This window comes from Dipodomys merriami, unplaced genomic scaffold, assembly GCF_024711535.1.
Source record: "Dipodomys merriami isolate MVZ:Mamm:240054 unplaced genomic scaffold, mDipMer1.0.p SCAF_699, whole genome shotgun sequence".
NCBI lineage: Eukaryota > Metazoa > Chordata > Mammalia > Rodentia > Heteromyidae > Dipodomys > Dipodomys merriami.
In genome coordinates this window covers 484,824-537,283 of record NW_027206289.1, presented here as the reverse complement: position 1 = coordinate 537,283, position 52,460 = coordinate 484,824, and the positions used below count along the sequence as shown (strand labels likewise).

Sequence of the window (52,460 nt, the reverse complement as noted above, 5' to 3'; positions counted from 1 at the left end):
TTTTTAAATGTCACCCCTTGCCCTCCAACCATTCAAGTCCATGTTTTAGTATTGTTTTTATTTTCAATCCAACTCCTATTTTCACTAAAATCTTTCATGTCTTTTCACAGCAGTTAAATATAGACAATTTTCTCTAACATCAGTCATACCAAATCTTCATAAGGGAAGTCAGAATCACCATGTGGCTTTTTATTTCCTACACAACTAGCCTGGTGCTGTGCATCTCATATTCAAATACTTTGCACCTTTTTTTGAAACCGTATTTCTCTATGTAACCTCAAACTTGCTATGAAGCCCAAACAGGCCTTGAATTTTTGATTGTCCTGCCGTGTCCCCCCCCCCCCACCTCCATTTCCATCACTTCCAGCTTACTTGTTGCTTAGGCTGAACCAAGACCCCATTGATTTAGTTAGCTAGCTACTTAGTTAATTGGTCATGGGGCTTGAACTCAAGATCTGGGCACTGTCCTTGACCTTTTTTGCTCAGGATTAGCGCTCTACTGCTTTGAGCCACAGCACCCCTCTTGTTTCAGCCTTTGAGCTGAAGAGCTGAGGGACAGCACTCAGGCCAAGTTCAAGCCCCATGACTGACCAAAAACAAGGAAAGAAAGAGGGAAAGAGGGAGAGAGAGAGAGAGAGAGAGAGAGAGAGAGAGAGAGAGAGAGAGAGAGAGAGAGAGAGAGAGAGAGAGAGAGAGAGAGAGAGAGAGAGAGAGAGAGAGAGAGAGAGAGAGAGAGAGAGAGAGAGAGAGAAAGAGAGAAGAGAGAAAGAGAGAAAGAGAGAAAGAGAGAAAGAGAGAAAGAGAGAAAGAGAGAAAGGAAAACCAAAATGACTTAACCAAATGAAAAATACTTCTTAAAAAGTGGATTGGGGGCTGGGAAGGTGACTTAGTGTAGAGTGCTTGCCTTGCATGCATGAGGCCCTGGGTTAGATTCCTCAACACCATATAAGCAGAAAAAGCCAGAAGTGGTGTTATGGCTCAAGTGGTAGAGTGCTAGCCTTGAGCTGAAGAGCTGGGGGACAGTGCCAAGGCCCAGAGTTCAGGCTCACGACTAGGAAAAAAAAAAGGTGGATTGGCAGCCAGGCGCTGGTAGCTCACGCCTGTAATCCTAGCTACTCAGGAGGCTGAGATCTAAGGATCCCAATTCAAAGCCAGTCTGGGCAGCAAAGTTCACGAGACTTTTATCTCCAATAAAACCACCAAAAAACCAGAAGTGGTGCTGTAGCTCAAGTGGTAGAGTGCTAGCCTTGAGCTGAAATGCTCAAGGACAGAGCCCAGGCCCACAGTCAAAGCCCCACAACTGAAAAAAAAATAGTGGACTGGCGGTGTGGCTAATGTGGTAGAATGCCAGCTATGAGTAAGAAAAACTGAGCAAGAGTTCAAGATCCTGAGTTCAAGCCCCAGTACACACACACACACAAATAATAATTTTTATTTAATTTTAAAAGTAGAAATTGTTTCCTCAATAGGAAATGTACTCATTACCTTACTCATGTAACTGTAACCCCTCTGTACAGTATTTTTACAATAAAAGACATAAAAAAGTAGAAATTGTTTCAGGGGTAGGTAATGTTTCTTCAGCATAATATTACTCTTCTATCATCTTTCTAACGGTCTTCAGAAAGTTCTCATTTCCTTTCCTATCTCAAACCAATAGTGGCTCATAAAGAATGGTTTACAATTTACATGTTAGAAGCCAACACCAGAAAAAATGTGAGATGCTATTTGATGCTGAATTCTTAGGAAAGAACTACCTACAACTCAGAGAAAAAAGAGCAGATTTATTAAGTACTATTTGTATATTGGTAACTCTTACAGGCAATGTGGACTACAGAATCATGAGACACATTTTCTGATACAGAATCTAAAATATAGACAAAATATCACTGCTTTTATTCTCCTCACTCATCTTGTAACTTACTTTAGCTATCTAGAGCTGGCTAAACATTGGCTAGTCCTTGGCAAGCCCCCATTAGAAGCCTTTCTTTAAACATGTTTGTTGGAAGTGGCGCTGTAGCTCAAGTGGTAGAGCGCTCGCCTTCAGCTGAAGAGCTGAGGGACAGCGCCCAGGCCCAGAGTTCAAGGCCCACGACCGACAAAAAAAAAAATCCATTTTATGCTCGAGGGTGGCTCAGTGGTACAGCACTTGCCTTGCATGCTCGAGGCCCTGGGTTCGATTCCTCAGCACCACATAAGAAAAAAGCCGGAAGTGGCACTGTGGCTCAAGTGGTAGAGCGCTAGCCTTGAGCTGAAGAGCTGAGGGACAACACCCAGGCCCAGAGTTCAGGCCCCACGACCGGACCCCCCCCCCCTCAAAAAAAGAAAGTAATACCATTTTAGGAGCTGGGAAGGTGGCTCAGTGGTAGAGCGCTTACCTTGCATGCATGAGGCCCTGGGTTCGATTCCTCAGCACCACATAAGCAGGAAAAAAAAGCCGGAAGTGGCGCTGTCGCTCAAGTGGTAGAGCGCTAGTCTTGAGCTGAAGAGCTGAGGGACAGTGCCCAGGCCCAGAGCTCAGGCCCCATGACCGGACCCAAAAAAAAAAAAAAATGTTTGTTTTCTTTTTTAACTTTATTAAGTAGTTGTACAAAGAGGTTATAATTCCCTAAGTCAGGATATGAGTACAATACATTTTGATCAATGTTACCCCATCCATCATTTTCCCCCTCCAATCCCTACCCTCATTACATAATTTAATTTTTATATAATGTACATTGAATATAGTTATTGCATTTGCACACTCTACCTCAATTCATGTGCCTACCATTACCCTCATCCCAAAAATAGGTTTCCATTTCTGGCCTCTGTGTGTGTGTGTGTGTATGTGTGTGTATGCGCGTGCATGTGTGCCAGCCTTGGGGCTTGAACTTAGGTCCTTGTACTTTCACTTGGCTTTTCCCCTCAAGGCTGGAGCTCTACCACTTGAGTCACCAAAAAAATGCACTTTCCAACTAAGATTGTTTTTTTTCCTTCTCCCAAAGTACAGATGTGTCTTTTTACTCCTTAGTCCAAAGGCTTTATTTATAGCCTTTATTAATTCTAAAAATATAGTGTATAATTTAGGGATAAATGCTAGTCTGCACACAAATAGAACCAGTAAGAATCAGATTCAACTTTGGGTATCAGCTAGCTCCTAGAATGACCCTTGTGTAAATTACTTGTGTAAATTACTTTGTCTCATTGTTTCTTTCCTTTTTCAAATATGATGAACCTGGCTGGAAAATCAGTCTAAAAGAAAACACAGCAGGGATTTCAAAAATGGCAGAAACTTTCTGGTCTGAAAAGGAATGAACAAAGCATTTAAGAATAAAAAGAACAGATGTGGGTGCATTTTTATTTCAAAATCAGCACTGAAAGACAGGTTTGGCTTTTATTGGTATGTTCACAAGCTTGTTCCCTGGTGCTAAATGGAACAGCGTTATCAATTGAGCATCCTGTCACCCTGACAAGGCATTACTAAAGGCAGTGAAGCTTGATTCTGTATTCTGGTTTAGGACCCACTCCCCACCCTCTCAAACCTTTAGTTCTTTCTTCTTCATAAATGTCAATCTGCAGGTATCTTGAATGAAGAGTATTTATGGTCATGACAGCAGTGACCCAAAAAATGCCTGAAAAATTACATTTTTGGTTCAAAACACTCTGGCCCCATTAACTGCATGAATGATATTGTGATCTATTCAGAAATTTAGGATTTCATGACAATTATTTGGAAGTATTTCCTCATAATCTGAAACTGACTTGCCAAAAACAGCAGCTTTTTCAAAACTGCTTTGTTCAAAACTTGTAGAGAAGCTTTCATTCTTAGCAATTTAACTCCGGGGAAAAAAGCACTTAATGGCTTGCTCCTCCTTCACATGAATCATCTAGGCCATCCAGGTGAAAGAATAGCTTTTAGAAATCCAAAACAGTGCCTAGGTCAGTGTTTCTTAGCATTGGCTGCATATTAAAATCATCTGTGTAGGTTTTTAAAAATAACTATGCCTAGCTATTTCTGATTAATTTGTCTGGATAGGAACTTGGCATAGAATGTCTCAATAGCTCCCCAGATGACTCTAATGTGCAGTCACGATTTTTTAACAAAAACTGTCACTCAACAAAAATGGCTTGAGTCCATCTTCCATCAACATCTATTTCTTTGGAACTAATAATTTATGTTTACAAACTACTCATGTAAAACATAGAATGTCTCGCTCCCAAGATCCTCTTCATGGAAGTTACATTCAAATACTACTATTAAGATAGGTTCTTTCAAGTCATACTTAGGTTCTAACCTACTGAAATGTGTCAGTGAGGGCTGGGAAGGTGGCTCAGTGGTAGAGTGCTTGCCTTGCATGCCTGAGGCCCTGGGTTCGATTCCTCAGCACCACATAAGCAGAAAAAAAAAGCCGGAAGTGGTGCTGTGGCTCAAGTGGTAGAGTGCTAGTCTTGAGCTGAAGAGCTGAGGGACAGCACCCAGGCCCAGAGTTCAGGCCCCACGACCGGACCAAAAAAAAAAGAAATGTCCCTGAAATGTGTCAGTGAATATGACACCTACTGAAATCTCAGTATTTCAGCACCCAGAATAACCTGCCAGACTGCCTCTAAGGTTTTAGATAATAAAAAACTTTGTTATATCACATCTTTTACATTGTGACTTCTAATAATATCAATAGCTGTGTACCGTGGCACATGCCTGTAATCCTAGCTACACAGGAGGAGGACATCTAACCATCATAGTTCAAAGCCCAGCAAGAAAGTATGCTACTCTCTCATGTCCAATTAACCAACAAAAAGCCAGAAGTAGAGCCATGGCTCAAGTAGCCTTGAGCAAAAAAGCTCAAGGACAGCATCTAGTTCAAGCCCCAGAACCAGCACAAACACACACACACACACACACACACACACACACACACACACACACACAAAACCAATAAATAGATCTAGCTTCAAGGCAAACACTTTCCTTTTCTGTTTATCCTTCAAAAGGTCCTTGTTTTCCATAATTTATAGGAATTTACAAATTCAACCACTTTCTGGCATGTATTATATTGTCAGTTAACTATTATTCCACTTCATACTTCCTAAGCACTTTGGGAATAAAAATCTATATTATTTTAAAATCTGTATTATTTTAAAATCTATATTAAAATCTGTATTATTATGTGTGTATATATATAGTTACACATATGTATGTTATTTTGTTACATACATATGTACACATATATTTTGGTTACATGTATCTCTATACTGTTACACAATATGTTTAACAAAATGAACCAATATGTGTACACAAATTGTGTAACAAAATAATATATAACAAAGACAATTGATTTATATGTTTACTTTTCTATTTCAAATTTTAACTTTGACCCACTTTTCATCTCCAACCTAAAACTTCCTTTAATCCAAGAAGGCACATCCACCATCCTACCATTCATTCTCAGACATTATTATTGCCTTTTGAATTTTGAGATTCTCTTATACCATGGTAAACAGATACAAAATTCCCAATCTTGTTGATTGTTTCTTTTGAATTTGTATTTTGTTTGCTTGCTTTTTTAACTGTTCTATATAAATAACTGGTGAGCAAGAAAATCCGTCAAGGCATGATTAAAGCTTCACCTCATCATCTCATAGAGAACTATTGGGGACTAGACAGGGTGGGCTCAAAAAGAATGGGACCCAGGCCAAGAAGCAATGAGGATTGTGGGGGCAAGCTCCAGCAGAGAAAGACTACCCCAGGCCTACCACATTACCTCAGCCCCACAGAGGCCATGAGGAGTCGCCGGAAGTGGGCCCCACCCTGGCGTCGTGGGCCGGAAGTGAACGTTGCGCCGGAAGTAGACGTTGCGGAGGCCCGTGGCTGTGGCCCAGGCGGCTGTGGCGAAGGCTGCTGTGGTAAGACCACTTCTTGCTTCTCAACTGAGGTAGGAAGGACACAGGGCTCCCATTTTAGCTCCTCCAAATAAATCACCTTGAGGTTACCTTCACCATGGAGTGCTTTCCCATTCTCTCCCCTATCCTTTGGCCCAGGGGATTTGAATGGAGCTGCTGCCGCCATTGACCTGTGCGGCTCCATCTTCCTTCAGGCTCCACGGGCCTCCTTCTTATCTTATTTGCAAGCCATCTTCTCCTACTCTTTTCTTGTTTTTGTTTTTTGTCGGTCGTGGGGCCTGAACTCTGGGCCTGGGTGCTGTCCCTCAGCTCTTCAGCTCAAGGCTAGCGCTCTACCACTTGTGAGCCACAGCGCCACTTCCGGTTTTTGTTTTTTGGTTTTTGGTTTTTTTATTGGAGGTAAGAGTCTTATGGAGTTTTCTGCCCAGGCTGGCTTTGAACTGCGATCCTCAGATCTCACCCTCCCGAGTAGCTAAGATTACAGGTGTGAGCCACCGGCTCCCGGCTCCCTTACCTTTCTTATTTAGTGTAAACCTGCTCTGATTTTGAGGGGTGGATTGTTTATTTAAAGGAGGAAAATTACTGAGAATTCGACCTCCTGTTAGGAATTTAAACAGAAAAAGGAAAAGAAGAGAGGGTGGGGGGAGCCTGGCCTAGCCCTGCTTTCAAACCCTAGTAACCCCCACCCTCAAAAAAAAGTTCAAACAATAGGGTCTGTGTGTGTATATGTGTGTGTGTGTGTGTATATATACTGGTCCTGAGCTTGGATTCAGGGCCTGACGCTGTCCCTGAGCTTTTTTCACTTATAGCTCACACTCTTAACATGTTAGCCACCGCTCCAATCCTGACTTTTTGGTGGTTAATTGGAGATAAGAGTCTTACAGACTGTCCTGCCTAGACTGGCTTTGAACCGCTATTCTCAGATCTCAGCCTCCTGAATAGGTAAGATTACAGGTGTGAGCCACCAGCCCCCAGCTTCATCAGTCTTTTCTAGACCTTCAAATCAAGAAACACAATACTTACTCTTTCTTCCAGACTTTTTACAAATTTTGTTTTGGCAGATTGAATGCAGGGCCTGCAGCTGTGCTCTTTTTGCTTTAGGGAATTGTATGGGGAACCAAAGGAAAGCTGCACAGAAACAATAGCTGTACATACATCCATTTTTCAGAGCTTTCTATTGGGGTGGCTTTATAATAAAAATAGAATTTCCCATCATACTTGGCTTATTCAATCAGAGTGATGAATAGATGTCTCCAGTAGAAGAGGATTCAAACTTCAAAATCATTTCTTTTAGTCTTTCACATTTCTGTTAGATTTCCTCTCTTATAACTGAGATTATAACTGTGATTAACTAATATAAAGTCTTGATTTACCATAAGATCCTTTCATTTTTAAGAATTCAAGAGGAAATCTTTAAAACAGAATCCTATTATTTCTCTGTTTATGCAAAATTTAACACTTTTCCTGACTTAACCCAAACAGTAGGTAAATGATGATAGGCTGTTGTGATACCACTTAAAATAGACATCTTGTTAAAGTCAGGCATTGGTGGTTCACACCTGTAATCCTAACTACTTGGGAGGCTGAGATCTGAGAGTCACAGTTCAGAGCCAGCCCATGCAGAAAAGTCTGTGAGACTCTTCAATAACTGAGGGACAGCACCCAGGCCCTGAGTTTAAGCCCCATGGCCAACAAAAATATTGATAGTTTATATTAGTAATCCTTTCTGACTTAACTCTTGGTACGCCCTAGAACTAATTCCAAGATTGAATTTGGTAATAATCTTAAAATGCTTTGAAGTAATAAAAATTGCTTCTATTTTTTTAGAAGAGCATGCACTAAGGATTTCTAAAAAGTGACCCCACTTCTTAGGGCTACTGTTTGATATACTTCATTTCTGATTCCCTAAACTATGTGTTTTTGTTTTTTGTCTTTTTTTCTCAGCAGTTGGAAACAGGTCCTGGGTTTTCAGCATGGAAGACACTTACAGTATGTATTTCTTGTTACTTTGAGAAAATGAGTTGTTTACACATAGTTTGATGTCTGGCTAGAGTTTTAGTGTGTTGTGAGGAACAAAGGTCTGGTATTGATGTAGAGAAGTGCTCAAATTTGAAAAAAGATGTGTGTGTATGTGTATGTGTGTTGGTTGGTACTAGAGCTTGAATTCAGGGCCTGGATGCTGCCCTTTAGCTTTTGCAGTCAAGGCTGTTACTCTACCACTTGAGCTACAGCTCCACTCCCATCTAATTAAGAGTCTCACAGACTTTCCTGTCCTAGCTGGCTTGGAGATGCGATTTTTAGATCTCAGCATCCTGAATAACAAAAATTACAAGCACAAAGCCACTAACTCACAGCTTTGAAATAGACATTTTAAGATTAAGTAATTAAAGAAATAGAGAGCTGGGTGTGGCAGCTGATATCTGTGATCCCAGCACTCAGAAGGCTGCAGCAGGAAGATTGTAACTAGCCTGGGCTATATGCCAAGATCCTCTCTCAAAGAAATAAAAACCTTTTGAGATGTATCTCAGTGGTAGAGCATTTGCCTAGACCCTAGGTTTTATCCCCAGTACTGAAAATAAAGATAAAATAAATTTGTCTTTAAAAAACCAGATTAGAGGGCTGGGAAGGTGGCTCAGTGGTAGAGTACTTGCCTTGCATGCATGAAGCCCTGGGTTCTATTCCTCAGCACCACATAAGCAGAAAAAGCTGGAAGTGGTGCTGTGGCTCAAGTGATAGAGCACTAGCCTTGAGCTGAAGAACTGAGGGACAGTGGCCAGGCCCAGAGTTCAGGCCCCATGACAGACAAAAAAATAAAAGATTAGAGGTGACCTAAAGTGCCAAAGACTAGAAAGTAAAGCATTATGGTAGCTCTTATTATAAACCCTGATATGTGCCACTATATAGGTAATAAAATATGTATGAATCATAAGATATGTCCATTCTGTCAGTTGTTGACATGGCCTGGTATTTGCCAGTGATGGAATGGATTAAATGAAGGGAAACTAACAAGAATTTCAACTGAAAATGCTCCCTGGGTGTTTTGAAGCTTCAAAAATAAGAAAAGATTGCTGGTCAAGAATAGCCTGGTTGGCATAATAAGCTTGCCTGTCCTCTAAGACTTTTCCTTCCTATTCATTCTGTCCTTCAAGTCACCTCTCTGGCTCATTTGCATCACGATCATGGTTAGCAATTTATTCCATGTTTACCACTCTTCCAGTGAAACTGTCTGTTTCAATTCCCCACTGGCTTCTGATTTTCATTGCAGTCTCCTGGTTTATAAGCATCTTATCAAATGTGAGCTGTTTATCTTGTTTTACTTTTATCCTTCAGGAATGGAAAGAACATTTTATTAGGTTGCATATTGTCCTCAGAATGTGTTTAACTATTGAATTTCCCTTCTTTAGCCAAGCTTATTAAGATTTGGGGCTCAGTCTGGATATATTTTTATAGCCTAAGAGTAGTTTTTAAAAAGCATAATATGTTAGGGGACTTTTTTTCACTTTAGAGTTCCATATGTCTTCAGTTAACTTAGCCTCAGAAGTTGTTTCTTTCTTTTTGTGCCAGTACTGGGGTTTGAACTCAGGGCCTGGGTGCCGTCCCTTAGCTTTTTGGCTCTAGTCTGCTGCTTTACCACTTGAACCACAGCTCAATTAGAATTAGACTTTCATATACTTTTCTGCCTGGACTGGCTTCAAACAATGATCCTCAGAGCTCAGCCTCCTAACTGGCTAGGATTACAGGAGTGAGCCACCAGTGGCTGGCTAGGCGTTTGTTTTTATGGTGTTTTGTTTTGTTTTTGCAGATTGTTCTTTTTTGGGGAGGTGGGGTAATTCATGGAGCTTGAATTCAGGGTCTGGGTTCTGTCCTGAGTTTTTTCGCTCAAAGCTAGCACTCTACCACTTTGAGCCACAGTGCCATTTCTGGTTCTCTGGTAGTTAATTGGAGGTATAAGTCTCGCAAACTTTCTCTCCTGTCTGGGCCGACTTTGAACTGTAATCCTCAGTTCTCAGCCTCCTGAGTAACTAGGGATACAGGCATGAGCCACTGGGTGGCCTGGTAGATTGTTCAAAAAAATTTTTTGTTTTGTTTTGTTGTTGGTTATGGAGCTTGAACTCAAAGTCTGGGTGCTGTCCCTGAGCACTTTTCTTCAAGACTAGTGCTCTATCACTTTGAGCTATAGCTCAACTTCCAGTTTTTGAGTGGGTAATGGGAGATAAGAGTCTCACAGGGACTTTTCTGCCCAGGCTGGCTTCAAACCACTATCCTAAGATCTCAGCCTCCTGAGTAGCTAGGATTTAGGCATGAACCACCAGCACTCAGTGAGTACTCAATTTTTTAATTAGCCAATTTGGTAATAATTGATTTTTTTTTCTTATCCATGCTCTTGAAAATTAAACTACCAATCTAATATAGGTAACAGGATTATTTGAAAGATAATTAGAATAATCAATATCAACTACTTATAGAAGTAAATTAAAGCAATCTGATATGAAAAATAGCATTTTTCAGACTTTTATAATGTACAATTGCATTATTTATCAACTTTGTTCATGTCATGGGATAGTAGAAATATACAGGATGCCAATAAAAGAGCTAATTTACCCTTAGAACTGGTTGTATTGGGATTGGAGAATAATTTGTGGCATAGTAGGCCACAAGAGGGGATACTGGCATGTCCACAAGCCACTTCAACTTTGACAAAGTGGTTGGGAAGCTCTGGTTGAACTAGATAGCAGAAATCAACATGAATTACCACTTTGAGCAAAAGACTGATGACTCATGCCTGTAATCCTAGCTCCTCAGGAGGCTGAGATCTGAGAACCATTGTTCAAAGACTCTTACCTCCAGTGAACCAGCAAAAAACAAAAAAACCTGGAAATGGAATTATGACTCAAGTGGTAGCATGCCAGCTTTGAGCTAAAAAACTAAAGGATAGCAAGCAGACCCTAAATTCAGGTCCCAGTACCTGCACATGCACCCGTGTATATGCACACACTTGTGTGCATGCACGCGCGCGCGCGCACACACACACACACACACACACACACACACACAGGAACCAGGTGATAGTAATTCATGATGATAACCCTAGCTACTCTGGAGGGGAAGATCTGAATATCTCAAATATGCTTACTAAGACCTTACCACATATTTTCTAGTTCTTGCTTAAGATTCAGTGATAGATGGGTGCCACCTGTGGCTCCCGTCTGTGGCTCCCACCTGTAATCCTAACTACTCAGGAGGTTGAGATCTATGGATCCTGGTTCAAGATAGCCAGGGTAGGAAAGTCAGTGAGATCCTTATCTCCAATTAAGCACCAAAAAACTGGAAGTGTAGTTGTGGCTCAAGTAGTAGAGCACTAGTCTTGAGCATAAAAGCTCGAAGTGCCCAAGCCCTGAGTTCAAGTCCCGTGGCTGGCACCAAAATATAAAAATAAGATTTAGTGATAACACAAATTTATTTTCTCATAGTTATATTTTCATTTCCAATTGTTTTTGTTTTGTGCCAGTCCTGGGGCTTGAACTCAGAGCCTGAGCATTGTCCCCAAGCAGGCCTCAAATCTCAGCCCCTTGTAGCTAGGATTACAGGCTTAGCCACTAATTCTGGGCTCATTTTCAATTGTTTAGTCACCCTTTATTGAAATATTTTGTTTTCACTGTTTTGTTCTATTATTATAAATTCTGTTACAAAATCCAGTGTGCTTGGAAGACTGTAGTTTTTACAAGACCCTATTATACTTTATACTTCCTCTATTTTTCTTGCAGTCGACTCTCTGGACCCTGAAAAGCTATTACAATGCCCATATGATAAAAATCACCAGATCAGGGCCTGCAGGTTTCCTTACCATCTTATCAAGTGCAGAAAGGTAAGATACTGTTTTCATAATTTGTCCTCTAATACCCTCTTCAGTTTTGTTTTTAGTGTGCCAATCCCAGGGCTTGAACTCAGGGCCTGGACACTATCCCTAAGCTTCTTTTGCTCAGGGCTAGCACTCTACCACTTGAGCCACAGCTCTGCTTCCAGCTTTTTTTTTTTTTTTTCTGTCTTGAGGCTTGAACTCTGGGCCTGGGCGCTATCCCTCAGCTCTTCAGCTCAAAGCTAGCACTCTGCCACTTGAGCCACAGCACCACTGCCCGTTTTCTAGTGGTTTATTAGAGATAAGAGTCTCATGGACATTCTTGCCTGGGCTGGCTTTGAACCTTGCTCCTCAGATCTCAGGCTCTTGAGTAGCTAGGATTACAGGCATGAGCCGCCAACATCCAGCTAATTTTTCTTTGCTAGTAATGAAAAATCACTCTTACTTTATAAATCTGATGTTTATTATCTTGGTAAGGATTGAGTGTTATAAATCTCTATGATTTTTTTCTATTCAGAAACTTTAGGGAAATTGACTATATTAAGAAAATAATCATTCCAAAATATAATTTTCTCACCGGATGCCAGAGGCTCATGCTTGTAATCCTAGCTACTCAGGAGCCTGATATCTGAGGATCGAAGTTTGAAGCCAGCCTGGGCAGGAAAGTTCACAAGACTCTTATCTCCAATTAACCACCAGAAAACTGGAAGTGGTACTGTGGCTCAAGTGGTAGAGCACTTGCCTTGAGCTGAAGAGCTCAGGGGCAAAGCCCAGGCCCAGAGTTCAAGCCCCATGACTGACCAAAAAAAAGAAAAGAAAAATTTCTCCATATTTCAACTTCTTATTAAAATATATCATTTTCTCTCTGTTCATTGTTTTATAGACTTAGCCTGTAGTAATTAAGAGGCATTTTAAGGAGTAAGAATATGGCTAAGTGGTAGAGTGCTTGCCTAGCATGCATGAAGTCCTGGGTTTGATTCCTCAGTAATCAGTACCACATAAACAGAAAAAGCTAAAAGTGGCACTGTGACTCAAGTGGTAGAATGTTAACCTTGAGCAAAACAAGCTCAGGGACAGTGCCCAGGCCCTGAGTTCAAGCCCCAAGACTAGCCAAAAAGCAAAATAAAAAAGAGGCATTTTAACAATGAGAAGTACAAAATGTCATGTCAAAACCAGCTTTACAATGTCGGTGTGGGGGGGGGGGGAGGGGGGTATAATTGGGTGGGGGGAGGGGGGTATAATTGGGTGGGGGGAGGGGGGAGGCGGGGAATGGAGGTGAAGGGTAAACAAAGGAGGAGGCTGCAATGCTTGGTAAGAAATGTATGCATTATCCTGCCCATGTAATTGTAGCCCCTCTGTACAGTATGTTCTCAAATAAAATAAAATAAAATAAAATAATAAAAAAAAAGAGGCATTTTGACAGGGTTGTTAGAATGTAGATGCCAGATACAGAGACCAAAATTCTGCTAGCATTTATGCTTAGGAAACAACTTTAAAGTTTAATCCAGGGCTGGGATGTAACTCAGTAGCAAAGCACTTGCTTAGCAAGTTCAACATCCTGGGTATAATACCCAGTACCAAAGAAGAAAAAAGACAAAGAAGTTTAGTCCAAACTATATAATACCCTTTAAAATATTTCTTTTAAGTAGTATGTAGCTTAGTGATATAGCATGTGCCTTGTATGCTTGAAGTCCTAGATTCAAGCTCTAACAAAAGAGTTTCATTTACATTTCTAGAAACATAAGTTGCCTTTGTTAATTATTTCTGTAGCTCCTTTCAGTCTGGAGATCAAGGATCCCTAGACAATTAAACCTGGACAATTTGGGTCAGTATTATCATAAAACTTCCCTAGGCTCTTAACATTTCTCAAGGATAAAAATTGGGAAGGAGATCCAAGTGGTTGAAATACATTGTTATATAATTCCTATCTTCTATTGTCCTCCTTAATCTTTGGCCATAAACCATTGCATTGAACACCTGATATCCCTTACAAAAATGAAAATGATGGAAATTTCTGCCCCCATGAGTTTTCTTGGGTTTGCAGTTTTTGTCTTTCAATTCAGGCCTAGTGCTTCTAGGTAAGCACTCTTCCAGTTGAGCCACACACCACAACCCTTTTAGCTTCAGTTTTCACATAGGGTCTCCAGCTGTTACCAGGGCCTCAGGATTTTGGTCCTCCTTCTACCTCTTGTACAGCCAGGATTACATCTGTACACAACCTCAGTTAGCTAGGGGTTTTTTTTTAGCTAGTTTTTTGAGATAGGACTTGCTAACTTTTGGGGAGATGAAGGAGGATTTTGCTGGCTTTGAACTTCAATATTCCTATCTCTGCTTCCTATATGGTTGGAATTATAGATGTGCCACTAACCCCAGCTGTGAGTTTCTTAATCCTTATGTTTATCTAGCCTTCTACACATTAATTTTACTTTTGAGTTCCATTTGTGACATATCTTTGTCTTTTTCTAATAAATTTCCTAATTGCTGATGTACTTGCCACAGATTTGAGTGATATTAAACCTTCTGTTTTGTTTTAAAACAGGGAACTTGGTCAGCAAAGTAATTTCTGTCATTTGGGCTGTTCCTTGGTGAAATAGCTGAAATAAAGGTCAAACTGTTCAGAGCCTCATTTCAAGCATCATTACTTTAAATAATCAGCCCTATGTTAATCTGCAAAATCATTGGTTTGTCTCTTCTGCAGCTTCCTTTATAAAAGCTATTTTCTAACACTGTTTTATTGCAATAGCAGAGTCCCTACTGCAATGCAGACTGTTTTAGAATTACTGCCTTCTGAATAGCAGCTTTCAAAGACATCCATGGAATCTCCATTACAGACTATGCTGCCTGAATATTGTGAATCGGAGAAATAAAGATACAATTCAAATTTACTGTTTAGCTCTACATAAGCCACTTAAATTCTAATACTTGTGTTGTCAGTCTCTACTATCATAACAACAAGGCTTATATTTTGATGATTTTGAAGTAATGTTTATATAGCCTACATGAGCAATAACAATTCCTTCTTTTCTACAGTGAGTTAAACAACAAATTTGTCAAGGACTTTCAGGGAACCCATTTACAGAATGAGGTCTGAACCATTCCCTTTAGTCTTTAAGAGACTGGAGAACTAACAGATCCCTTAATTTTGGTTCCACAGAATCATCCTGATGTCGCAAACAAATTGGCCACTTGTCCCTTCAATGCTCGCCATCAGGTTCCTCGGGCTGAAATCAGTCATCATATCTCAAGCTGTGATGATAAGAGTTGTATTGAACAGGATGTGGGTAAGCCTAGCTGGCTAAAGTGTTTTGACCTAATCTGAATATTAGCCACTTCAGATTTGCATGATGCTATAGTGTCAGCTTGATTTGGGTTTTTTGACATTTCTAAAGAATAGTATTTTTTCTCATGGTAACAATAGCTTGTCAGGTGTAGAGGTGTGTGTGTGTGTGTGTGTGTGTGTGTGTGTGTGTGTGTGTGTGTGTGTGTGTGTGTGTGTGTGTGTGTGTGTGTGTGTGTGTGTGTGTGTGTGTGTGTGTGTGTGTGTGTGTGTGTGTGTGTGTGTGTGCGCGCGTGCGTGTGTGTGTGTGTGCGCGTGCGTGTGTGCGTGTGTGTGTGTCAGATTACTTTCTCTTCTGAATACTGTGCTTCATTTTTCTAATAAGTGTGTGTGTGTGTGTGTGTGTCAGATTACTTTCTCTTCTGAATACTGTGCTTCATTTTTCTAATAAGTCACCTAAACAAATTGTTGATATAAATATGGTAAACGTCTTTGTTTCTGCTTTTCTTTCTAGTCTCCTATCAGCAAAAAAGATAAAACCCCTCTGCTTAGTTTTATATGGTCTCTTTTGTAGAAACAAACTTAGCCATGCCCCCTTCACAATCAAATTTCTTTTGTCTTGCAGTCAACCAGACTAGGAACCTTAAACAAGAGACTCTGGCAGAGAGCACATGGCAGTGCCCTCCTTGTGATGAGGACTGGGATAAAGGTGAAGTCATTCTGCATCTTTCCTTCACTATGTCTAAATCTCAAGTCGTTTGCTTAAGACAGAAGGAAGATTTTCTTTTTTATGAACATACCATGTTGTTCCCACCGCCTTATTATTTTTATTGGACCCCAAAATGAACACATTTGTATCACTGTGCAGACACACAGAACAGCTTATCCCTCTTGATTGGAAAATGCACTTCTTTACATCTGCTTTTTCCCATAAATTGTGTTGTACCATCTGTGTTTGATTGTTACTAGGCACGTTTATTATTATTTATGTCACTCGTGTTTATATCCTTCAATTAAATTCCTGCTTCTGTGTCACTTAGGCAGGGTATTTGATCAATTTGTACTTGCGTCTCCAACTTGAGTATTGTTTCCAATCTTACAAATTCAATACCATAAACTGATGCCTTATCTAATAGTACCACAAATGATATTTTGTCTCCTTTGGCAGATTTGTGGGAACAGACCAGCACTCCATTTGTCTGGGGCACAGCCAACTTCTGTGGCAACAACAGGTAAATAAAACGGTGTCATTCACAGCACTACTCCCCAAATCAAAGTGTCCTGTTACCAAGACGCAAAGTCACCATTGTTCCTTAATGATGTCCTTTGGTGTGGTAATCTAGTATATATATTGTTTTGGTGAATTTTTTTCTTATTTATTCCTTGATTTTAAAAAAATCATGTACTGGTTGTGGGAAGGTGGCTCAGTGGTAGAGCGCTTGCCTTGCATGCATGAGGCCCTGGGTTCGATTCCCCAGCACCACATAAGCAAAAAGAAAAAAAGCCAGAAGTGGTGCTGTGGCTCAAGTGGTAGAGCACTAGCCTTGAGCTGAAGAGCTGAGGGACAGCGCCCAGGCCCAGAGTTCAGGCCCCACAACCGGACCCCCCCCCCAAAAAAAAAAAATCATGTACTTTGTGCTAATCATTGGGAATACAAAATGCTACCTTATAGTCTAACAAGGGAGGAGGTAGTGCTAGGCATTCTTGTTTTCTTTCTCTCTGTGTGTGAGTGCGCGTGTGCACACATTCGCTTACAAGCTCTGGGGCTTGATCTCAGGGCCCAGGTACTGTCCCTCAGCTTTTGTGTTCAAGTCTAGTGTTCTACTTGAGCCACAACTCCACTTCCATTTTGTTTGTTTGTTTGTTTCGCTGGTTAATTGGAAACAAAGAGTCTCATGGCCTTTCCAGACTGGCTGGCTTGAACTGCAGCCCTTGGGTCCCTCTCCTGAGTAGATAGGGATCACAGGTATCACAGGTATGAGCCATCAGCACTCAGAAATATTCCTATGGGTTTTTTTTTTATTTTTTGGTTTTTGTGGGTTTTTTTTTTTTTTTTCAGTTTTTGTCAGTCATGGAACTTGAACTAGGGGCCTGGTGCTGTCCCTGAGCTGTTTTGCTCAAGTCAAGCACTCTACTACTTAGAGCCACAGCACTACTTCCAGGTTTTCTTTGTTATTGTTTTGTTGTTGTTTGGTTTGGTTTGGTTTGGTTTTTTGGTCAGTCATGGGGCCTGAACTCTGGGCCTGGGCGCTGTCCCTCAGCTCTTCAGCTCAAAGTTAGTGCCCTACCACTAGAGCCACAGTGCCACTTCCGCCTTTTTCTGCTTATATGGTGCTGAGGAATCAAACGCATGCATGCAAAACAAAGCACTCTACTACTTAGCCACCTTCCCAGCCCTACTTCCAGTTTTCTGGTGGTTAATATGAGATAGGAGTCTCATGGACTTTTCTGCCTGGACTGGCTTTGAAAGTGATACTCAGATCACATTTTAGGATTACAGGCCTGAGTCACTAATGCCTAGCATTCCTATATTTTAATTGGGTAGATTTATCTTGTCTAGGTAAATTTAATTTGTTAGGTTTATCTTACCTTAATACTTGGAAAAAAACTCTTCAGCTATACCTCTTTGATCATTCTTACTCTGGGAAAATAATGTCTAAAAAAGTGATGTGAGAAGTTCTTTATATGAGATTTGATAATCCAGAGTATCTGTTGGTTAGGAAAGAAAATACATTTCTTCTTCCCACTAATTTTTGTATCTAATTTAAACTATTAAGATTTCTCATGGGCTGGGAAGGTGGCTCAGTGGTAGAGTGCTTGCCTTGCATGCATGAGGCCCTGGATTCGCTTCCTCAGCACCACATAATCAGAAAAGGCTGGAAGTGGCGCTGTGGCTCAAGTGGTAGAGTGCTAGCCTTGAGCTGAAGAGCTGAGAGACAGCGCCCAGGCCCAGAGTTCAGGCCCCATGACCAATAAAAAACAAAAACAAGATTTCTCATTACCATCAACATTCAAACCTTAGAAGATTGAATTTTAAATTCAAATGAGACTATTTCTGGATTAAAAAGTGAAGGAATAAATAGGATGCTAGACTTCATTTTTCCCTACTTAGAATGCGTATAGTTGTTTATTTTTAATTGTAAAGATGCTGTACAGAGGGGTTACAGTTACATGAGTAAGGCAATAAGTACATTACTTGTTGATCATTGTTACTCCTGTTGTTCCACTATCCCTTCCCTCCTGTACCTCCCACACTCCTCCCCATTCCACCCCAACGTCCCCACCCCACCCCTGCATAGAGTTTTTTTATTCTTAGTTTCTGAAGCTAATTAATTGAAAGTGTACAATTTTATGTGTCATAGAGTAGAAAAACTTAAAAAGAATTGCACTGGTTACAACTTTCACTTTTGCCTCAGTTTATGAGATTTGCTGCCTTTGATGAAGTTGAATACATTTTGGTTTATCTCTTACGTTTATTGAGTGAGTTGATGAGCCTATGATACTATTGAACAGTAGATGGCATTGCAGTTTATCTTAATTTCTAAAAAATTAAAATAGAAGCATCTTAATTTCTATACAGAGTCAGGAACTTTCCAGAGAAAGAGTAATCATTCTAATTGCAAGAATGTTTGTTATAGAAATGTGTTTACATTTCAGCCGGGCACTGGTGGCTCACACCTGTAATCCTAGCTACTCAGGAGGCTGAGATCTGAGGACATGGTTCAAAGCTAGCCCAGGCAAGAATGTCTGTGAGACTCTTATCTCCAGTAAACAACTAGAAAACCAGAAGTGGTGCTGTAGCTCAAGTGGCAGAGCGCTCACTTTGAGCTGAAGGAGTGCCCAGGCCCAGAGTTCAAGCCCCATGACGGACAAAACAAAAACAAAAAACAAAAAGAAATGTTTTTACATTTCAGATGAATGTAGGTTGTTTTTTCGCCCTAGTTACAATAAAACACATTTTTATTATCTTGTGTATATGTGCTAAAAAATGCAGATATGCTGACATAGTGAAATTCCTCCTTTTTTTTTTTTTTTTTTTTTGCAGTCCAGCAAGCAACATAGTTATGGAACATAAGAGTAACCTGGCCTCTGGCATGAGAGTTCCCAAGTCTTTACCATATGTTCTGCCATGGAAAAACAGTAAGTAAAATAGAGGCAAAACACTTTTTACTCATTTTATTGTGAAAAAATAGTTGGTTCAGATTATTCAGATGTGTTTGGTCTGAACACGTTCATGTACTTTGCATGACTGACTCTCTATAAAAGGACCCTGCAAATACCCTAAGTGTCCCATTCATGTCACCCTATTCCTATCCCTGGTTAGAAACAAGAAAATATAAGAGCACAAAAAAAAAAAAAAAGAAATTTTCAAAGAGTATTTTCAGTACTTCAAATAAATTTGGGGACAAAAAAACTATTGATTTGGCTAAGAGAAAAATCATCCCTGATTGTCAAGGCATAATGTCAGTAACAAATTGGAATAAGGAATTATATTGCAGGGACCTAGAAGGAAATTAGAAAAAGAAATTCGTAAGAACCAACATAAGAAATGGAATTCCATGTGGTCCCTAGACATCTGAGGCCATGCTGGGTAAACAGGTACTAAATTTCTACATTTGGAATAACCAAGTGTTAACCTTTATTTAGTTTAAACTCTTTTTTTTCTGATACAACCCCAAATTCACATTCTCAAATTTCAATCTTTACCAGTTTTTGAGTGGGTAATGGGCTAATTTTGAGTGGGTAGAGAATGCCCTTTAAAATATCTCCCTTTGAATAATTGATCCCCAAAAAAATGAAGTCACAAAATTATGTGTCAAAATGCTTGATGGGTGGGCTCTTTTCTCTTAATTGAAATCTCGTTACTAATTTTGAATTTTTATACTTTTATTATTCAGTATGTCCCAGAAATAAGTCATTTATGTTTAGTAAATATTGAGGATAAAGTGAATTTTGGTTGGCATGGTATATTTACTTTGAAATATTTCTACTTGTAGATGGGAATGCACAGTAACTGAACATCTTTCTTAAGTAAGTGTTTCAATTTTATTTCACTATCTCCTCTGATGATAGCAAGATTAAACTGGACATAAAGCAATTTGGGTCCAATTTTCTTTTAGATTATGATACCAAATTAAAAAGAGTTCTTGTGTGTATGTGTTTTCTCAGTATATAGCCTTTGTTACGGCTTTCTACACTAATGAATAAGCATTTACTAGTTAAATTAGAATTCTGTTGACATCCTAAGTTGTTTTCCCTTACATTAGTACGTATTGCTTTTTTTTTATCAAAGTTGAGTTCATTCTAGATCTATCATGCCTCTTGTAATGGACTGAAATTAATCAGACAGTTGTGCTTCATTGCTCTGCAATTCTTTTCCTATGCCATATAGTTTTAATCATCAAAAAAATCATACTTTTCAAAAAAATCATACTTTTCTTAATGGGCACTTAAAAGTTCTGAATCTCTAAAGAGTCTCACTATGGATATTACATGAATGTTTGATTTAGCAGAGGAGACCAAAATCTTATTTCTACAGATGCAGCCTTTCCTTGAGATTACCTTGTATGTACCTCTCGGAGCTCAGATACTTGAATGCTATCTTGGCTGAGGTTGCCCAGCCAAACTGCTCTTGGCAAAGGGAATATTATAAAGGCTGGGAATGGGATTATATCCCAACTGTCTTGCAAATAGTAGGCCATCAAGAAAATATTTATTGAATGAATGAATAATTAACCTGTTGCTTCAGGTCTCACACTGTGTACAGTGAAGCAGATGAATTTGTTAGAATATTTTTTTGGTCAGTCATAGGGATTAAACTCTGGGCCTGGGCACTATCCCAGAGCTCCTCAGGTCAAGGCAAGCACTCTACCACTTGAGCCACAGCGTCACTTCTGGTTTTCTGGTGGTTTATTGGAGATAAGCGTCTCACGTACTTTCCTGCCCACGCTGGCTTTGAACTGTGATCCTCAGATCTCAGGCTCCTGAGTAGCTAGGATTACAGACGTGAGCCACTGCCGCCTGGCTTGTTAGGATTTTTAGATACCAGAATGAATGTTCCTTTTGGTGAGACATGATTGATGCCAAAAGTAAATACCCTTTAGCTATAAACAATAATATTTATCAGTTGCTTCTAGGTATTGGCCACTTCCATTGGTAGGTTCTGACTTAAAACTGTGGAATACATCTGCAAGCCAGAAAATGAGATTTAACCCCAAAGGAAGAAGAGATACAGTAGTACTGGGGGGCTGTCAAAAAGCATACATTGAGCTGAGCACCCATGGCTCACACCTGTAATCCTAGCTACTCAGGAGGCTGAGATCTGAGGATCACAGTTCAAAGCCAGCCCTGGCAGAGAAGTCCAGATGAGGTGGTAGAGCACTAGCCTTGAACACAAAGAAGCTCAGGGACAGTATCTAGGCCGTGAGTTCAAGCCCCACAAACAGTCCAAAAAGAAAAATGCATTGAACAGACCTGGATGGTGAACTTTGAATTTCTCTGATACTCTGTACAAGATGTTTGGTGAACTTATACTGTGGATAACTAGCTATTAAAAATGGTAACACTGGGCTGGGAAGGTGGCTCAGTTATAGAGTGCTTGCCTTGCATGCATGATGCCCAGGTTCTATTCCTCAGCACCTCATAAGCAGAAAAGGCCAGAAGTGGCGCTGTGGTAGAATGCTAGCCTTCAGCTGAAAAGCTGAGGGACAGTGCCAGGCCCAGAGTTCAGGCCCCACAACCAACAACAACAACAGAAAAAATGGTAACATTTAAGATGAAAACCTAGAACAAACTTCTACCTCTCTATGGTAGGACCAAATACTTTTCAGACTTTCCACTCTGCTGCCAAACCGAGGGATAATTTATTTTTTCATGTAATCCCTGAGGAATAAAAAAAAATTACATTAAGTTAGATATGAATCTGAGGGATTTTTGCCAGGCACCAGTAGCTCATGCCTGTAATCCTAGCTGATCTGAAGATCACAGAATGACAGTTCAAAGCTAGACCAAGAAGGAAAGTCTATGAGACTCTTATCTCCAGTTGACCACAGAAAAAGCTGTAAGGGGCATTGTGGCTCAAGTGGTAGAGTACTAACTAGCCTTGAACAAAAGGAAGTCAGAGACACCATCCAGACCACACAGTTCAAGCCCCAGAACCTGCCAAAAAAAAAAAAATCTGTTTTTTTTTTTTTTTTTTTGAAATAGCATTTCATTATATAATCCTTGAACTCATAGTCATCCTGCTTCAGCATCCTCAATGCTGGGACTGCATTAAAAAAAGAACCTGGTTCTTTTTTTTTGGCGGGGGGGGGGGGGGTGGGGGGGGTTCCGGTCCTGGGGCCTGAACTCTGGGCCTGGGCACTGTCCCTCAGTTCTTCAGCTCAAGGCAGCGCTCTATTACTTGAGCCACAGAGCCACTTCCGGCTTTTTTTCTTTTTGCTTATGTGGTGCTGAGGAATCGAAACCCAGGGCCTCATGCATGCAAGGCAAGCACTCTACCACTGAGCTACCTTCCCAGCTCACACCTGGTTCTTATATTCTTGATAAAGTTTTCCATCAAGCTGGGCACTAGTAGCTCACACCTGTAATCCTAGCTACTCAGGAGGTTGAGATCTGAAGTCCGTGAGACTCTTTAACTCCAATAAACTACTCAGAAAAACCGCCAGAAGAGATGCTATAGCTCAAGGGGTAGAGCACTAGCCTTGAGCAAAACGAAGCTCAGGGACAGTGCCCAGGCCAAGTTCAAGCCCCAGGACTGGAGGGAGGGGGGCCGTGCGGGGAGGGAGAGAGCATCATTTGTGTCAGGTTTTGTTTTTTACCTTTTGGGTGTTTTTTTCTTTTTTTGTGGGGGGGGGGAGGGGCGATGGTGCCAGTTCTAAGACTTGAACTCAGGGTTTGCTCAAGGCTAGTGGCTAGTGCTCTACCACTTGAACCACAGCTCTACTTCCATATGTATATAATGTATTATTTTCATATGAGAATAATTTGTTCATTTAATATGTAGTGCACTTTGTAACATTTGGGTTTTATTGACAACTCCACTTTTTTACTAGATAAGTCCCTCAGAAACTGGTAACGCTATATTAATTCTTATTGCCTAAGGTACATTTTAACTGCTCAAAAAATACTGCTGAGTGAATGAGTAAACAGAGTAGATGAGAGGAGAAAAATATCAACATAAATTAATCAGGATTATTCCAGAATTGTCCTAAGTAGTCGATTTCCTATAGAGTCAGCTCTGATGTTCTTCTCACATGTGACTAGTGACACAAGAAGTATGCATTGATGTTTCTGTGGAATGATTTCATTTCATTAGCAAGTTTCTATGTACACGGCAGTACCAAGAAGGTAAGGGATTTACTGGGGTTACAGTTACCCCAGAATTTACTGGGGTTACAATTGGGTGAACTATTATTAGGTGTGTGCATGGTGCTTTTTATTATTAAAAAGAATTAAAGAGCTGGGCACCAGTGGCTCATGCCTGTAATCCTAGCTATTCAGGAGGCTGAGATCTGAGGATCACGGTTCAAAGGCAGCCTGGGCAGGAAAGTACATGAGACTCATCTCCAATTAACCACCAGAAAACTGTAAGTGGTGCTGTGGCTCAAGTGGTAGAGTGCTTGCCTTGAGTTGAAGAGCTGAGGGACAGCACCCAGGCCCAGAGTTCAAGCCCCACAACTGACAAAAAACAAAAAGATTTAAGAGGTCATATAATACTGCCAGCTCACACCTGTAACATTAGCTACTCAGGAAGCTAAGATCAGAGACTCTAATAATCATAGTTCTAAGCCAGTCCAGGCAGCAAAAAATTAGAAGTGGAATTGTGGCTCAAATGAAAGAGCACCAGCCTTGAGTGAAAAAGCCAATCGAAAATATAAGGTTATGAGTTCAAATGCCAGAATTGGCATTTAATTAATTAGCTAAAATGGAACTAAAAACTTGTTTTTCTCATTTCCTAGCAGATGCCAGCCAGATCCTAGAAGATTCTTACTCCTGACTCCTTCTACCCAAGTATTCTTCATTTTGTGGTTCTTATCTAATAAAAGAACAGTAAACCCTTTTGACTTGCAAACTGACAATTACCTTTTTTTCCCCTTGACTTTTAACTCCTCAACCTTGAATGCCAGAACTCTCATATGCCATTGAGATAGTGTTTGATTGTTTGGTTAAATACCTGCAACCCCAAAATTAAAAAAATCACATCAGCCTGGGCAGGAAAGTCTGGGAGACTCTTATCTCCAACAAACCACCAGAAAACTGGAAGTGGCATTGTGGTTCAAGTGGTAGAGCACTCACATTGAGCTGAAGAGCTGAGGGACAGCACCCAGGCCCAGAGTACAAGCCCCCCATGACCACCACCAACAACAACAAAATCACATCCTATTCTTTTTAATGGAAACAATTATTTGAAGTTGCCTTAAAGGATCCAGCTAAAGTGGGCAGGAGGTTTGAATTGTGTTCTCTGACACACATAAACCAAATTCTTTTACTTTGTTTTTTTTTGTTGTTGTTTAATTTTGGGTTTGGGGGAACATAATCTTGCTTTATAGCCCAAGCTAACCTTGAACTCATGATTCTCTTGCCTTCTAAATTCTGGGATTAAGCCAGGTGCCAGTGGCTCACGCCTGTAATCCTAGCTACTTGGGAGGCTGAGATCTGAGGGTAACAGCTCAAAGCCAGCTCAGGCAGGAAAGTCTGTGTTATCTCCAGTTAACCACCAGAAAACCTGAAGTGGCACTGTGACTCAAGGGGTAGAGCACTAGCCTTGAGCTGAATAGCTTAGGGACAGGACAGCGCCCAGGGCCCAGAGTTCAAGCCCCACACCAACTCCCCCCCCCCCCAAAAAAAAAAATCTGGGATTAGAAACAATGATCATAGACCTACGTCTTTTAAACATTTAAACATTTCTAGAAATGGTCTTTTTCTGATCAGTACATCAGTGCATCCTGGTCTCTGAGATGTTGATAGCATTTATATAGTGAAATACCTTCTTTTCCAGGATTGAGGAGGGGAGATAGGTTTATGCTATATGCCTCAGACTAGTCTTGAATTTGATACGTTCTTGAGTGCTGGAACTAGAGCAACATTTTTTTTTGTTTGTTTCTTTGTTTTTGATGCCAGTCCTGGAGCTTGAACTCAGGGCCTGGGCGCTGTCCCTGAATTTGTTTTTTTTTTGTTTTTTTTTGTTTTTTGGGTCCGGTCGTGGGGCCTGAACTCTGGGCCTGGGCGCTGTCCCTCAGCTCTTCAGCTCAAGGCTAGCGCTCTACCACTTGAGCCACAGCGCCACTTCCGGCTTTTTTTTTTCTTTTTGCTTATGTGGTGCTGGGAATCAAACCCAGGGCCTCAGTCATGCAAGGCTAGCGCTCTACCACTGAGCCACCTTCCCAGCCCTGTCCCTGAATTTGTTTGCTCAAGTCTAGCACTCTACTACTTAAGCCACAGCTTGACTTGCAGTTTGTTGATGGTTAATTGGATATTAGAGTCTCACAGACTTTCCTGCCCAGGCTGGCTTCAAACTGAAATCATCAGATCTCAGCCTCCTGAATGGCTAGGACTACAGGCATAAGCCACCAGCTAGAACAACCATTCTTCTTTAGAATTTTTAGAACATCTTGCTGCCTGAATAGTTGGGATCTTTTGTTTTTATTTTGTTTTTGACTGCTTCTTGGAGCTTATTTTCTGCTTCATACAAGGAATAGTAATGGCATTAGGAAACTTGAGGCAGCTGGTAGGGAGGGGGCTCTCGACTTCCTGCTGCTGTGTTGCTTGCTGCAACCTACCTATTGTACTGAGTAAAGTAGTAGGCAGGGTTTCAGCCTAGCACCTAGGAAGGCTTGATGGTTCTACCACATCAAGACAGTGGCCCAATGTTGACCTGACTAGCCTGGCTGACCAGCTGTTTCTTCATGGTTTCAAAGCCAGGCCACTCTTGCTTGACTGTGCTTGGGAGGGCTTCACAGCATGCTTGGGACTGTGCCATTATGGCCATGAATGGAAGAGTGGACTTCCCAAAGAAGTTTGCCTACCAGTGAGCAGAGTGGCATTGGGGAGACTCAAGTGGTGGGGGATGAGTACTCAGCATTTCTGCGGGACCCATTGCTGTATGAAGAGCCCAGTTGGCCTGGTGAGGGGAGGCTAGTCAGCAACAGGGGCTTTGCAGGATGCATGGGGCAATCCTGGGATCAGATGAAAGCCACCTAAGACTACTGGGGACCATCCGCTCCTACTTAACACCAGTAGTAGTCATGTTGGCCATGAGCAAGCCACTAGTGCCTTGCTTTGTCAGTGTGCTGGTAGCATCCTTAATGAGCAACCCCTTTGTGTGTAATTGTGGGTAGCAGAGACCAGGACACTGGCCACAGAGTCCTTTTGCAGAGAACATTCCTCTATCAGACCTGTGTGCAGACTGCTTGAATATTTCCAGTGTAGAGTAGGCTTTCTTATCTCCCTACATTCCAGCTAGACAATGTACTAGCTGTCAAACTAGGTGTGCATTATTTATGCATGAAGAAAAGAATGGAGTAAGAAATGTTCATGTGGCAGGGAAGGTGGCTCAGTGGTAGAGTGCTTGCCTTGCATGCCTGAGGCCCTGGGTTCGATTCCTCAGCACCACATAAGCAGAAAAAAAAAAAAGCCGGAAGTGGCCCTGTGGCTCAAGAGTGCTAGCCTTGAGCTGAAGAGCTGAGGGACAGCACCCAGGCCCAGAGTTCAGGCCCCACGACCGACAAAAAAAAAAAAAAAAAAAAAAAAAAAAAACAGTGCTAGAAATAAGAAATGTTCATGTGGAAAAGGCATAGCTTTCCAGCTGCATGTGAAATCTTACATGGCCTCAAAGCTTACATGTGTCAGGGTGACTACCCTGAGATGTGTGCCTAACAGTATAAGTAGCTCTCACTATCTTAGCACTATCCATAGACCTTTACAAGAAGACTTTGGAAGACCAGTTTTCATAAGTTCTGTTGTTTGGTTTTCATTTTTCTGTGATGCAAGCCCTTGAATCCAGGGCCTGGTACACACATGTCCTCCCACTGAGCTATGGTCTCAGCCCTTCCAGACCAGTTTTTATTAATATTATTGTTGTTTTCAAGTTTCATTTAATGTTATAACTCTGTGGCCTGAGAAAGATTTGGGATCTGATATAGATAGGGGTTTAGATGAAGCACACTGACAAATCTTTCCAGAAATGCTCTCTCTGGCAATGTTCACAGGTGGGCTCCTGTGAATTGCTTTATTCCAAGTTTTTGTTATGCGATGCTGAGTTTTTAAGTTAACCAATTTACCAGTTGAGCCACAGCTCTTGCCCTTCAAAAGTTTTACACAAACTAGGATTCTCTTATAATGAAGCGAAGCTTTCCCTATATGTTTAGTTCTAAGATCTAAAAGTGGGCAAGCCCCAATACCATACTGCGTGTGTGTGTGTGTGTGTGTGTGTGTGTGTGTGTGTGTGTGTGTGTGTGTGTGTGTGTGTGTGTGTGTGTGTGTGTGTGTGTGTGTGTGTGTGTGTGTGTGTATGTATCTGGCACTGGGACTTAAACTCTGGGCCTTGTGTGTACACTCAGCTTTTTCAGCTGGGTCTGATCTTTACCACTTAAGTCACACCTCCAATTCCTAGCTGTGTCTTGAGTAAATACTAGAGTATTTCTTCTGGTGAGTATAGTAATATATTGAGGAGGAAATAAAATCATCTCTCTGCCCCTGATTCTGATCATTTACGTTTGTTTTTAAATCAACAACCCACAACTGCAAAGCACAAAACCCTTTTTATTTTGATTGTTTTGATAATTATAGAACAAAATTCTCCATCATGTGGGAGCTCCTAACTAGGAAAAATAAGTAAATATATGCCTCTTGAACTATAATATAATGCAACAAATGAATTACATAGGAAATAACATGGTGTTTTAAAATTATCTAAAGAGATAGATATGAAAATTTTTCTATGCAATCTTGTCTTAAAGCTTAATAGCAGCCGGGCGCTGGTGGCTCACGCCTGTAATCCTAGCTACTCAGGAGGCTGAGATCTGAGGATCGCGGTTCAAAGCCAGCCCGGGCAGGAGAGACCGTGAGACTCCTATCTCCAATAAATCACCAGAAAACCGGAAGTGGCGCTGTAGCTCAAGTGGTAGAGTGCTCGCCTTGAGCTGAAGAGCTGAGGGACAGCGCCCAGGCCCAGAGTTCAAGCCCCACGACCAACAAAAAAAAAAAAAGCTTAATAGCAAAACATCTGACCTTTGAAATGGGAATAGCACTCACTATAAAGAATGCTGGGCTAGAATGGTAGAGCACCAGCTATGAGCAAGCAAGTAGAAAAAGCATAAGACACTGAGTTCAGGCCCTGATACCAGCACACAAACACTCAGGAAGAATGCCTGTGTTAACTTCAGTAGCTCACAAAATAGTCTTGTCATTTCTTTAGCAAACTAATGATTAAAACTACCATTTTGTCTAATTCATAAGTTTAAAACACTGCTAGTTTTATTGAGCCTAGAATTCACTAGTCTAGACTGAGTTGACTAGAAATGTTTGAATATTCCCAAAGACAAATGCAAAGTAATGTCTCTTTACTACTTTTGTCAGAAATTGGGAAAAATCTGTTGTCCCTTCTGTGAAACTTCTTTTTTCAGAAGATACCTTTCCTTTGAAACATGAACAGTAGGAGGTAAACGTATGAATATTCTGCCACAGTGTCAAAGTCAAGAGTTCTAGCTAGGCTGCATGCCAATGGCTCATGCCTGTAATCGTAGCTACTCAGGAGGCTGAGATCTGAGGATCACGGTTCAAAGCCAGCCCAGGCAGGAAAGTCCATGAGACTCTTATCTCCAGTTAACCACCAGAAAACTGTAAATGGTGCTGTGGCTCAAGTGGTAGAGTGCTTGCCTTGAGCTGAAGAGCTCAAGGACAGTGCCCAGGCCCAGAGTTCAAACACCGCCACACACACAAAAAAAAGAACTCTTGGGTCTTATCCAGACCTCCCAAGATTTGCTACCAGGAGATGATTTGCTTTTTGGAAGATTGCTTTTCTCTGCAAGAGTTCTAGAAGTGCCATTGTGATTTGCAAATATTCTCACCAGGAACAAATGGAAATGATAAATGATGCTTAGCTCTCTGGGTAGCTATACCTGAACTAAACAGGGAGAATATTTCAATTTAACTTCAAATAATGAACTGAATACTCTCCATTGAAGAGGGAGAACAGTAGCTGCTTGTGTTAGTCTCCTAGACCAATTATATTCAGTATATACAACGCTGGCATTCTTGGAATCCTTTCACAAGTCATATTAAACTCCAGAACAGGCAAAAACAGAAAATGAGCATTTACTTCTACCAAGCACATTATAAAAATTAAGACAATTTGGCTAGGCACTGGGGGCCCACAACTGTAATCCTAGCTACTCAAGAGGCTGAGATCTGAGGATCGTTGTTCAAAGCCAGACCAGGCAGAAAAGCCCATGAGATTCTTATCTCTAGTAAACCAGCAAAAAGCCCTAAGGAGAGGTATATCTCAAATAGTAGAACACCAGCCTTGGGAAGAAAAAGTCTTAGTACCTTGAGGTCCTGGTACCAACACAAAAAGTGGGTGGAAGACAATTTTATACCACATATTTGGGGGCTTTGAAGGGTTTTTTGTTTGTTTAATTATTTGTGGTCAAACCCAGAGCCTCGTGAATGCTAGACAAGTGCTCTACCACCCACTATACTTGTTTTTGTATATACTATATATATTTGGTTGTGGGGTTGAGGTGGGTATTTGCTATTTGGGTTTTTGTTGTTGTTTAGGTTTTTGGTTGATTGGTTTGGGGATTCTTTTTAGAGAAGATCTGAGGCTGACCTTGAACTAGCCCTTCCCCTATCTCAACCACCTTCATGCTGAGCACTGTGGTTCCTGTAAGTACATTTTAAATAGAGCTGGACTGGCCTGGAACGAAGAAACCCTCAAAAAATACACATTGAAAGGACAGACATGGTGGTGCATACCAGAAATGCCAGCGAATGAGTGTTGGGTCTTCATCCGTCTTTGGACGGAGTGCGAAGTGAAGTGCGGCTGCTCCAATCTATCAATGATCGATCACTAGGGTTCTGCCAGTTCCCCAGCCTCCCTTAGCCCAGTAGCCCAGGAGACAATCAGACGCAGCCGGGAGTCAAACCAAGCAGGAACTCGCTTATTAACAGGGAGCATCCCCTTTTTAAAGCAAAAGACTGCATGGGAGGAGAGGAAATGGAACCAACCAATCACTGAAAGACCATACCTTATCATGTACCTAAGCTTCCTTGAGATGTTTACACACTGAACCTAAACAAATCCAGCTCTGCCCACTCAACTTCCTCTCAGGGCCATCTTTGCTATCCCCCACAAATGAGTAGATGATTAGGACAAGCACAATTTGGAGGCAGCCTGAGACCCCTGTCCCAGCCAGATATTGTGGCTCACAACTGTAACCCATCTACTTGGGCAGTGTACAAATGGGGATTCAGTCTAAGATCTAAGACCAGTGCCTGGGAAAAACTTGAGACAATGTCCAAAAATAACTAAAATAAGTAAAGCAAAGCTGGGCATTGATGGTTCACACCTCTAATCCTAGCGACTCAAGAGGCTGAGAATTAAGGATCTGAAGATCTCTGGCTCAAGTGGTAAAGCATCAGCCTTGAGCACAAGGAGGCTCAGGGTCAACGCCCAGGCCCTGAGTTCAAGCCCCAGGACGAGAGAGAGGATTTGGGTAGAGTGCCTTTTTAGCAATGTAGTCTTGAGTTCAAACCCCAGTACTGCCAAGAAATAAAAAAAGTACATATTGGGGCTGGGAAGGTGGCTCAGTGGTAGAGCGCTTGCCTTGCATGCTCGAGGCCCTGGGTTCGATTCCTCAGCACCACATAAGCAAAAAGAAAAAAGCCAGAAGTGGCGCTGTGGCTCAAGTGGTAGAGCGCTAGCCTTGAGCTGAAGAGCTGAGGGACAGCGCCCAGGCCCAGAGTTCAGGCCCCATGACCGGACCCAAAAAAAAAAAAAAGTACATATTGCATATGCCAATTCAATGCATAGAATAAAAAAAAACCTAAATTCCATGAGCAAACTACTATAGCAAATATACTTGCTCAGTATTTTGTCTTGATACTATTAAAGTTCAGACATACATCTTACTTTACAGTGTTGGCCTCTTTGAAGCCCACAAAAGACACATTATAACCTGTTACCTCACACCAATAGTCTGAGGTGATTGTTCAGGCAACACTGAGATCTGATCACCCAAGCCTGTGTGTGAGTGAATATTTGCCTTTAACAGGGCAATTCTTGGGGCTGGGAAGGTGGTTCAGTGGTAGAGTGCTTACACTGTGGCTCAAGTGGTAGAGCGCTAGCCCTGAGCTGAGGAGCTGAGGGACAACATTCAGGCCCCACAACTGACAAAAATAAAACAAAAAAACACTACTGAAAGTACGCTTTTTAGAGTCATCTTTCTTGTTTCTATTTTGTAGATTTGGGCTTTTGTGGCTTTTACTGGACAGCTCCTTGTGTTGGTTTTACTTCTGGAGTAGATCATTTAGCAGAGGTGCAAATTGAAAGTGATGGAAAGTCTTGATCTTGAGATTACCGTCTCCACTGAGATATCCTTTTGTTGAGTCGGAGATTTCAACAGAACCATACACTTGAAAAGGAAGCGTTGATACGGTTCCACCAGATATGTAACTTTGATGTTTATGTCATGTCTCAAATGGAACTGAAAGGGAGCTTAGAAACCACTTAATCCAAAGCTTCATGTTACATGTAAAGAAGCAGGCCCTGTACAAATGTGAAACATTAACTTCTGTTAAAAGAAGAAAGGAGAAGCTGTGTACTGATGGCTTACACCTGTCCTAGCTACTCAGGAGGCTGAGATCTGAGGATCACAGTTCAAAGCTAGCCTGGGCAGGAAAGTCCATGAGACTCTTATCTCCAATAAACCACTTAGAAAACTGGAAGTGGCACTGTGGCTTAAGTGGTAGAGCGCTAGCCTTGTACTGAAGAACTGAGGGACAGCGCTCAGGCCCAGAGTTCAAGCCCTATGACTGACCAAAAACAAAAACAAAAAAAGATATTGGGGCTGGGAAGGTGGCTTAGTGGTAGAGTGTTTGCCTTGCATGCATGAGGCCCTGGGTTCGATTCCTCAGCACCACAAAAGCATAAAATGCCAGAAGTGGCACTATGGCTCAAGCGGTAGAGTGCCTGCCTTGAGCTGAAGAGCACAGAGACAGCACCCAAGCCCAGAGTTCAAGTCCCACAACAGACAAAAAGAAAGAAAGGAGAAAGATAAATATAAAGTTCCAGAAAATGACTGTCTCTAAGGATGAGTCCAGGAGAATGGGATCAGGATCAAACACATGATAGTATGGTTGTCTGATTAATTAGATATGTTTCTTGGGGGACAGCAGGGCTACTGCTGCTACCAGGAATAGAGTCCAGGCCTTTTACAGCCTAGACCAGCACTCTACCACTGAGCTACATCTCATCTTGCTGTTTACTATGCTTATAGTTAACAGAATCAGAATAATTGTTGCAAAATCCTTTCTGCAGGGGAGTTTCTGTTCTCACAACTTTACATATTTAATGGACTCAGGAAATCCTGAAAATGCTATCTTTGGTAAGGACACATAATTCATTAGTGAACCATGGCCATAACCTGAGACTTCCCATCTCTACTTCACTGCTTTTGGCTTTTTTCCCATTTTTTAAATTAATTTACTTTATTGTTATTATGGCGGTGATATACGGAGGGATTACATTTACATACATCAGGCAATAAGTACATTTCCTTTCATACGAGGTCATCTGTTCCCTCATTCTCTCCCAGCCCCTCCCTCCCATCTCCACCCACAAGATGTATCTAGTTCACTTCCATCAATGTCCAGTGTACTCCATTGCTTCACTTTTTCACCCTTTTTCCTTGGATTCTATGCTTTTGGCTTCTGTACCATCCTGCTTCCCTACATTTTGATTGTACATTTAACTTCCCACTTGGAGTCATGACTCAAGTAGTAGAGTGCCTGCCTAGCAAGCACAAGGCACTGGGTTCAAATACATATAACTTCTCCCCCACCCCCCAAAAAAAGTCCCATTCACAATGCATATGAAAGAAATGTTGAGGATTATTTTTATTAATTCTCACTCAGCTTCTAACTATTGCAGCTGAACTCATTTCTGAATCTATCAGATTCCATTATCAGCTACTCCAGTGGCCTAAACCAGCACCCTAATTGCCCTCAATCCCTTGTACTTCTCTCCCCACCAAGCTCCAAGTCAAGTGAAACCATCTTGTAATCTATTCTTTGTAGATTTGGTATAGAAAATGCCAAATATAGGGGCTGAGAATGTGGCTTAGTGGTAGAGTGCTTGCCTAGCATGCATGAAGCCCTGGGTTTGATTCCTCAGTACCAATAAATAGAAAAAGCCAGAAGTGGTGCTGTGGCTCAAGTGGGCTAGTCTTGAGCAAAAGAAGCTCAAGGACAGTGTCCAGGCCCTAAGTTCAAGCCACAAGACTGGCAAAAAAAGAAGAAGAAAATGTCAAATATGCCACTGACTCCACTACAGAGGTGCAGTTTCTAAATGCACTCATTCCTGTTGAGCTTTTTCAGATTTACCTGGATACTATTGCAAGCATTTTACTATTCTCAACTTTGTAGGCCCTACTTCCCATCCCTCCTTTTCAACAGATGACTTTGTCCATGCCTTGCTGGAGATAGAAAGCTAACCTGAACTCTTTAATTTATGCAGCATCTTCTTTCCTTCTCAAAATATACCTCCAGTTAAGGCTAACTTCATCTGCGTCTCTTGCACTATACGCCATTGTATGAGCTAGCCATTGCTGTATGAAAAATTCCCAGAAAACATCATGAATTAAAACAATAACAAATACTTATTACTCTCAACGATTCCTGAGTAAAGATTGAAGAGTGGCTTAGCTGGGCCATCCTGGTTTGGGATCATTCCTGTGGTCCCAGTCAAGATTCAGCCAGGGCAGTAGTTTCCTAAAGACCACCAGAGGGAAGATTTACAACTAAGATGGCTCAGTTTTGTGCCTGGCAGGTCAGTGTTGGTTGTTAGCAGAAGTGCTCAGTTCTTCTCCACATAGAACTCTGCACAGTTTGTTTGGGTGTCCTCACAACCACCAACTGTTTTTCTCCTTAGTGAGCAATTTAAGAGCAAGGCAGAAGCTATAAATTCTTTTATGACCTCACTTCAAAAGTTACACTCCTTCATTTCTACAGTATGCTTTTGGTTACACTTGTGAACCCATTTCCTTGTGGGAGGGAACTTAAGAAGGCATATGAGTTCTAGGAGATAAAAATCACTGTGAGGCTTGGAATGTGGTTTAGTGATAGAGTACTTGCCTAGTGTGTCTGAAGCCCTGAGTTGGATTCCTCAGTACCATATAAATAAAAGGCTGAAAAAGGACGGAGGGAGGGAGGGAGGAAGAAAGGGAGGGAGGAAGGAAGGGAGGAGGGAGGGAGGGCTGGAAAGGTGGCTCAGAGGTAGAGTGCTTGCCTTGCATGCATGAGACCCTGGGTTTGATTCCTCAGCACCTCATAAGCAGAAAAAGCCGCAAGTGGCGCTATGGCTCAAGTGGTAGAGCGCTAGCCTTGAGCTGAAGAGCTGAGAGACAGCGCCCAGGCCCAGAATTCAGGCCCCATGACTAACCAAAACAAACAAACAAACAAACTATTCCTTTCTGTTGAGCAGGACTTGACTGCAGAGAGTAGAAGTTGGTTTTAGCAAGAAGCAACATGTTATAGGGTACTAAATGGGTCACAATTGGGGAAAGGGGGAAAGAGGAAGAAACAAACTCTAGACTTCTAGAATAGATTTAAAAGATGGCTAAGGGCCGGGCGCCGGTGGCTCACGCCTGTAATCCTAGCTACTCAGGAGGCTGAGATCTGAGAATCGCGGTTCAAAGCCAGCCCGGGCAGGAAAGACCGTGAGACTCCTATCTCCAATAAACCACTAGAAAACCGGAAGTGGCGCTGTGGCTCAAGTGGTAGAGCGCTCCCCTTGAGCTGAAGAGCTGAGGGACAGCGCCCAAGCCCAGAGTTCAAGCCCCATGACCGACAAAAAAAAAAAAAAAAAAGATGGCTAAGGGACTTGCCACCACTTCCCTACATTAAGGAATCTCCTACATTTCAGAAGCTACCATTGTGATTGATAGTTTAAAAATACACCACCTCTGCCACTGTCCGCATCCCCAAATATACACACAGCACCCAATCTTAATCCCTGCTCTCCTCAGGATCCAAGTGATGTATATACACAAAGCATTTAATTGGCAGAATTTAATTCAGATGTGATTTAAACTAGTTAACTAAAGGGTGGAAATGCAACTCGGTCGTAGAATACTTACCTAGCATGAGTGAGGTCCTGGGCACAATCCTCAGCATCACAAAAGAAAAAAAGCTAACTCGCTTTGCAGGCATGTCTTTAGCTTTGTCTTTAGCTTTCCAGTAGCTGCACACTAGAAGAATACTTATATGAAGCAAACTAATACACACAACCCTCCACACACTCCACTAGATGCTCACTTTCCTTCACTGCTAGGTTTCCTGAAAGAATTGTCCATACTTAGTTTTCTGAGTGTTTGTTGTTGTTGCTATTGTTATTTGTTGTGCTGAGGATCAAACCTTGGGCCTACTGCATGCAAGGCAAGCACTTTGCCTTTAAGCTATATCTGTAGTCCCATTCCCACTTCGTAATCCAGTGAGATCTGCCCACTCTAGGCTTCATAATGTCTCCACTGGACCTCCTCATTTGCAGGCCCAGCTGTCTAGTTCATTTCTACTCCTTTGGCATTCAAACTGTAACAGGTTGTTTTTTGTGATATGATACTTGTAGTGAGAATCATATCAATGTCATACACAAAGAAGCCTTGGGTTGAAAGATACTTGGAGCTTCAGTTATCATCTCAGTTAGACTTAATTTTCCTCATAAAGGACTAATCTGTGTGAAGGATGTGACTGTTGATACTCTTCAAAAATCTATCATTCAGTCACCAGAATCCAGCATTTCAGTACTCTCCACTCTACTGCTCTATTTCAGGTCAGCATTCCTTGCCTGGACTGCCAGAGCAAACTCCTAATAAGTCTTATAAATCCTTGGTTCTCTCCATTTTATTTATCTTTCACCTACCTTAACACAACTTTCAAGATATTTAATCATCTGTCTCAGTCATTATGGTAATATTAGCGAGGGAAGGGGTCACATTGTCCAAAAAGAAATGTACTCTTTGTCTGACTTATGTAACTATAACCCCTCTGTATATCACCTTGATAATAATAGAAAAATTACATATTAGTAAAGGCTGGGGGGAAGGGGATAGGGCTTGAAATTCAGGCCTGAGCACTGACTGAGCTTTTTTGCTCAAGGCTAGTGCTCTACCTCTTCAGCCACAACTCTACTTCTGGCTGGGTGGTGGTTAATTGGAGATTAGAGTCTCATAGACTTTCCTTCCCAGGCTGGCTTTAAACCTCAATCTTCAGATCTCAGCCTCCTGCGTAGCAGCTAACATTATAGGTGTGAGCCACCAGTGCCCAACCAGTAAAGTCTTTTTGAACACTTGATATGTGTAAAACACTGTGTAAATACCATATATGTGTGTATCTATATAGATATATATGTATGTGCATAGAGAGACATGTATGTATACATGTACAGATACATATATGTGTGTGTGTATAGATGTGAGGTTAGAGGTATGGCTCAGGTCATAGAGCACCCACTAATGAGCTAAATAAAGCATCAGATATGAGTTCAAGTCCCAGTCTCAGACCAAAAAAAAAGAAATAGATGGACAGATCCATAAATATGTATCTCTGTATACATCCATATAGAGATATCTATATACATATATAGGTACATGTATATTTTATTTAGGAACACATAATATAAATGAAAAGGTCCCCATTTCATAGACAAAGAAACTAGGGGTCATAGAATTCTCGAGATTTGACCAGAGTTGTTTAGATACTACCTATATACATGGAGCAACCAGAGTTGGAGTCATACCTGTAATCTCTAAAGCAGTCGCTTAACTCCGTGGCATTTTATAGTTGCCACAGCTTCTTCTCTCCCTGTCCTGTTCATATTCTCATCACGGTGAACACATCATCTAATGACCATGTCTCTACACATTTCATTTCCTAAAATGCATTTATTCCCATCTGTCCTCAACACTTTCCTGTTTAACATCTTCCTATTCTATCTTCAAGTTCCAACTCCAGTGTCACCACCTTAGCTAACTTTTCCAAGTGCCCTGCTCTACACTCCTCCTCTGTTTATTTTTTAAATAGGCATTTACTGAGCTGTGTTATACCTAAATGTCTGTGTATTTGGTTGGTCTGGTTTGGGTTGGGTTTTTTTGTTTAGTTTTGTTTTGGGAAGGAGTTGTGGATCTAGGACTTGAACTCCTAGCTTTATTTTTTGCTCAAAGAACTCCCATCATACCATTTGAGCCATATCTCCACTTCTGTCTTTTTGCTGGTTAATTGGAGATTTAAAAAAAATCTCTTGGATTTGTCTGCCCTGCCTGGCTTCAAACCAAGATCCTCAGATCTCAGTCTCCTGAGTAGCTAGGATTACAGATGTGAGCTACCATAGTTTAAAAGCAAACAAAATATATTTGATATTTTAGCAGGAAAAGGATATAATACAGAGAATTGGTACTTACAAAACCATCTGAACAGCTAGAAGAGCTGTATGTAGGTGGTGTAAGGTTTGTCAAAGGGAACTACCACGTGGTTCAGGCAGAAAAGGATTTATTATCCATACTGTGGGGCTTGCATAAGGTGGAAGGTATGCAGTCAAGGGAAGCGGTGACTCCAGGTGGAAATGGGGTTAATGTAGGGAGAGGGAGAGGAGGAGGTGTGGCCATGGCAGGTATGGGCGTGACCTCAGAGTCTGAGAAACTCCCACAGTCCAAAGGAGGCATGACTGGGGTGGTTCAATATGTGACCTCAGAGAAGGGGACGGTAACTTCCCCCAGGTATGCCAGTCACCTGGGTAATGCAGGTGCTGTTCAGAGACTGCTGAGGGAGGACATGTGTAGTTCTGCATGGGAAACAAAAGGGGAGGGGAAAATCTACATGCAGACTGGCATGGAGAAAGCAGACCTTTTCACAGGCCGACCTAACGTTCTTGCCTTTTGATAGTTATAAAGGGGGCACTGATTCTCTTTGGCTACTGTCTGCTGGCAAGAGGTGTCAACATTAGGGGTAGAAGGCTGAGTTGTTGTCCAATCTGGGAGAAGGCATCAGTGACTGTTCCTTGGTGGTGAACACACCTATGTGTCTTTGAATGGAATCTGAAAGAAATATTACAAGGCACTAAGAAAAAAAATATTAGAGGGCACACAAACATCAAAAAGAAGGATTCAGGACAGAGTATTAAAAATTGGATGGCTTGGCTAGTTCAGCTAGTCCCTATCTCCTGCATTTCAGGTGGTCCTGGAGTTGGTAGAAAATGTCCCTAGCTGCTTCTGACATATGGCAACTGTGTAGGAGAGAGAATGGTAGGCTAGTTAAAAATAAGCAGTCACAGGCTAGGAAGGTGGCTCAGTGGTACAGTGCTTGCCTCGCATGTATGAGGCCCTGGGTTCGATTCTTCAGTACCACATAAGCAGAAAAAGCCGGAAGCGGCGCTGTGGCTCAAGTGGTAGAGCACTAGCCTTGAGCTGAAGAGCACAGGGAAAGCACCCAGGCCCAGAATTCAAGCCCCACAACTGGCAAAAAAAAAAAAAAAAAAAAAAAAAAGAATAAGCAGTCAGAAGTAGGGGCTGAATTGGAGTGATTAAGGTCTGAACAGAAGGCCTTGGTAGATGTCTGGATTATAGAGTATGTATGGGAGACCCAGGAAGCTGCCAAGGCTAACTGTCCTGAGTCTAAGACTCATCTTAGGTTCCTGTCCCATTTATTTAGAAGACAGATATGAACACTAGCTAGGCATGCCCATTAACTATTTTCTTTCAATCTCCCAGCTCTGGTTAGTTTTGAAAGAGCAGGAATGAAGTGACTCCATTTAAGTTGTGACCCCATCCCCTCTTACTCCTCTCCATGATCCCTTATCACCAGGAATAGCTTTGTCCCATGAGGTCACGGTGCTATTGCTGGGATGGCTTGTCCAAGTTGACATTTTTACTCATTGGCCTGGGTGCTGTCCATGAGCTCTGTTGTTCAAGACTAATGCTCTACCACTTGAGCCACAGCTTCATTTCTGGCTTTTTAAAGTAGTTTTTTGGAGATAAAATCTCAGGGACTTTTCTGGTAGGGTTGCCTTCAAACTGCAATCCTCAGATCAAATGAGTCTTTGCCACAAACCCTTTTATTACCAAGTGAAGCAACAAGGAGATCAATAGAAATAATAAGCAGAGCTTACCTGTAACTCAAGAATTGACCTACAAATATGTGCCAGAGTTATGTATCTCTTTGTGGGTCTGCTGCAGAGAGTAAAATCGGTAATGACAAAACTCAGTAGACATGATAAGAGTTTTCAAACAGCAACTGAATATAGTACTTTAGAATACTACTTAAGACTGAAACCACTGTCAACTCTGTATCCAAGGTAACTTACATACTTGGGAAACACATATTAAAAACTTGATAAACTTAATAGTGCACAATTACTTTCATAAATGGACATAAAGAATGGTATGCAGGCCAGGTGTTGTTGGCTCATGCCTGTAATCCTAGCTACTCAGGATGCTGAGATCTGAAGATCAGGGTTCAAAGCCAGCCCAGTCAGGCAAGTCCACAAAACTCTTAGCTCCAATTAACTACCAGAAAAGCAGAAGTGGCACTGTGGCTCAACTGTAGAGCACTTGCCTTGAGCTGAAGAGCTCAGTGACAGTGCCCAGGCCTAGACTGACAAAAAAAAAAAAAAAAGAATGACATGCTGATTTTACATCAGTGTTTCTCAACCTTATTTAAATCACAGCCAACTTAGTTACATACCAACTTTACTACTTTACTCATAAGCTCTACCAACTCCCTCCTCCCTTCCCTCTTGCCTCCATTTGGCCTGCAGAGCCAGCTACCAGAAAACCTTTTAAACAATTTTGGTAAAGATATACATTAGCATACAAATTGGCATTTGAACACTTGCTAGGCAGGGGGAGGGGGGGTCACATGAAAACCCACCACATGGCCAAGATGGCAAAAAAAAAGTCAGGGAGGTAAGAAAACTTGGTGGATTTTTTTTTTTTCTGGTAGTGGGGCTTGAACTCTGTCCCTCAGCTCTTCAGCTCAAAGCAAGTGCTCTCCACTCAAGCCACAGCACCACTTCTGGTTTTCTGGTGGTTTATTGGAGAGAAGAGTTTCACAAGTTTTCCTGCCCAAGCTGGCTTTGAAACATGATCCTCAAATCTCAAGCCTCCTGAGTAGCTAGGATTACAGGCATAAGCCACTGAAGCCCAGCTGGTAGAGCTTGATTAAGAAGCAAACAAGGGGGCTGGGAAGGTGGCTCAGTGGTAGAGTGCTTGCCTTGCATGCATGAGGCCCTGGGTTCGATTCTTCAGCACCACATAAGCTGAAAAAGCTGGAAGTGGTGCTGTGGCTCCAGTGGTAGAGTGCTAGCCTTGAGCTGAAGAGCTGAGGGACAGCGCCCAGGCCCAGAGTTCAGGCCTCATGACGGGCAAAAAAAAAAAAAAGCAAACAAGAAGACAAACAGACAAGTAGAAAGGCAGGGCACACAGTAAAAATGAGGGTGCTCTTGAGGAGAGAGAGAGAGAGAGAGAGAGAGAGATTGAACTCCACAAAACCAGGGAAGTTTCTAAAGGAGACATCTTGGGAGAGTTATGAGACAGGAGACAGAGTGGAGACAAGCAAGGAGAGCCTGAATGCACAGAACTTCTGGCCATTTACCACTGCATTAGCAGAAACTGTGGCAATAAAATGTTGGTTTTGTGGGATCCTCTAATGACAAGGACATAGATAGGCGGGGAAGGAGTCTGGTGAGTGCAAAGAGCTTAGCGATGGAAGACATCCCTATCCCCCCATAGTGTCTCTTTTAGAGTGAGGGTCAGATTCCTGATTCAGGCGTTCCCAAAGCAGGAAGTGACCAACCAAGGAGGTGTAGGAACCCTCTGGCTGTGGCACCAAGTCTAGAGAGACAGAGAATCAGAGGACTCAGTAACACTCAACAGAAGTACAGGGTGGTGGGAGACCTGTGTGGTGGATGCAAGCCCAGCAGTGTAAAAGGCAGGAAGTACAGCATGGAGTTCCAATGGCAGTTTGGTTTCTAAGGGGTGGGCGGGATGTGAAATTAGCCCTCAGAAAAGGAAAAGCAGAGAGAATCCTACCATTCCTGACACTGGCCCCTCCCAGGTATTCGGCACCAGATGTAAGGTTTTGCCAAAAGGAAGTACCACATGGTTCAGGCAGAAAAGAGTTGATTATCTCAATTGCTGGCCAGCACATGGTGGAAGGTACTGGGTGGGGGGAAGGGAGGGAATGGGTGACTCTAGGTGGAACTGGGGTTAATGTAGGGAGAGGGCGAGGAGGTGTGGCCGTGGCCAATGCGGATGTGATCTCAGAGCCTGAGAAACTCCCACAGTCCAAAGGAGGCGTGGCCAGGGCTGTTTAGAGTGTGACCTCAGAGAAGGGGTAGGTAACTCATGTGCTGTGGGGAGACTTCTGGGGGAGGACAGGTGCAGTCCTGCCTGCGTGGAAAACAAAGAGGAGGGGGAAGTCTACGTGCAGACTGGCACAGAGAAAGCAGCCCTTGTCCCAGGCAGACATAACAGGTGGGACCTCTAAAAATGATTCCCGGAAGACTACCAGACCAGTCCCCCAAAGGTCTATAGCTTCTGACCGTCCCTGAATACTACATTTGAGAGGATTGTGTCATAGTGCATGGTGCATAGTATACACACAATGCACATGGAATCTAGAGCTACTAATGCAAATGTCGGAACGCAGGTCATCTGAGGAATCGAAAAGGAACGTGGGTAATTAGTGTCTAGAGCATTGAGTGTGTTTGGGGGATTTTTAATGTTTGCTTTTGTAATATCAAGTCTCTCTCTTTCATTTTCAAAGCTCATTGGTATCAGTACCATATGCCAACGCATAATCCCCAAGAACTCCAAAACCTTTGTTGCTATTAGTGCTTGAGTAGTAGGAAAGACAACTACTTGAGAAAAAATGATTATAAAAGTATTTAGGAGGTAACATTGAACTAGAAGCCTTGACTAAGTGCAGGCTGATCTTGAGTTTAAGACAAGCGTACATGACCTTGAAAACACTGTCATGAAGAAAGAGAATGGAACTAGATAACTTTCAAGGTTTAGTCCAACCCTGAAATTGTGGTTGATTTAGTTATTCAATTGAAAGGAAAAAAAGGGAGGGTGGGAAGGAGCTTATGCAACCATTTCTGGGGCTTATGATCATTCTATAAAATTCTCCTGTCAACCTTAAAATATTGCCTGAGGCCATCCAGATGAAGGGAGAGAAAGAATGGGAGAAGAAAGTAACATAGAAAGTGAAGAGGGTTTTTTGTTTTTTGGGTTTTTTTGCCCTCATGATATTGCATCGAATACAGTTTTCAAAACTTACTGCAATTGAGGTGTTCCCTCATTTCCCAGTTTGGTGTTTTGGTTAATCCAGTCCCTGGAGTTAAGAGGGGAAAAAAACATGCTTCAAAGAGCCATCAGTGATGCTGATTCTGCCAGGAGGGCTCATCACAGCCTCAAAAGCCAATGTTCGTCCTAGTGTGCTGAAAGCAGCCTCTGGGCCATGAGAGGCTAGGCCAGAGATTAAATGGAGCTTTCTGCAAGGTCCCTGCAACCACCTTTGGGTTATTTTAAGATGCTTGCTACATTTTCTTTCTTTTTTTTTTTTCTTTTTGGTGTGGCCTAATTTTTGTGTGTGTGAAAACCTGTCCTTCATTCTTTTGCTTCTGTGATACAAGCTGCTTGACAGAACACCATTTCCTGAGAAACTTTCAGATGTTAGCCAAGGGTCAGTTTGCCAATGCTGTGTTTTTGTTGTTATTTCCCTCAAAATAGGAGACACCCGGCAGCTACTGGTGCTACTGCAGCAGGAGTTTTCTGCAGCCCTCCAATTCTCCCCTGCTAATATGCTTTCTTATTTTGCCTCAAAGCTTGTTTACCAACTCTCAGCTTAGCCCTGAGCTCCTCCTTTATGAACCCCACCCCCTGCATTGTACATTTCATAGGGTGGAAAACATGACAGATTACTCTCAGCCCTCACCAGTGAAAAGTGCAGAATCACCAGAGCCAGACTGCACACCCTTCGCCAAACCTTTGCAGAGAGGTTTCAGGGTTTTTGTTTTTGTTTTTTTAAAGACATTGAACACCTAACACAGTTTCCTCTTTTCTAAGGACTTCTACCAGACAGGCCCCAGGGCAGTCTTTAATTACTGCAGGAAGAAAAATAAAAAATGAATGAATGAGGGTTTAGTGCTCAGCCAAAGATGATCCAAATCCTAATGTTATATCTACGGCTACAAGGAGCCAAATTAAATGTGATGTACACATGAAGATTTGTTTTAGTTACAGCTCTACCTCCAGCCCATTTATAGTCAAAGGCAGTCTTTCTCAAAGTGTAGTCCAACTAATGATCACCCACAACAGAATTACTTTGCTTGCTTATTTAAAATGTAGATTCCTGGGTTTTGCTCTACATTTCCTCAGAATCTGATTTGCACCTTACTCATGCTAATTTGTATGTGTAACCATATGCAATACCACACATTACTTAATAAAGGCTTTTCCTAAATTTACAAAGCCAGTCATTACACTGCATGAAGACCCAGGTCTTTAAAAAAAAAAAAAAAATCCAGCCAGGCACTGGTAGCTTACACCTACTAGCTACTCACGAGGCTGAGATACGAGAATTGTAGTTTGGAGCCAACTAGGGCAAAAAGTCCCCATGTGACTCTTAACTACAATTAACCACTCAAAAACCAGAAGTGGAGTGTGGCTCCAAGTGGTAAAGTGCCAGCCTTAAGCAAAAGAGCTCAGGAACAATGCCCAGGCCCTGAATTAAGCTTCATAATTGAAACCTGTAATCCTAGCTACTCAGGATGCTGAGATGTGAGGATCACGGTTCAAAATGGCTCAGTGGCAGAGCGCTTGCCTTGCAATGCATGAGGCCCTGGGTTCAATTCCCCAGCACCACATAAGCAAAAAGAAAAAAGCCGGAAGTGGCGCTGTGGCTCAAGTGGTAGAGCGCTAGCCTTGAGCTGAAGAGCTGAGGGACAGCGCCCAGGCCCAGAGTTCATGCCCCACAACTGGGCCCCCCCCCCAAAAAAAAACCCAGCCCAGGTAGGAAAGTCCATGAGACTTTTATCTCCAATAAACCACCAGCAAACCAGAAGTGGCGCTGTGGCTCAAGTGGTAGAGCGCTCACCTTGAGCTAAAGAGCTGAGGGACAGAGCCCAGGCCCAGAGTTCAAGCCCCATGACCAACAACAACAAAAAGTATCCATACAGCATTTGCCTAGCATGTTCAAAGCTCTGGGTTCAATTTCTGTGAGTAGGTAGAAGGTAGTTGGGGAAGCAGTGTACACATGGGAATCCACATATTAATCATAAAACATATAGCTGCCCAGGCACAGTGGTGCACACCTGTAATCCCCCAAATCCCAGCATTCAGGAGACTGAAGTGGGAGGAATTCTAAATGCATCAAAGTGTGGGGTGTTTTGGTGTGTGTGTGGGGGGAGTAATTGGGGAAAAGTACTAGGGATTAAACTCAGGGCCTCCTGTTTGCCAAGCAAGCATTCTGCCACTTGAGCCATATTTCCAACCACATATAGTGGCTATAATTTGTGTGTGTGTGTGTGTGTATGTATGTGTGTGTGTGTGTGTGTGTGTGTGTGTGTGTGTGTGTGTGTGTGTGTGTGTGTGTGTGTGTGTGTGTGTTGAAGAGCTTGAACTCAGTGCCTAGGAGCTGTCCCTGAGCTCCATTTGCTCAAAGCTAGCTCTTTACCACTTTGAGCCACTTCTGGTGTTCTGGTGGTTAATTGGAGACAAGAGTCTCATAGACTTTCCTGCCCAGGCTGGCTTTGAACCACACTAGGATTACAGCTGGGATTACAGGCATGATCCACCAGTATCCTGAAGCTGTAATTTTGTTGTTGTTGTTGTCCTATGTTATTTTTCAAATAGAGTCTTGTTTGGCCTACCTCAGACTAGAATATTCCTACTTTCCCATCCTGAGTGCTGGAATTACAAATGTGAGCCACCAGACTTGGCTCAAGTGCTTAAGAGTATCAACAGTGAACACTTAATACATTTTAAGGATAAACTGAGGACACTTAATGCAGAAATGATATGAGTATATCTATCATAAGATTATCCCCAACATTGTCTTAATTCCTTCTTGATTCTTTTCTTTAAAAATAAAATTTATAGCCACTTAAATAAGTGCTTTTTATCCTAGGTAGATCACAATGTCAGTTGGCAAATGAGAATATTCTCTAAAAGAGAATAGATCTATTTTTAGGGTATATATTAACACTGTCCAAAAAAGGACCGTGTTTATTCACCAATAAAGAATTCATTTGAGAGCTGTCACTACTTATAAATTACCTTCGTGTCTGAATACACAGCCCAGGGATTTTAAGGAATAGCTGGCCTGTGGGTTCAACATGGACCAGAATGATTGCTCATCAGTTCTATCTTTGCTAATAGGCAAGGGACATGAAAAGGATAGTATAGGAAACCCTCCGTTTCCCATAGTTGAGTCAGGTAGGGGACAGAAAGAGAAGTAGAGACAATTCATTTTCAAGGATTTCCTTCTCCCTGCCCTAAAGCTAACAAGGATCCTACTTACCTACCTGGCTGTTTTCCATCTATAAGTATAGGGTATTATATATTTCTTTAGGGATTTCAGGGGGTTGTTTTGGGTCATGGGGCTTGAACTCAGAGCTTGGGTGCTGTCCCTGAGCTCTTCTTTGGGCCACTGCCCCACTTCAGGTTTTCTGGTGGTTAATTGGAGCTAAGAGTCTCGTGGGGACTTTTCTGCCAGTGCTAGATTTGAACCACGATCCTCAGACCTCAGTAGCTCCTGAGTAGCTAGGACTATAGGCATGAGCCACCAGGGCCCAGCTTGTTTTGGTTTTCATTCACAATTCCAGACTCATAACTCCCTCCCAAGATTAGCCTTAGGAACTAGAATGTCTTTTCCCTAAAATAGGTCATAGAAACTCAAATCTTCAGCTGCCTTTCTGTCATGAAATAGAGCACAAAGAAATTATCTGACCTCCCCTTGTCAGATAGTAGATCCTAAGACCCTACATTCTAGAGAAGCCCTTATGCCCCGGGGAGGAGGAATGCTGCAAAAAGACCTAGAAGATAGCTAAAACAGACAGGCCTGGCTGGCTTTCCTCACCCAGTCCATTAGCATTAGATATTCAATGACGCCTCCCCCAGAAAACCCTTATCAGGAGGAGGTTTCTGGAGGGTGGCCCCTGGAAAGGGCACAGAAATTACACAAACTGCAACCTGACCCATCCTGTACATCTCTTCTGAATCCTTTGTGGTATGCTTCATGATAAACCAGTAACATAAATTCTTCCCTGAGTTCAGTGAGCCATTCATACACACTAAGCAAAAAACCTCCATGTATAGCAATCCAAAGCACAAACAGGACACCCAGAGCTTACCTATCTGATGTGAGGGCAGCCTTAGAAACTAAGCCCTCAATCTGTAGGATCTGGCACTGTTTCCTCATAGATGGTGTCAGAATTAAATCAAATGGATGATAGCCAGCCAATGTTCTCTGCAGAAAATATGTTTACATGGTAAGTAAAATAACAGACCATCAAAATGGTCTGTGTTTTATGAAAGTCGTAGAAGAAACTTAGTTTGAAATTGAGAGGATTTGGGGGAGGATTTTGGTCTTTGATTTTTTTTTCCCTCCAAAACAAAGAGGAGTAGAGGTCTGCAACCTGAGCATCTGGAAGTTTAGGGGTGTTTTGTTTTGCTTTGGTTTTGGTTTGTGCCAGTCATAGGGCTTGAACTCGAGGCCAAGGTGCTGTCCCTGAGCTTTTTTGTTCAAGGATAACACTTTACCAATTGAGCCACACACCCCAATTCTGGCTTTTTGGTGGTTAAGTGGAGATAAAGAGTATCACTTTCCTTCCTGGGCTGGCTTTGAACCTCAATCCTCAGATCCCAGCCTCCTGAGTAGCTAGAATTAAAGGCATGAGCCACTAGCACCTGGCATTTATTTATTTGTTTGTTTGTTTGTTTGTTTATTACAATGGGGAAAGAACTGAAAATAGGATGAATTTCACACAGTTTCTTTGAAAATTCTAGCAATCTTCCTCAACACATTCTAAGAGGAAGAATTTAGCCCTGGGATGAAGTTGGCAGATCTGGGAAGTTTACATCTCCAAGCTAGTTCTAGAGAAAACTTCAGCAGAGCTGTGGATCCCCTTGGTGGCCAGCAGGGGGAGTGACACTCTACGGCTGCCTGAGACTGAGGTAGAAATGGTTGGGCAGTGGGTAGCTCGCATTCAATCTTCAGAGCTTATGGGAGAAGTAAGCAGGATGTTTTCTTTGCTTTCCACTCCACTCATCCTAACCCCCACACACCTCTTTTCTCTTCCTTCCCTTTCTTAGAAACTCTGGCGGAAGACCAAGGTACACGTCACTGAAGCTGACACAGGATCTGTCCAGCTTCCGGTTTGTCAGACTAAGCGGAGGTGACACAAAGAATTCCCTGGTGAGGGAAATCTGGGAAGAGGATGACAGACACTTGAAAGACTTCCTGAAGATCAGGTCCTGGGCTATCTAGCACCAGTTCTAAGTTGACAGTGCTCTCTTTCCTTAGAGTCTGGAAAACGCCAGTATCTGTGAGCTGTGGAGGAGCCACCCTCCTGACACTCCCACACACACATACAAATCTAAAAGTGACACAAACCAGGGACAGTTTGGGTAAGATGCAGGATAGGTATCCAGATGGCTGTCTGGCACCCACAGCTAATGAGCATCAAATTAATACATGGGTAGGCACTTTGCCTGCCAGTGGGCATAAGGCCATGGCCATCCGTTGGGTACCATCAGCCTGCCAAGGCAGAGGGCATCCCAAGGCGGAGGAGGGCATCCCACAGCATTGTGCCCATCAGCTTCCCTGTCACAGACTGAATAGAACCAGAGTGTCTTAGAGCCCTCCTGCCTGTGGACACATAGACTTAGCTTCTTGTTGGAAGCAACAGAGGAAAGAGAGGCTAGGAAAGGGTGATGTTCTAATGAACAGAAGCAAGGCCTTCTTCTTCTCTTTGGAGGCATTTGGGTCCCAGAATTATAAGTGGGAGCCAGCCGGTGGTTCACATTTGTAATCCTAGCTACTCAAGAGGCTAAGATCTGAGGATCGTGGTTGGAAGTCAGCTCAGGCAGGAAAGTCCACAAGACTCTTTATCTCCAATTAACCAATAAGAAGCTGAAAGTGAGGTACAACCAGTTTCTACATCCCTCTGTTCACCCCTGAATAGCCTTTACTTTTTCTTTGCTATATAAGTTTTTTACAAGGGGCTGGGAAGGTGACTCAGTGGTAGAGCGCTTGCCTTGCATGTCTGAGGCCCTGGGTTCGATTCCTCAGCACCACATAAGCAAAAAGAAAAAAGCTGGACGTGGCGCTGTGGCTCAAGTGGTAGAGTGCTGGCCTTGAGCTGAAGAGCTGAGGGACAGCGCCCAGGCCCAGAATTCAGGCCCCACAACCAGACCCAAAAAAAAAAAAAAAAAAAAAAAGTTCTTTACAACTGTTACTTAAAAAAAAAAAAAAAGACCGAGTTCCAGTGGCTCATGCCTATACTCCTAGCTACTCGGGAGGCTGAAATCTAAGGATCATGATTTGAAGCCAGCCTGAGCATGAAAGTCCATGAGACTTTTATCTCTAATAAACGACTCAGAAAAAGCCAGCAGTAGTGCTGTGGCTCAAGTGGTACAGCACTAGCCTAAAACAAAAGAAGTTCAGGGACAGTATCCAGGGCCTGTGAAAAAAGAAAAAGAAAAAAAGAAAGCTGGAAGTGGAGCTGTAGCACAATGGTAGGCCACTAACCTTGAGTAGAAAAGCTAAAGAATAGTGCCTAGTACCTGAGTTCAGGCCCAGAAGCAATGCATACACACACCAGAAACCCAAAAACCCAAAAGCACAGATCTATTACTCTGCATATTGAGAAGACCAGGAGCTTTGTAAATAAAAGAATCTACTTCTTCAAATAGATAGTGATGGTCATCTGGATAAAATCCACTATTAATTTATAATAGTTTGAGTTTAATGCAAGTCTGTCTCTGGTGTCTGCTCCACCATTCTCCAGAGCCTTCCTCCCTCCCAGAAGGCTCTTCCCCTTCATAGGCAAAACAGGCCGATTGTTCATTCCAGTTCCCCTGTATTGTTCAACTGGTCACTGAGAAAGAGCCTGTGCCTCACTTTATCCTGTGAGAAAAAAATTTCCCTTCTTCAGGTGCTGTATCCCTTCCTTTCCCCGGGTGAGGAGCCTGGAAACTTCCCTTCTACCAGAACATCCCTATATACTCAGACTTAATTTAAGAATAAATCCCAGTGAACTGTTGAGAAGAGAGTTTGGAGGAGATTCAGCATGATAAGTAGCAGGACTCACCTGAGTTCTGCTGCCCTCACTGCTCTGGGGAAGAAAAAATGATCTGACTAGACAGACTGAGTAATGTCTTTCTCATTGATTGCATTATGGTGGATTTCAACATAAATGTCATCTTACCTCTCCTCTTTCACCAGATGAGCCCCATGTGTCTGATCTCAGAGGTGAGAGACAGAGGGGAGTTAGTGTAATAACATGAGGGAAAATAAGTGTGGGATGTGAATCTTACTTTCAAGGAATTTACCATCTATCTTATAGTGTTATGCCTAAATTTAGCTACTTAAAACAATAGACATTCATTCTGCCCATATCTTATGGTTTAAGAATTCACAAGGAGAGTAGGGCACAGTTATATACATCTGTAATCCTAGATACTCAGGAGTTGAAATGTGGAGGATCATGGTTCATTCCTATGCAGGAAAGTCTGCCAACACTCTAACTCTGATTAGCTAGCAAGATGCTGGACTGGCTCAAATGGTGGAGTAGTAGAGATGACCAAGAAAACCAAATAAGATCCCAAGGCTCTGAGTTCAAGTCCCTGTACTGACACACAAAAAGAACATTCAAGAGCTGCTTAGCTAAACAGCCAGCTCAATACCTATCACAAGGCTGCTGTCAAGATGTCAACCAAGGCTGCAGGTATCCAAAAGCTCACTAGGGGTTGGGATGTGTCAATCATATGACTGACAGTTTGTTCTGGCTTCTGGTGGAAGGTGTTTTTCCCCTCTACACTGGCTCTCTATAAGGCTGCTTGAATGGGTTTGGTTTGGTTTGTTTTTTGCAGTACTGGGTTTGAACTCAGGACCTCTTATCACTTGAGGTCAGGCACCTCTTATCACTTGAGCATGTCCACAGTCCCTGAGTATGTCAGGACATGCTGGCAAGCTTCCCTCAGAGTAAATAATCCAAGAGAGACCAACTTAGAAACTGCTCTGTCTCTTATGACAGCCTGGGTAGTGAAACAGGGCATAAATAGCAGGAGATACAGGTCACTGGGGCTATCTTGGAGGCTGACTACATAATCATCTGGAGTTTCAACATTTTTATAAATAGTAAATAATCAGCCAGGCACCAGCAGCTCACGCCTGTAATCCTAGTTACTCAGAAGGCTGAGATCTGAGGATCATGGCTCAAAACCATCCCAGGCAGGAAAATCTGTGAGACTCTTATCTCCAATAAACCACTCAGAAAACTAGAAGTGGTGCTGTAGCTCAAGTGGTAGAGTGCTAGCCTTGAGCTGAAGAGCTCAGGGACAACGCCCAGGCCCAGAGTTCAAGCCCCACAACTGAAAAAAAAAAAGTAAATAATGTCAAGATGTGGTGACATATACCTGTAATCCTAACACTGAAAAGTGCTGAAAGGAGCAACATCTCAAGCTCAAGGCTAGCCTGGCCTGTGTTCAGAAAGCTTGTCTCAAAAATCAAAAAGAAGGGCTGGGAAGGTGGCTCAGTGGTAGAGCGCTTGCCTTGCATGCCTGAGGCCCTGGGTTCGATTCCTCAGCACCACATAAGCAAAATGAAAAAAGCCGGAAGTGGCGCTATGGCTCAAGTGGTAGAACGCTAGCCTTGAGCTGAAGAGCTGAGGGACAGCGCCCAGGCCCAGAGTTCAGGCCCCACGACCGGACCCAAAAAAAAAAAAAAAAATCAAAAAGAAAACAAATCATGTCAAGTAGAAGAGCCAGTGTTTAAAAACCTACAAAAACTTTTTTTTGGGAGGGAAGGGGTCCAGTCGTGGGGCCTGAACTCTGGGCCTGGACGCTGTCCCTCAGCTCTTCAGCTCAAGGCTAGCATTCTACCACTTGAGCCACAGTGCAATTTCCAGCTTTTCCTGCTTATGTGGTGCTGAGGAATGGAACCCAGGGCCTCATGCATGCAAGGCAAGCGCTCTACCACTGAGCCACCTTCCCAGCCCCCTACAAAAACTTTTGAGAGTGCTCATGCAAGAACACATTTTAAATTTTTCACAACATGTCATTAAATAAAATAGAGCTGGGCACTGAAGGCCTATAATCCTACCTATTACTCAGGAGACTGAGATCTGAAGACAGAGGTTCAAAGCCATCCTGGGCAGGAAAGTCCATGAGACCCTTATCTCCAATTAACCACCAGAAAACCAGAAGTGGTGCTGTGATTTAAAGTGGTAGAGTACTAGCCTTGAGCAAAAAGAGCTCAAGGATAGTGCCCAGGCTAAGTTCAAGCCCTATGAATAGAATTAGGTAAACTGTCTTTTCATTGAAATTTGGTTTTTATTTTTAACTCCCTGAATATATTCTTCAGAGTAGGCTAAAGGGTTGCATGGATCACATGTGATTTTTTTTTTTTCTGGTCAGTCATGGGGCTTGAACTTGGGGCCTAGGCACCATCCCTGAGTTCTTTGTTCAAGGCTAGTGCTCTACCACTTTGAGCCACAGAGCCACTTCTGGTTTCCTGGTGGTTAATTGAAGGTAAGAGTCTCATGGACTTTCCTGCACAGGCTGGCATTAAACCCTGACCCTTAGATCTCAGCCTCCTTAGTAGCTAGGATTACAGGTATGAATCACTAGTGCCAGGTACCATATGTGATCTTAATCCTTAAGTGAAAAAGGTAAATCATGCTGCGAAACAGGAAAAAATCAAACACAAAAACCAGGCAATAGTGGCTCATATCTATAATCCTTGCTACTATCTCAGGCAGAGATCTAAGATCTAAGGATGACTTGAAGCCTGGCTGGGCAATAAAGTCCAGTGAGACCCTTACCTCTAATTACCTACTAAAAAAGCTGGAGTTGGGCACTGGTGGCTCACACCTGTACTAGCTACTTAGAAGGCTGAGATCTGAAGATCACAGTTCAAAGCCAGCCTGGGCAGGAAAGTCTGTGAGACTCTTAT

General features: G+C 42.3%; 1 protein-coding gene across 5 annotated transcripts; it reads left to right on the top strand.

Moving 5' to 3' along the window:
* The first annotated feature begins 5,819 nt into the window (after nucleotides 1-5,819).
* On the top strand, nucleotides 5,820-24,069 carry Gtsf1 (gametocyte specific factor 1). Of its 5 annotated transcripts, none has more exons than XM_070006161.1 (9): nucleotides 5,820-5,906; nucleotides 7,819-7,863; nucleotides 11,640-11,740; nucleotides 14,886-15,012; nucleotides 15,634-15,717; nucleotides 16,177-16,240; nucleotides 19,054-19,148; nucleotides 20,006-20,039; nucleotides 23,972-24,069. In XM_070006161.1, the coding sequence occupies exons 2-8, from the start codon at nucleotides 7,848-7,850 to the stop codon at nucleotides 20,020-20,022; spliced, it is 504 nt and encodes a 167-aa protein (XP_069862262.1). In that variant the 5' UTR covers nucleotides 5,820-5,906; nucleotides 7,819-7,847; the 3' UTR covers nucleotides 20,023-20,039; nucleotides 23,972-24,069. The 5 variants fall into 5 exon arrangements, with proteins under 5 accessions (XP_069862262.1, XP_069862261.1, XP_069862264.1 ...); XM_070006160.1 differs by having other exon boundaries at nucleotides 23,969-24,069; XM_070006163.1 differs by having other exon boundaries at nucleotides 5,826-5,877; nucleotides 23,969-24,069.
* Nucleotides 24,070-52,460: the final 28,391 nt, after the last annotated feature.

Coding starts and splice junctions, on each gene's coding strand:
- Gtsf1 (XM_070006161.1), top strand. Junction 15,013..15,633: donor TTGTATTGAACAGGATGTGG/GTAAGCCTAGCT, acceptor TTTGTCTTGCAG/TCAACCAGACTAGGAACCTT. Junction 15,718..16,176: donor TGATGAGGACTGGGATAAAG/GTGAAGTCATTC, acceptor CTCCTTTGGCAG/ATTTGTGGGAACAGACCAGC.